We start from the raw sequence: 72089 nt of genomic DNA on the forward strand, positions 1-72089 counted from the left end.
TTTCTTTGAATAGCAGGTGCACCTTTCCCTTTATTCTGAGCCTGAATGAGGAGTGATGGAAAAAGCAAAGGATCAAAGTCTGTTTTCTCACTATCTACTGCTACACAGCAGAGGCTAGATTGAGAAACAAATTTTCATTTGAAAACAGTCGATAGTTGGGGTGTTGATTGGGTATGCAAGCATGTGTGCACATGATGGCATATTTGAATAAGAGTTGGAGATGATGCTGGTAAAAGCACTGACACATTCCCATTTCAAAAAACAGGCTTTTATCCAAAGCAAAAATTCCCGCAGTCTGTCTCTATCTCTCTGTCTCGGATTAATAAACATGGCAGCCACTCTGAAAATCACAACGCCTTCTGTTGAAACCTCACCGGCCACGCTCTGTCCATGAAAGGCTGTGGGTTCAGGTGCTGCAGGGCTACTGGGGAGAGCGGAGCGAGTGGGGTTGCGTGAAAAGCGGGGGACTGGGGGAGGAGAGGGATGGGATGATGGGACAGCAGGATGGAGGGAAACAGGGAGGATATGGAGAAGGGTGAGAGGTGAAGGTGATGATGGAGGGATGGGTGGAGAGGGGGCAGGGGGTGAGGGAGCTGAGCTGGGTGTGGGTGGATGGCAGGGGAGGGGGGTGAGGTGGAAGAGGATGAGGAGGAGGGGGGCATGGAGAGCGCTGTGTGTTGTAAAATGATATGATGGAGGCTGGAGAGAGGGGGAGACGGTGGAAGAGGGGGGAGGTTTGGGACCCCCAGAGCCATGGGCTGAGTGAAGTTCTCTTGCGTGGTCACATGTCGAAGTGGGAGACTGACCTGGTGGGTGTGCTGTGCTTGTGTTTGCATCATGTCTGTGTGAATTGACTGAGCTTGTGGCTGGGAAGGGTTGTGCAAGGGTGCAGGTGTGTATTGTTCCTCCGAAGTCCCACAGTTCTCTGCCTGTGCTGTGTGTGTGTAGTTTGTCTCTGTGTGTGTCTCTGCGCTCTCTTGTGTCTGCTCCAGGACTTTCTGCATGTGCTCTCTCGCCTGCTCTTGCAGGAGGCGATATTTGTCCATCTCTTCAGCGGTGAAGCTGATTGGTGGAGCTGTCTCTCCACCTGTCTGTTTGTCATTGGTCCTAATCTGCGACAGGTAGTGATTAGACGTGCTGCTGGGGTTTGACTCAATCATGTCTATTTGACTGTTGATGACTGCTCCAGGATTCACTCCACTGCCCTTAGCCTCCTCTTTATCCTCTCTCTCCTTCTCCTGACTCCTCTCCAGCTGCCCTTTTTTCCTCCTTGCCCTTCTCTGGATTGCAGGTAGTTTCCCTATAAGAGGGAGAAGCAACATTCTGGCTGGTTTCTGTGTCAGAGGCTTACTGGGGGATAGTCCTGGAAGAGCTGTGCCTGACCTGCTTGTTGTGGCAGGGGCAGAGGGTCCATGGCTGAGATCAGACTGCGAATTGGGCTCCTTTCTGTCCTGAGAAGGACTTGTGTCATAATTGTGGGTGTTGAGGCCCGGGACTATGGGAACAAAAGAGGATCTGCTGGGTGAGGAATGAGAGAGGGGACTGGAAGTAAGGCTGGATGAAGTGGATGTTTGGCTGCTCTGATTCTTTGCCTCCTGAGGGGCCTCGGATGAGAGTACTGGAGCTCCTGAGGACTTTCTGCACAAGCTAACTGTCAATCCATCCACTGTGACTCCTGAGCAGGTGCTGCTCCTGCTCCACTCCCAGCTGAGCTCGGACATGCTGGTGCTACTGCAGGGGCTGCAGGACCGCGGACTGTGGCATCTGCTGGCTCGTGTGTTGACCACACTCTGGGGGCTGTATGTTTGCCTACTTGTCCACCACTCAGGGCTGGAGACGTGTCCTGAGCTTGAATGTCTGGTGCCTGCACTTTTCCACACACAGCCTGGGCTGTCCCTGCTCTCTGTCCCTGTCCTAGAGCCTGACATGGATCTGTGTGTCCCCCTGTCTTCCCAGCTGTCACTACTGTCCCATGTCCATCTGTCCATGCTGCACCTGTCCCAGTCTACATCTTCTGTGCTAAGATGCCTGCTTCTCCTGCCCCAGTTGCTAGGGCTAAACCTTGCCACCTGATCCCACTCCACTGCTCTGTTTCTCAATCTCCACCCTGGTCTTGACCTGCCCTCCTCGCTACCTCCAGGACAGCTCCCTCTCATCCACTCCCACTGCTCTGTATCTGAAGTCAGGCCCCTGTCTCTGCAGCCTAAACGCCCTCCCATTTTCCTGCCCTTCTCTGCCTCCTCCCAGACTTCTTGATGCCTCAAACTCTTCCTCTTACTATGAATGAATTTCCGGTCCCCATGGAGAAGTTTTCTCTTTCTCGCTGGGCTGCAACTACGGCTGTTGTCAGGGTAACAGCAGTCAATGAAACTCTTGGGGTTGCTATGGTGACCTCTTTTCCAAAACAGCTTTGAGTTATATCCCGGTGAGAAGGAGTGTAAGGAGAAGTGAGACCGCCAGGGAAAAGTCACTGCATCTCCGTCTCGCTTTCCCTCCCCCTTGGTGTCTCTGTCTGCTGTGTGTCTGGTGAGCTGGGAGTAGGCACTGCGGTGCTCTGCCTGCTCTGTGTCTGGCTGTGACTGGGATTCAGTGCTGTGGCTCCTGTGAGGCCTCCTCTTCCTGACAGAGACAGATTCTGGCTCAGTCTCACATCTCCCCAGGAGACAGCTGCTCCCTGCTCTCTGCACCCCTCTCCCCCCCATCCTCGTGTCCCCCATGTCCCTTTGCCTTCTCTTCTTCCCCCAGCTCCCTCCAGCTTCTCCTCTCCTCTCTCTGCCAGTGGAAACTGTGGAGACAACACTCCTCATTTTGCACCTTGCTGATTGGCCCTTGTTTGAAGCTTTTTCCTTCTCGCCGCTCTTCCTCTTACCCAGCTTGTGTTTCTTTGTGCTGGCTTTCCTCTTTTTGCGTGACACTTTTGAGACGCCCACGTACGACTGTGGAGCGCTGGCACACTTGCACATTGTCTCACTCCCACACTCACACCTGGACGGGCTGATGCACATTCCCTGTGTGCCAGGTTGGATGACAGACTCTGATTTACAACTCAGGGCCGTGATGGTTCTCTCTCTGATCCTTTTCGCACCCCCTAATCTGCCTCCCAGAGGATTCTGGGAGTTTGTGTCAGAGCTGTCACTATGAGCGGGGTCAAATGGATGGGAGGCTGCCCTCACACAGTTCTCCATACTTATTGAGCATCTACCTCTTTCTGGTCTTGTTTCTGATGATGAAAGGTTTTTGTTCTTTAGGAACAGGTGTGTTTCTGTTTCCGCATCGATATGTTGCTCTGTCTTTCTGTGTGCTCTCACCTTTTGTCTTGTCTGTCTTTGTACACAGGAATGAGCATCTAGTGTGAGAGTAGCTGGCACACATGTATTTGATTCATCTGAAAGGGCACATGACTGATTTTGTTGTGACACCTGCAGATCGTCTGTGAGTTGCACTGGTCTTTGGGGGTTCAAGCAGAGTGGGTTGCAGCTGTAGCAGATGTGTGGTTGAGACTTGGTAAACTTAAGCGAACTGACAGGCCATCTCAGACAGGTAGAGCCATCTTTCCGCAGCACACACATATACCGACTCTCTTCCTGACTCCCCTCTGTTTCTTGCTTTCTCTCTGTCTCGCTATCTGTGTGTTCAGTGTCCATGTGCTCCCCTGCGAGTGCTGTGTCCCATATTGTCACCTGGGTCTGTGATGGCAAGAGTAGTGAATCGAGGCTCTGATTATCAGGTGCTTCTGTGGAAATAGGAGAATGCACTTTCTCTATGTCTCTCTTTTCAATCTCCTCCTCTTCTCTGACAGGATCTCTGGGGATTGGCCCCTTGTCGCTCGATCCAACGCTGTCGGAGCTGCACTTCTGCTTTTCACTCTCACTGTGTTTCCTCTCCTCTGCTGCCCCAATTTCCCTGTCAATATCTTCAATGATTCCCTTTATCCTTTCTTTCATTCGTTCCCTCTTCTCTCTCTCCTCCTCCTCCAGGTCCGAGAAGACGGAGGCAGAAGGCTCAAGCCTGGGTCCTCTGCGTGAGAAGCAGAAGGACACCCCAAGCCTGCCTCCCACCCTCCCCCGACCAGGTAGAGGTAGCTGGGGGTACAAGCCCAGGCGAGATTGGGAATTCACTGCAGGAGGGTCCGTGTTGGATGCTGGATGTGTGACTGGTGGGGACTGTGTTAGAGCAGTGGCCCGCTTTATTTGGGAAGGAGATTGGTATGGATCTTCTGGCTGGTGGCTGAGACGGGCTGTGCTGGGTTGTGTAGGAGGTGCTCTCTGGTTGTCACTGAAGGGTTCAGGTTTGGCTTCAGGGCTGTGCTCTCTTTGGTCTCTATCTTGCTGCTGGCTCGCAACCCTGACTGCACTTCTTAGTCCGTAAGTCCTTCCTGGGGCTCTGCAACATAAAGGAATAAGAATATTCTTGATTTTATTTGATTTAAGTAGACTTCACTTAAACTTGTCTTATTTTGATAAAATAGAAAATGGTGTGTGAATTCAACAGCAAAGCTAATGCCATCATGAAAATGCCTAAACATTATAGATAAAGATAGATAGATAGATAGATAGATAGATAGATAGATAGATAGATAGATAGATAGATAGATAGATAGATAGATAGATAGATAGATAGATAGATAGATAGATAGATAGATAGATAGATAGATAGATAGATAGATCTATTTAACAATATGTATGCTAATGGGAGAAAAAATAAGAAAGAAAGAAGGGAACAAAGAACCATAGACAGAGAGACATATAGAAAGAAACAGAGGCATGATATTGATAGTCATAGTAATGCAGTTCACATATCATCGTCTGATTATGTGAAAGCACATTTAATTGCACAGGGAATAGGTGCAATCAAGTTGATTATTACTTGGTATTGTTTTTTTAACTGTTGTTTTGATTAATTTAGGTGTGCAAACCCTTAGGCAAGTTTCATCTTTCAACTTGCTTCTCTTATTTTATTTACTTCCTAGTTTTCATTCTTCTCTAAAAATCCATCTCCTCCCCCTACAAATCATCTACTCTCAGCGTGTCAGCAAGAATGTGTCTGCATGTTATATTTACTTCACCTGTAGCCTATCTAGGACAACTGAGTGCTCTCACATCTGTGGATGCATCCATCACATCTAAGAAACGTTGACTGGATGTGATGCACTCTAACCCCTCTAGACTCTGGCCCCTGGTCTCCTTACACACACGCACGCACACACACACACACACACACACACACACACACACACACACACACACACACACACACACACACGCACACACGTACACCCCAGCACATACTCCTCCCACTCACCGCTGAGTATCCTGTTGCAGCTGTGCAAGCTGGTGCAGGCGTCTGAGAGCCTTATCCTGTTTGCGCTGGTCCTTCCATGATTTTGAGGCCACGTTGCGCGCAAACTCCCTGTGCTTGAGTTCCTTCAGCCTCTGCAGGAAATTAAAATGAACAGGACAGAGTGACAGAGAACGTATGTGGAGGGCAGGGGGTAGCGAGGATGAAGAGAGGCGCAAGATTGGGACAAAGAGGAGAGAAGAGAGAACGAGAGATTAGTTTTAGGAAGCTCTCAGCGGGCAGCTGTCTTTCAAACCATACACATCAGTCAGCGGCGGTTGCAGATGTTCTCCTCCAAACCTCATGTCCAATTAACTCCATTCAACCTACAAGAAAGCGTCTTTCCTTCAACACACAGCTTGAGAGCAAACACAACCCAACTGGTGAATAGTAGATTACAGACACATTTGAGATGAGTGACATGAGTGATTTAATGATGACGATGTTCTTGCCATTGAAATTTCTAAAATGTTCAACACTTTGTCAATCAGCGCAGCTTAGTTGGGGAGAACTTCTGATCCAATGACATCTGCATTTGAGCTTGAGGAAACGAAAGGCATTGATTTGTTGATGCTGAAATTACACATCACCAAACAGAAAGGAACAGCCACTTATCATTGGCAAAATAACCTTGTGAGACACCATATAAAGCCAGGGATTTTGTAAAAAAAGGAAGATCATTATATGTGCTGAGCATGTGAGTGCGCTCGTGACTTGTCTACACAAATGCAAGAAGCATAATTTGACAAAATGCTATACCCATAATAAGAATGATTTCATTTTGAGCAAACTGGTAGGTCTTCACCCACATCATAGTGTAGAAAAAAAACAATTAGTTCTGTGTGTGTGTGTGTGTGTTTTGTGTGAATGCACATGTGTATATTTGTATGAAAATGTGTCTATAGCCGTAGATGCGCCAGGCCTCTCAGGGAAACAATGATTCATGCCTCTCTCTACGGTTTCCTTTTCTCACACACATTAATCCCTCCTTTATCCATGCTTGACAGGTGTGTGTGTGTATGTGTGTGCGTGCATGTTGTTGTGTTCCTTTTTGTCTGTGTATGTGCGTTCGTATGTGTCTGAAGGCTGAGGATGGGCTAAGGAGTTTGGGAACAGCTGCAGTATCGCGCACCACTGTCCTTCCTATCGCCCGTCTAATTCTCTCTCGCTTTACTGTATATTTTAGCTACCTCAGTGTGCAATCCTACCATGTCTTATAAATGTGTTGTTTATTTCATATATTTTTGAACTTATCCTGTAGTATAAATTGCAACAGGATTACAACACTCTCACTTTTAGATTATGTTACGCTATTATCCACCCTTACACTATGTATCACACACACGCACACAAGCACACATGCACACATGCACACATGCACACATGCACACATCAGATTAGCCCCTCAGACATCAGATTTATTTATACACTCACTCTCTTTCACACCCAGATCTTATGCTGGAGCTGACAGTCGTCAGGTTAATCTCTGCTGAGTCTTACACAATCGAGTGTCTTTTTACATTATCGTTCGATGCTTAACATCCCACTGTCAGCTCACTGAAGACAGCATTAAGTATGTGCCAACGGAGCGGCACTTGTGGGTTTGTCTTCCTTAAACATACATGTACTACAGTATAGGTGCTCATGCATTATAGATGCTTGTGTCATTGTGTGTGTATGTGTGTGTTTGTTAGTGTGCGGTAAGGAGCTTTGAGGGGCTTTGATGCCAGACTCAATCTATGGGAAATATTAATCATGTTAAAGCAGAGAGACATACATAATGAACTACTGTGGACAGAGCCAGGAAGGAGGATGAAGAAGGGAGGAAGAAAAGATCAGAGTCGTTGTATTGTAGCTGTCCATTGCAATGACTGAAAAAGAGAAAGAGAGAGAGAGATAGATAGAGAGAGAGAGAGACAGCAATCTATAATGAATGGAATATATGAAGATGAATTCTTCCTCCTTCCTCTTGCATTTGCACTCTGCCAGGTTATTGTTCTCTGTTAAAAACAGGTCCCACTGCAGGCAAACCTGTAGCTATATTTAGAGCCAAACAAAATATTGCGTGCAGAAACATTTTCACTGCACAAAGGGCATTAGATATTTCTGTTTCCCACTTTAAAGTGGATACTTTTGTCTTCAAAGATGATGCCATGTCCCCAACAGCGGGAAGTGATATTACTCCTGCTCTCCAACATGCCAGTCTAACTATGTGCTGTGAAGCTCAATCCGTCTGTCAAAGCCTCGATCAATATTCCTTTAGATGTGTTAAGGAGTGCTCAGGCTGAGGCAACTATGGATGAGTCAGAGTTGATTCATATCCACTAGGGCCTTAGAATGAGGGATGATATATCCTTAAGTTGCATGTCAGGGGCCATGCTAATGGGCTGATTACTCTTTTATTTAAAAGAGAGTGTAATTCTGGTGTAAGGAGCAGTGTCTGTAATCAGCAGTAAATGCTGATAAAGCACTGTATTCAGACATGTTTATCCCTGAATTGATGACAAGGAAAAGAGACAGAGCAAACGCAATCAGCTTCCATTCTCTAAAGCCAATACTCCTGCAGGGAAGCTGTCTTCAGCTAGAATTTCATCCGTTGTCTGCACGGTAGGCAGAGTGTACATGCATGCCCATATGTGTGTGTGTGTGTGTTCCTGCAGTGCCAGTGGCTACTGTCAGCTCAGTGCCTCATGCAGCTCATTTCATGTGCCTGCCGCTGGCTAAAACAAAGCATTAACATTGGCCTGCAGTTGCTGCAATTCATTTTCAAAGAACAATGACAGTGAAGGAACAGTCTTATTTAATGTTTATTTCATGTTGTACAGTGTGGGCGTTCAGAAGTGGAAAGCGGCTTGGCTTGGTTGAGAGATTGCCTGTGTTTGAGGACGAGTGTGTACATGGGTAAGTGCATGTCTGTATGTTTTTGTATGTGAGTGTATGTCTTGGCATGACAACAGATAGCTGCAGGAGAATGTGCTATCAGCAGAACCTTCAGCTTGTTAGTCCAGAGTGGAGGTTGCATATGAAAATGGATGTGAAGGCAGAACGCAGGAGAAAACCTGCTGCCGGGCCTTTTCCTAATGGTCCATTGGCCTCATCTTGTCCAAACCGGAATAATAGAATCATACTTGAGCTGTGACTAATAGCTTCATGTTTTATTTGGTGCAGAATATTTATGCTTCTTGTGAAGGAAATACAAATTGAAGAATGAAGTGAATTTCGTAGAACTTATGTACCAGATACATACAAATCAACTGCTCTAAATTCAGAACTTAAGGAAAAAGAATCTTTCATCATTGTAAATTTGGGATGTGGAAAACTTTAATACTTTGTTGGGGGGGGTTCATTCAGGTTGCCTTGGTTACTGTTTTTGTTTTCTGCAAGGCAAGAACTTAATCCACCTGATTTGATTTCTCTAATCAGTGGTATTTCTGTATTCATTTATTGTAACCTAGTTAGTCACCTGGTTCAACTACTGGGTCAGTTTATTTCTGATGCGATATTAATCCTAATGTTCTTTTTGGGATCCAGGAGCCCCTGGGACCTCTGTAACAGCTTGAAACACGAAGTTAACATTGTTTCATACTATCTGATTTTTCCTAATTCTATGAGAAATGCTTTACTTTTAGTAAGCCACTAAAGATGACACTTTTGCTTGGGGTCTCAGAGAACCCAAATCGGAAATTTGTGAAAGAAAATTGACTTTTGTGTGCTATTTATCTGTGATTGGTATCCCTCCCAAATCCCAAATAAGTCTATTTTGATATCAGTACTTTCAGCACTGCAGTTTTTTAATATAATATAGCCTATTGTTTTATAACTTATAAAGTTATGAGTTTGTTCATAATGGTTGTAACAGCGAAGAGGTCTAATTGACCCTAAACACAGGGGAAATCTGTGTACATAACTGTGTCTATAAAAAACTTGTAAGGAAGCAAAAGGGAAATACATTACTTCATGCATAGGCCATATAACAGTTTAAACCTGAAACATTTCCTTATTGGTGTAATAGGAATTTTTCAGGTCCCGTCTGTATTTTGTCACCTTAATCAAATGTGCATTGCCCAGTTTGCAACGTGATGATTATCACTTGGGTACAGAGAATTTCAATAAATATGACAAAAAACAAGTAGCATATCCTGCCATTTATACTTTGTTATTTACTATATCTATACCATGGAGTACCTCTATTTCTGTTTTATGCTTGATACAATAATGTATATAGTAGAATCTTGGTTTAATATAGTTACTTTCTCTGGTGGCTGTGACTTAAATTTCCTTGCGTGGGATCAGTAGAGTTTATCTCATCTTAAGGTATCAGCATGTTAAAAAGGAAACCTAAAGCATAGCAGTGCTATGTGTTTGTGTGTTAGCCTCGAGTTGGGATATTCCACCACTGTATGTGTGCTTTTAAGAGATGATGCGGTTGTCAAACTCTTACTGTTACCTGCTGGGAAACTGTACCCAATGGGCAGATTGACATGGAAATGTAAAGTAGCTTTCTATCAGCGCACATAATGCTAACACACCCAAAATCCATGACAGGAGATCATAAAAAATGTCTGTGTGTGCGTTGGTACGTTATATGTGTGTGTAGCTGTAGTGCAGGTGCATCCCATGTACCTGTTTATGTGCATGGTCATAGGAATTGATGTGGTTGTCAAACTCCTGGTGTCTGAGGTACTGCTTGTGACAAAGCTCACAGTAGAAAAGAGCCTTCAGATCCTCCACTGAGCAGCCCAAAGCACCCTCTGCACGCTCCTGGAGAAAGACAGAGACGGAGAGAACATGTGTGAGAGCAGTGGAGGGACTCGGCGAGAGAAAGAAGAGAGCAACAAGATAGAGGCATAAACTGACAAAGACATAAAGGGTTACGGGGGCAGAGATAGAGAGCAAGAGTGGGGGAGGGTGTTAAAAGAACGGCAGATTGTTAGCCATTTAGAGCAAATGTGCATCCCAGAGACATCAGCAGTAATAGCCTCTACATGTGCTCTGCATAAAACTGTTAAACAGCTTCCCATTTAAGTACGCTGCCTTTGCTGCTAGAGGTTGGACAAAGGCACTGAAGCCCCGTGATCATGGCAACTTGAGCCTTGGGACACATTTAATATAGCCACTATAATAAAAACCTGTGTATGTACTGTAATAGCAAATAGTCTGAGCTTCACTGCAGAGAAAGCGGCAATTGTAGCTGACAGAAAAACTGAGTGTCTGAAGCACACAACTTAGACTTTTGTACCATGGCAAAATCGTGCGTGTGAAGAAGAGAGAGTTTCAGACAAATACACACACACAAAAACACATATTAAGGCGTGTAAATATTACATAGACAGACAGATACACATACACATGCACTGCACAAATGGCACATGGACCCCAGGAGATAAATCGCTTGTCTGCATGCTCACATCAGCCAGCGGGCTCTCTTTTTCTTTTTGGTCCGAGGACATGCACAGTGTTGTGTACAACAGATGTGTGCACTTGCTTATGTGATTGGGTGTGTGTGAGTGAGTGTGTGTGTGTGTGTGTGCATGTGCGTGCATGTGCGTGTGTGTTCAGGGGTGTGTGTGCATTCATGCCATGCTCTCCTTCAGAATGTAATTTCCCTCAGGCTGGGGGCTGCCAATAAACACTATTGAATTCTGTTCTACACTGACATGATGGGAATTTAATTTGAGGTTGTCACTTCTTTCTCTTTCTCTCCTTCTCTGCTTCTTCCCTTTCCTCCGTCCATCTCCTGGCTCTTTCTCTCTCTCTTTGCTAGCTCTCTTGCTGTCCCAGTCTTTTCTTCCTCCTCCTCCAACTCACTCTTTTTCTCCGCTCCTTTATCTCCCCTTTTATCCCCTCTATTTGCCTTTTCCTCTCTTTCTGGCATGCTCTTCTTCTGTTTGGTGAGCCCTGGGTCATGCAGTGACAGAGTCTATTGGCCCCAATTTGCTTCAGTAATATGCGTGCACACAGGAACAGAGGTGAGAGGAAAAGAGAGGGAGAATTGGAATGCATGCAAGAGGAGAAATGACCCCTGGTTGCCCTCACAGACTCACACACACACACAGAGCCACGCACAAACACCTCTGAATTATTATTACCACTGAGTCTAACAATCCCTGTTGTACATGCCATCACTTTTCACACATATAAATCCAATATTCAGACACTTCTTAACTGCACACACATACACATTTACACACATACAGGGAACAAAACTGTCCTCCGTTTGGTAGGTTTTATCTGATTTACAGGCAGAATGGGTGAAGAGGAGGGGAGGCTGAAGGAATCACCAGGCTGACAGGATTCAACTGAAATCAAAGAAAGGTAACTAACATACATTGATCCTGTGCTGCTATGTGTGTGTGCCATGGTATCGATTAGCCTTGCAGGCTTAAGTCAAAACCAGGAAATGATCCAATCACCCAGAGCGGCCATCCTTTGGGTGATGAGATTGAGGTAATGAATGCTGCGTATTTGTTAACCTTTGGGCTTATGCAAGATTACATATGAGCTGTGTAATTGCAAGCCTTCAAATACTCAGTGTGTGTGTATGTAACCCTGGTTATTTTTCTGCCCAAGTTTCAGAGTTTTCCTGAACGTTACACGAGTAGTACTAGGATTTCCTCTATTTAGATAATCACTACAGGCCCCTTTGTGCAGAAGGAGACACCACTAGTTAGACCTCAACCACTTCCAGTTATGACAGACACCACTGTTATGCCACACACGTTCACAGGAACTCATGAGAGACCTACCAATGAGTCCCAAGTTGAAGCTCCTGCTTCGGGGAGTACTGATGCAGTTACACATTCACACTGTAGGTCCACAGATCATGTCGTAATTGACGTTCCAGAAGCTGAGCCTACATCTGTTTTAACAAAAGATGGCACAGATCGCATCCAACCAGAGTCACCAGATGAGAGTACTGATGATATTGCACCAGAGGCTGAGTCAGGGTTGAGACGTTCCACCAGAGAGAGACGTCCACCTCATTTACTTATGACGAGTTAGGAGAACCTTTGATTTTGGCTATTAGTTCATTCTTTCAGGCCTTAGAGACAGCATTTTTGTGCACACACCTACATACTCAGTTAGACATGCATGAAGAGACTCATGCAGTTTAGAAGGGGAGAATGTAACCCTGGTTATTTTCTGCCCAAGTTTCAGAGTTTTCCTGAACGTTACACGAGTAGTACTAGGATTTCCTCTATTTAGAAGTGTTCATCGAATGCACCATAGAGAAAAAACCACAGTTGCGCGAGCACGTAGCACGGCCTCTTCTCATGGAGCTATCAGAGAGTGCGCCACGCAGTTAGCGGTAAGGAGAAATAGTTAAGGTAAATCGATGGATAAACGGTCGATAAGTGACAAAAATTGTCTGAAACTAAGTGGGCTGTTGTTCTGTGTAGCGGGACTTGGTAGATGCTGAGTTACACCGAATCGAGAAGTCAGTCCAGAGAGAAATCCTGCGGCTGCCAACAGATTCTGAATATCTCGGTGAGTGATATTAGCACTGTGTAGCAATGCGAGCCGGATTGTGCACTGATGGAAAAAATGGAAAATACCTTTCGGTAGTGGATAAGGATATAATGTGTATTGCAAAGTGTGTTTTATGAAGTGAATGTTGTGAGAAGCTGATTAGCAACCTCGCTTAGCCCGCCAGTTGCGGCCTTGCAGCCAGGTAACAGGTGTGTCTTCTGGTTTGAGTTGGTAGTATGCACACGCATTTGTTTTTGTAAACTGTATTAAGCCACTTTTATGCATTTATTTGTTCAGTACACCCCCAACCTCACCAGTCTGCATTAAGGGGGTTACATGTACATGTGTGTATTGTTGCGCAGCTCCTAACATCCCTGTGCAACTCCTAGCCCTTTCTCAACTCTGCGCTCTGTGAGGGTAATTATTCTAAACAGGGAAAAACATATACAGAAGGAGGTGTGTATATACACAAGAAAAGCTGTTAATTAATGAAAAGTGAAATAAATGCTTGTGTGTGTGTGTGCGCGCGCACGCACGAACTCAGAAGCCATTCGTTTAAGTTGAAAACATCCTGACATCTGATTCCCGGTTTTCCTGCTGAATACTGAAACCAAACATGACAGCTTTCATTTGCTTTAAATGCATACACTCCATATGGTTCCTACCCTTATGCACTAGCACAAAACGTATATACACACTCATAGAATTACACTTACATATTCAGCACACTCACACAAACACAAACACTTATGCATGCACAGTCACACACAATCTGTCAGCCTGATATACCAGTGCTAAATTAATCTAGACCTCAATTTACCTCACTAGCAGAATCTGTTTGCAGAGAAAGCACAATTGATATCTGCAGACCTGAATGGTGTTTACATATGTTTTTTTTTTTGTTTTTGCTCATTCTCAATTTATAGAAGAGGTGCCATGTTATCCCTCCTCATAGCTAAAAAGTGTGTAAAGGCACGCACATCCAAACACAATGAATCCTTGGCACTGTACAGAGGGACATGTGAAATGTGGAAGTTTAATCTGATCGCTCATCGCTCTTTCTAGCTGAAATTATGCAAACAAATAAAAGTTGCTATGACAGATATTCAGACACACATGCATGGAAATGAATAGGTTATGCTTAAAGTGTTTTACACATGTGGTCTCTTAGCGTTTGAGAATGTGTGCACTAAAGACTAATGATATACAAAATATTGATTAAAAAAAAAAAGAAAAGAATCCCTTGAGGAAGAACTCTGTCACTCCCTCTTGGTTTTTTGGATGTCTCACCAACATTTAATCCTTGTAAGTTGTAAGCATGCTATGAGGACGAATTTTCAGAAGTCTTTGTTGGGAGATCTTGGCCTCCAAGACAGATGATCTGCACAGAAGGACTTATTAGATAATATGTTTATAATAGAATAACTTCTACAACTTTTATAACTCTTATTGGCATCTTGACAGTAAGCATAAAGGGACAAAGAGACTGAATGTATGTTTGAGGCCAAGTTTGTAATATCTTTTTGTATACCTCTGTAATTATGTTTTTCATTTACATTATATGAAATACATAGGTTACATGGTTAGTTGACAAACATTCACTGCCATTTGTTATGATTTAACCACTTTAGAAAGGTGTTTAGCCACCTTCTGTGCTTGAGCTAACTTGTTTCACTCGTCTCACTGGTCACTTTCCTCACTGGTTGTAATTAAATATTGAACAGCATTTTCATGGATGGATGGATTCAACCTAGAGAGGGTGTGAGGGAGGACTTTTGATGCTAACAGACATTACAGTACTCTGACACAGCATTTTGAGAGCATTTTTATTCCTCAGTTTCATTTATTTCTTGTTAAAACAGGATGTTTGAATGGAGCATAATACAGGGAGAGGTGATAGTCTTAAACAAATGGGGTGTCACCATGGAAGAAAAATGTAGTTTTCTTTGACGTCAGAAGGAAAGGCAGCAGAATGACAACCCTATTTTATCACTATATGTGGACAAGTGGATGTGACTAGGTGTGCGGAGGCAAGTGGTGAGTGCTTGAATACCATTTGGAGGAGAGTGTGAATTTATGTCTCCTCAGACTTATTAAATATGTTGGCTTGTACATACTGAGATGAAACTGATCAGATGTGATAATTGTTAACAGCATTGCAACACAAGTTTTAATTGCAATCTTGGTTCAGTGTGAAATTCATAACATATCCAAAGTAGCAAAAAATAGGCCAGAATAACACTCAGCATGCATAATACATCCACGAAGAGGGAGACAGAGCCCAGTAGCAACATAACTGGTGGTAACAGATTCTCTCTGTTCAAATATGTTAACTTCTACTAAAGAGAACTTCTACTGCAGGGGGCAGAAAAAGTAAAAACTTCATGAATATGGCTTACTTTGAGGAAACCATTGTTACAGTAATTGCAGAGCTGATAGAAACGCAGGCCATACAAGGTTACTTGTCAATTAGCAGTACGTCTCTCTAATGAACCCTCTATAATAGAGTACATGTCTGCTTGTTCTGCTGTTAGTTTTTCAACTTGTCAATACTGTTTGTCTTTGGTTCTCCGTACTGTGTGCTGTATGTTATTGTGATTTTCAAGACTATTCCTCTTGACTTTTAGCATTTTCAAAATAAACCTATTGTTCAGTATAAACGTATCAATTCCATTGACAGAAACTAGTTGGCGAAATCCAGTAACTCAGTTTTTATTTACTGTATCTATATTTACTGTCTCATATTTTGTAACTCGTGAAGAAATATAAAAGTGATAATGACAGCCATAGTGAAAATAATGATAATGAAAATAGAGTATCCTCAGCTGTGTAACCTACTGAATAGATTTCATGGTGTAGCCTTTCACAAATGAACACTTGGAGAATCCAAGACAAGATCTTTCCAAAAGCCATCTGCCTATTTGAAATTAATGTTGGAAAGTGTGGTGTCTAATGATTGAAGTATTTGTCCTTTCTCTGGCTGAAGAGTTATCCCTCTCTTTTCACTCCCTGAGCAGGAGAGGAGAGGAGGAGGAAGGAAAGGAGAGGAGAAGAGAAGAGAAGTGCGACACAATTCATAAACATCTCCTACTCACAGGAGACGTTTATGAATTCAGAGAACTTCTAATTGCTACTGTGCCTTGTGAAAACAATTAAATAAACAATTCATAACTGTTTATCAAGCCCAATTAAGTCTTTAATTATCGTCAGCCATAATTATTACCCTAACTTGGCGACTGTAATGAATAGAAACAATTCCATTGGTGGTAAAAAATAATTCAGCAAATCTGTTTGCCTCCTTCTCCTACTCCCTCAGTCTATATACATGTATCTGTCGCTCTGTTTTCTCCTCTGGCTGCCTCGAAAGTGTTCCTGCGATTCTCTCCATCAGACACACATTCATTCACACATGCGCATCCACAAGTGGCCAGAGTCTGCCAGTCTGAGAGTCTGGCTGTGCTGTGTGATTTCTGGCCATTCTTCTGTAGCTAATGACAGCTGACCTGAGGGCTAAGTTGCTTGTTACTGTAATGACCTGTAGATCTCAGCGGCAGACACACTTGTGCACACGCACGCACACACTAACACAGACTGCCAAACAGGATAGCTGAGTGTTAATGAGCGGATATTTGCAGCCCTAATGCATCTCCCTTGACTGCCTTTAATATGCCTCCATGGCCAGTACCCACCCATTTATTCATCTGATGTGTTTTTGTATGCATGTGCATGCAGGTCCCAGCCTGTGATTTTGTCTATGTGAAACCATCTGATAGCGTTTGTGTTTGTGCATTTTTGTTTGCTCCTGATCATTAAAGCCAGTAGGAAGTATGGCCAAAACAAGTACATGGAGCAACCACAGCCAAAATCGCAGATGTGTTGACCATAGATACAGTCATTAGGGTTTTTTTTTTTTACAGCCAAAAGGACAGATGTGTTAGCACCAGTGAGCTACGTCATCTCACACACTGCCAGAAAACAACTCTGTGAAAGAGACACTAGACAAGCTAAATGAATTCAGAATGCAAGATGAGCACATACTGTGCAGTGATCGTGGGTCAGGTGTGTCATGATTCATAGTGTTTCTGAGTAAACTGTATGCTATCTTAAGCACCAGCCTCTTCACCATGACTCACCAGTGTTTGTCTAATTCTTTTCCTTTTCTTTGTCTCTGGCTCAAAATATAGCCAAATGTGCTGTCTCCCTCTGACCTTTTAAGTAGAGCAGCATGGAAGAAACAAACTGAATAAATAAATGATGAAGAGATTATATTTGCTAATTTGCCCTGTGCCCTTTGTTGCCTTGTTGAAATGAAGAGTGCATCTCCCTGGATTTGATCCTTAAACTGAGAGTCTGCATCCTTTGTAACCATTGTTTTCTTTACATTTAATCTTAAATCCTTCTTTCTTCACTTTGAATACCACCACTGTGGGCGAATATGTACATTCATACAGTATGTGTTCTTTTTTTTTTTTTATTGTCTTGGCTCTGTTCACCAAACTATGGCATTTGAAATGGGACTTTAAAGTTGCCAAGCTTTCAAGGCATACTCAGATAAATAATAATGAATAATTAAGTATTTCATTTCCATACAGTGGAGGGACTTGCAAGAAACAGGCGTACAAAAAGAATGGTCATAATTGCAGAGATTGCATCAGTAAATGCCCACATCTTTTAAACTCTAGTTTGTAACACAGACTTTCTGTTATGAACTTTGAGTTCGAGTTCTATTCGTGATAACCCTGATGACATTTCTCGTGTTATAAAAAGCTCTCTAGAGCCACAAAAGACATTTTAAAATGATTGCAGCCTGAGTAGAAGTCATCTTGAGTATTGTGCTCTAAGCTTAAAATTCAAAGCATCAGGTTTACAAATTTTTGTATGCCCCTTTAATTTAAAGGCGTTTACATCAACATCAGATCAAATGTGTAGGAACTGCAACCCTTTTTTAAATTTTTTTTTTTTACAGCAAACGCACATCACTCTGCAGTCAGTGGGTGCTCAAAATCTCACCAATAGATATCAGCAGATACTTGGTAGCTATCCTGGTTTTCTCAGAGTACATTCACAAAAACTGAAAAGACTGAGTCACTGTCTAAATACTTCAAGATTGCACAGTGAGTGCTTCTTACACACACTGTTCACAGTCGGTTAACTGTGTTACAGATGTACATTTAAAAATAAATGTGCTCTAAACACACTGGTAGGCATCAGATTGTAAGACCTAGACTCGTCTATAAAAAAAGAGAAAGCTAAAGCTTTAAAAAAAGAGTAGCATCCTGACTCCATATATAACGTGTGACATCACAACCAGATATAAAAGCGGGTGGAAAATAATGAGAGAGTGTGTTTCAAAAACCTCAAAATAACTGAACTGCTTTTGTCTGGGGCAATAGCAGGAAGTCTGTGGCATAGACAAATCACATCGCTCTCCTGCTGAAGTCATAAATCTATGATTAGTCACAAGGCCCAACCAAACGATCACTCAGCGTGCGATCAAAATTTAATTCCCTGTCCATCACAGTGCAAGGCCAAAGAGCCCCTCCACTGATCTATACACCCCTCCCTGCCTTCATTCTTTCTATCTCTCTTTATCTCTCCTCCCCATTCAACAGGGCTCCCTTATTTTCACATAGTTATTCATGCACTGTAGCATTGATCAATCCTATTCGGAGCCACATTTAAAATCTACTCACCTCTCAACACCCTCCTCCTCCTCTCTCAATTTCTCAGTTCGTGTCATCCTGAATACAATGTGAGCTTAGCCTCTGGCTCGTGCAGGACAAGTTAAACTGATTCACTGGGGCAGAGCATAGCTTACAGACAAAAAAAGCAGGGGACATCTTAAGACATTTTCTCCACTTGAACAAACATGACCCTTAGTTTATTTCCAGACGTTTTGTGGATAAAATTTGTGTTGGGTGGGATCAAGGCAGAAGCGCAAATGCATGAAAGCGTGCATGCAAATTCCTAAAATACCCAAGCATTCTACCAACTGTGGTCTCCTCTGTGTCTTTTAATGTATTTTTATGATCCTACCACTCACTCACTGTGCTCTTCGGGGACGTGCATTTGTCTCTCTAAAAGGTGGAAGTTTCTTTCCTTTTCTCTCAGTGCACATTAAGGCAAACATAATAAACCAATTCTAGAAAGACAAAGGATGGTATAAGGGATGCACAGGTGAACTTTACTCTTTGTCTCTGAAATTTCTACAGATATCTGTATGCATATACACATGTATGCTTTGTATGCAGTCTGTGTTTCTTGTACCTCTTGTTTTCCTCTTTGATGCTCTTTCCACAGCTGCTCTCAGGGGGGAAAATGACATAAGGAGATTGGTAAGAGCTGATCGGCTCTTATCATTTCGCCATCTCCTCTCCGATCACTCCACCTGTTATGTGTTTCAGACATTTTTTCTATCGTAGCTTTCGTGGGAGTTTCTCTCAGTTCCTCTCTCATGTCTGTTTTCCACTCTCATGCATTAAAAGCACTCGTCAGTTATGTGTCCTTCCATCTGTGTGCCTATCAGGCTTCTCTCCACTCTTGCTAAATGTCATCTCCAGTATTAAATGCTTTCCTCTCCCAGCTGGCAGAAAAATGGAATTATATGGACCATACACTCTTGACATTTAAATTACAGACACAATTGAAAACCCTGCATGGATAAATGGATATACAGTCAAGTCAAATTTATATAGAAAGTTGGTACACACACACACACATACTGTACTTGTCTGTCCAAACAAGACAGCTGATCGACTGCTTCAAAGCGGATTGTGTCTCTATCTGTTAAAGTGATCAAACTGTAATCTGTCAGAGTGTGATGATACAGATTAGAGTGAAAGAAAAGTTAAGAAGATGAAGGTAATCAGTTTGGGAAGTGACAGATTTAAAGAACAGGATTAATACAATCAAAGATTACGCGCTACACTCTTAACGCTCGTCTAAGTCTCGCCTACTCAGATATTACAGACGAGAGGCGAAGGGTGTGACAGACTGAGGGGGGAGCGAGAAGGATGGGTTGCTGTTGTCGGTGAATTGAGGAATGATTGCTCTCTTTCAGGCATTTATGATTGCAATTTCTTTTGAAGCTTTGAAGTGCTGGTGAGTATTTGTGTGTGTGTGCATGTTCACTCTGTGTGGTTCATTTGTGATAATGGGGGATGACACAAGTGTGTCTAACAAGAATGAGTGATCTGGCACATTAGGGTACAAGTGCACGGATGACTAATGATACTACAGACGAGAAGGCCAAAGTGAACTGTTCACTTTAACATTACCGCACCCATACAGTGGACACACACACACAAACTCACTGAACTTGCTCTGCGGTGCACATCAGTCCAACTTTGTTAAAGCTGGTTTTGCTGTACTCAAAGATTGTTGCTGGGGATTGAAATCCCGCCAGGACTCTCTCTGCTTTCAACATCCTGCTCTGCCTCCTTCCATCTCTGTGCTCTCCACATCTCCTTCTTTCTCTGTGTGTCCTCGCTATCGTTTCCAACTTCTATCCAGCCCTCAGTATGGCTGCATTAGTATGTATGGCCGTGTAGCTCAGGGTTTAGAGGTTTATGTCTCCTAATAGACAGAGATTTGTCCTGTCACACCAACACCCACATACAGCTTAAAGAGAGAGAGACAGAGAGAAAACGACTGCCTCCGTTCTGTGTGTGGAGGGGAAAGAGAGAACATTTATGTTCCTGTCTTATCTCCAGAGAGAAAGGTTCCATTTCGGTACAGCAAAATTATAAAGCATTCATTTGTGTCTTTCTCTTCTTTTCTCCCACGCTTTCCATCTTCTTCGTCCCCCCTCTCTCACTGCCCCTCTATACCCCTTTCTCTCTCTCTTTTACTCGCTGTGATTGGATTAAGACCAAAGACGCAGAGTGAGGAGATGAGGAAGGGATGAGAGCTTATTAAGCATGTGAGAGGTGAGGTGACATAAAGCTGTGCGCAAAAGAGGTTGAGGAAGAGGTGTATATGACCATGTGTGCAAGTGTGTGTGTGGGGGTGTGCATGCATGGCACATTTCTGTATATATCCTCGAAGAAGGTAGGGTGAGAAGAGGGAGGAAGTGAGGCGTTTAGCTGTGGAGCACTTTAATCAAGGGGCGAGCAATCCTGCATGACCCACTCTGTCATCCATTATTGATGCCTGCCTGAGCCAGGCTGATGAATCATTAAGACACTCATCAGGCCTGGGAATTCTGCCTCCTCCTCGTCCGATGACACTCATTTACATAAATCACACGCTGCTATTTTTCACACGCTCACACATAAACACAAACATACACCCACATACAGACACACACACAAAGTTTATAGGTTGGCTTGCTTGCTTCGCGCTATGCACGGCTCACACATTCTTATTCAGCTTTTCTGAAAAACACACATCTCTGTCATACCTGGAAGAGACAAGTTAACTGGAGCTGCGAACACAGGATTTAGAATAGGGCTTACACTCTTCACGAGAAGCACTCGGAAGCTGCAACACCTGCATACTCAAAGATGAAAGACAATATGTTTCACATCCTCCGGACCTCACATCATGTTTGTTTCCCTTTACTAGATGACAGACATGTATTCCAAACAATACATGGTTATATGTGAAGAAAAGAGAGGGAAGCAAGAGGGATGGCAGAGAGAGGAACAAAAAGAGGCAGAGAGAAGCAGATCTTACAGAGTTTGTGTTTACTTCTTGCCTCGGGGTTTTATGGCATAGGAAAAGTGGAGAATCTTAGCGAAATTGATGAATACCCATGGCATGCAGGCACACATGCACTCGCACAATCCACCCACACATTTCCTCTCATCTTTGTGGGGTTTCCTCTCCTCTCCTCTCCTCTCCTCTCCTCTCCTCTCCTCTCCTCTCCTCTCCTATTCTCCTGCTGTTTCCATGTTTTCCCATTCGGTGTTGTGACTAATCCTGTTCCACAGGGTAAGAATATACCTCACAGCAAGGGTAAGAAGGCCTCACAGCAGACTGATGCAGAAACGTGCAAACACAATCACACCAAACATACATACACAAACAGACAGGGGAAACAGGCACCCTGCCCATATAAAGGAGGTAGCCAAGGCCTTGAGGCTGCTAGCTGGAGGCTGCTTGCGGACCACTGTGATCCTGCCATCCTGGCAGCGCTCAGCCAGGACATTTCTGCACAGCGCAAAGCTGAGCGCCTGGCATCTCCAATCTGCTAAACACAGGAATGCTGCTGCTCATGATAATTGCAGTGGGTTGTTCTCTCCATCACCGCTGATGTGAAGGCTGGTTGAAGCAAACGGCATGAATTATTAGTGTCTGCATCATGGCTTGTGCTGCTGGTGGAGGTAAGTCTGATATAATTTGATGCATTGTTACTGATGCATGATGACTCTGTGCTATCAGAATGTCCTAGTAGGTCCTATCTGCTGCAATAAATAAACATGAGAGCACACCAGAATGAACACACACGAGGGCACACACAGTGTTATAATAATACATGCATTTTTGCCCCGCTTGTGTTCTTAGTGGGTTTTTTTTTTTTTCCTTCCTGTACAAGTCAATTCAACTGTATGAGAGTGCACACAAACAACCATTATGTTAACAGGTAAAGAGAGATATAATAAGGCAATAGTTCAATAATACTGGATCCTTGACCCTAACATCGACCTTTTCATCGCTCATTTTTCCCCGGGGCTACCTGTCAGAGGACAGAGGGGAAAGGTGAAAGGTCAGGGGTAATAGGCTATGGCTGAGACAGCAGAATACATGAAAACCTCATCTTGAGATTCAGCAAAGCCCTGTTGATAAAAAGAAAGGCTTGCAATAAAATTATTGTATATCAAAGTGTTGACTAAATGATTTTGGAAATTCCTAAATCAACTGAAGTAAACGATTTTTTTGTAACATCAAGCACCTTCATGATTATAAAAAATGCATCCCCATTTTTCTAGAGAGCACACATCCAAAGCAAAATTTCAACATACAAATGACCAAGGTGTTCGTACATTATATAATAAGTTTTAAATAATCTTTGCGGTCTCAGGTCTCCTAATTCAGGCTATGATTTAAAGTTGGCTGTGTAAGTGTTTTGGTATACCCAGCAGTGCAGTATGCACCAGAACAGTCTATTCTGTGCAAAGCACAGCAATGCAAAACATGAAAGCCTTGATCTTATGTCAATGATTTCAGGGAAGTGAAACTTGTTCATATGCATTAAAATTCCTCTGCCACTTTGATCTATAAATGCAACGTGCCTGCTTGACTTCTTTCAGTCGCAGTTATTTTTATAAATTGGCCTTATGCATATGAAAAGTGGAAAAAAATATGATCTGAAGATCACACTGAGGATGAAATCCAAGTTGCTTTACTCAGAAAGAAGCCCCTTGGTGTATGCTAGGCTGAGAGTGATTCCCGGGCTTCTGCTCAGCTAGGAGGTGCTGGTTCACAGCCTATTTTTCAATGAGTCATCTCTCCTACAGAGAAAAGATAATTAATTTGTCTGAGCTGCTCTTAACCTTGGCCCATGTATCAATGGTGAAGACACATGGGCATTCAAGCAAACAGGTGCAAATATGTGTAACGTGCACACTCACGTGCATGCAGGCATATACTGTATGCAGGTCAACTTAATGGAGCAGTACAGTAATTGTATCCCACGTCTGTTCCTACGTGAAAGCAAACCTCCAGGTAGAGCAGCAAAATAAGAAGCAGAGTCATGGAATAAAATGGAGGTTATTGAAGAAAAGAAATACTGACCACCAAATAAAGCACTCTGTCTTTTTTCTTTCATTCCTTCAAGGATTTTTCAGCATTATTGCCACTGCAATATTACTCCCATCCCCTGCACACACAAACTCCCACATGTAGGCATATTGTACAGCCATATGCACACAAGCACAACCCCCCGCCTCCACGCACACACTAAGATTCAAAGGCCTAAACAGTTGAACCCTTGACCTGCTAAAAAATGAATGGGCTGTGGAGATGAGACGAAAAGCAATAGGAGTGGGAGATACGAGGAGAGTGGTGGGGAGGGGTTGAGAGCAAAGGTATCGGCTAGAGAAATAGATAGAGAAAGAAACAGACGGCAGTGGCAAAGGATAGTTAAAAAATGGAAAAAGGAAGAGAGGTTACAGAGGCCAGGTGAGTGGAAAAGGAGAAGATCAAACATCGAATGAGACATGACATCGTAATGACTGTGAAACAAAAACGCTTTCATCTCCACGTCTCACCTGTCGTTTTGCTATCCACGGTTCTTTTTTAGAACTAGGGCAATGATAGTCTTTTGATAATTATGATTTCAGGTTTTAGTGTATGTGATTTTGTTGTGTGCATGTCTTTCAGTTTCTACATGAGCTTTTGTGTTCCAGATGGTTCATCAAACATCCTGTAATTATCAAACATTCACTAATTGTATGTGTGTGTGTGTTTATGTGCTGGTGTGTCTCCAGGTAATTATCTGATGCTGCGATCACTAATGACCACACAGACAAACATCTGTCCCAAGGTAATATACAAAATGAGAGGTTGGCCATCTGTTGTATCTGTGTGTGTGCATGCATGTCCACGTGTGTTACAACTTCGGTGTTACTCACCATGTACATCTAATACCAGAATGCGCACTTTAAAGATATTTGCACACAAAAATGTTAAATCAACAGAAGGAGCCCTTGCTACTCTTGTAACAACAGACAAACTATTACCAAACACTCTCAACCCACACTGTACCCTCAAAACATGCTCACACACACCCACAGAGAGCTTGAGCAGGTCAGCTCGGCACAACAGACATCCATACAGTTAGACCACAGCAGAAGATTTTACCTCTCAAGCATCAGACTCAAACACAAATAGAATAAATATTTCTAATTCATGAACCAGCATCTTGAGTCTGACAGAAATTTCAGTCCAAATGGGGAGATGTACATGTTCTATACATGTACTATTGCAAATGTACAATAAGTCCTCTGGGTGAAACATCCGTTATGCTTTCGAAAAGTAGTTTTTGTATAAGTTGTCCTTCAATTAATGCAAATCAGGGTTGACTGTGTATGTTTGTACACATTCTCGTGTTCCCAGTTAGAAGCAGGTCAAAAAGACAAAAATAAAGAAAGAGTCAGTCGTCAGTAAATTGAATAAAGATCATTTCCTTCTCAGAGGTGAACAAGCATCACATAGACAGCGAATACACTCGAGCAGAAACACAAAGACACCTATACATAGGTAGAGATGAATGCGCTTGTACATCTTGTTCCTCCCTCTTTTTCTCCATCATTCCTGAGGGTGTGCTGTGCTGCTGTTGAGAGACTGGCAGGTTATGTCACCTCAAACAACAGGTTCATTTACAAGTTACACAATGCTGCACAAACAAACAGGCAGGAACCCTGCTAGGTAAAAGAAAAAGAAACAGATGTGGAGGGAAATAAAAATCAAAGAAGGCTGAGAATGAGTTTGGGGGAGTCAGAAAATACTGAGGCAACGGAGTAAAGACATCGTATTTCCTCCAGGGAACCATTCTGGTTATCAAGTAGGGGTTATTATGCTATGAAGCACTAATGAATTCATTAGCTAAATGAAATGTCAATAAAGGCTTGAGAGAGTGTTAAAATCAATGCCAACTGTCTTGCTCTCTCCCTCTCCCTCCACTCTCGCTTCATCCTATCTCACCCATCTGTCCCAATTATCCACCTTTCTCCCCAACACACACCCGCACACACACTCTCTCCGGAGTGTTGAGTGTAAACTGTGATGGAGGACATTAGCGGTGATCAGTGGGAGCACTTTGCAGCGGTCAGCAGGAATGGTCTAGTCATACAGGACTTTAGTATTCAGCAGCACTCACCTGCTCACTCTCAAACTGCTCCACTAAGGCCTGATGGCTGGGTGTGTGTGTGTGTGTGTGTGTGTGTGTGTGTGCATGTGTGCGCATTACACATTACACTTTATGAATTTGAGTGACTGCAGCATTAAGGGGGGCCTTGACTCTGAAATAGCTTTTCTGATGCCAAAAGATTCAACAACTCTACAGCTACTTTTAAGCTTGTATCACAAACATCTTTTTTATCTTAAACTCCCATTTAACTAATCTCTTTTCTTTCTGACATTTGTCGAACTTAAATGTCAAGATGCTATTACCAGCTTGGTTGTCCCCTAGGAGTTCTTTGATACTGAGCCGCTATTACTTATTATTATGATCATCATTAAAAGTGCACAAAGATTCCTGGGTATCGTGTTTACAGCCACGAGCAAACTGGTACGCCAAATGGCAAACCAGTTGGCTCATCTAACCTCTGTCCCCTCATGATGGCTTAATATTTGAAGCTAAGTACTTGACTCACTCGGAACACAGCCGTGTTTTTTGTGCAGCTAAATACTTGTTTCAAGATAATTGTTTGGGGCATATGTTTAAATGCCACCTCATTTACATAAACAGTGTTCAGCTCCCTGCGGAATCAATGAAAACACAAGGGTGAAAACGCAGAGTCACATCTACATACACACATACACATTTGCACTCACTTTGACACTGTGCCGCTTGTAGCTGACGATTCATCTGTTTTCTGCAACAGCAGTGAAATATACATCAAAGTACTCTTTAGCAGATAAGCAGCTAAGTATGCGCACATACAAGGCTATAATATTCTATAGAGGGAAGCTTTCTAAAGGGAAATGAGGAGACAGAGGGAATGGGATTGGAGGATTTTCGGACAAGAGACAGCAAAAGAGATGGATGGTGTGTATCACTTTGGATCTGTTTGAATTGAATGATGCATTAGGGCTGTAACTGTCCTTACTGCATGCACCTCTCCTTTGCTACGTCTCTCCGCTTGTCCTCTTGCTATGCTGACACCAAGAAGAAAAAACCTTTGAAGTGTTAATGAGAGTTTGAAGAATGACTCACCACTGGTGATTAAACACTAATATACATACTGGAACCAAAATTTAGACACGTCCGAGAGACCTATCACAATGACTAATTAGTGATGATAAAGTAGTAATGAGCTAAATCCTAATCTGGACATACTGCAGCACTCCACAGGGAAACTAACTAAACAACAAATTCTTAACAAACACAAGAGGATTTGTTGCAAAGGAAGAGGGGGTGCTGTGTGTTGAGACGACTGGTCTTTACGTCTCACAGGCGCCTGGTGTTTTCTTAATGGTGCAATGCTGTATCAAAGTGAAGACACAGGAAGTTATCCCTGACAAATCCCAGTTGTAATATCCTTTGTACTCTACTGATCTAAGCTAAATCAAAGAGCCGCTAGCTGTTGTGCCGGCTGGTGCGGTGTCCTCTACAATAGAATGGACAGGAGCAAAAGATGCTGCTCAGCATGTCTTGAAGAAGCGTGTTAAACTCACCCACTCCTGGCTGAAGGACTTTGTTTCACCTAACGCAAGAGGTCACTTTTGAACTACTTGACCACAACCGCTGCCTGTTTATCATGCTGACAGGCCCAGAAATTGGGCCATGTCTAAACTAATATGGATAAATCTGAAAGCCCATCTTTTTTTATTATTTTTTTGACCTTCCATACCTACTTAGCAAGCATTTTCCAACACTGAAAACTTTCCACATGTAGATCTATCTACATTAGATAGGACATGGCTGTGGAGGTAAATGATGTCCTTCCTACCACAGATGACACTTATTACTGTGAGCCTGCAGCTTGGGGGGAACAATATGAATTCATTTCAATGTGAACTTCTATTTTTACTTGTTTCTGTCCGTATGGAGGTCAGCTGTAGTTTGGCCTGTAAGATCCTAATGCTGGTCTGGCATCAATGTTTTGGTCAGCGGCACTTCAGCAGGGTGAAGGCTTGAATCTAGATATTCCTGCTGAAAGGGAATCTTTTGAAATGCTACAGCTTAAGTTGTTCATTTGTGTTCTTTTATTGGTGTGTCTAATTTTTGATAATATTTGAAAGGTTGTAGATTTTAATTACAGCTTCACGGATTCCTGTTCAATATTACAATTCTTGTACTTGTAATCATGAATCTTTTTCACAGACATTTTGAGATGTCACAGTGGAAAAAGGTGTAAATAACAAAATTAATGATGGAATTCTATTTAGCTGTTTCGGTTTCAGGGTCCTGGTAATGTGCATGCTGGCTCACTGTCATGGCTTACTGGGTCATATAAATAGAACGGAGCCATTGTTAATGTTATTAGTAACACCTGTGCCTCTATGACAAGTTAAAACATCTGCAGTGAAAAAGGCCTGTTTGGACGGTGGACTGCAATAATTGGAGTTGAGATTGCAAGGATTTAGATCAGTAAATTCAGTAGTACAAGCTTTCACAAGCACTTGAGGTGCAACAATTTTTTGATTTTTAAACAGTCGGTGCTGGTAACAGCCTCTCCAGATATTGTATAAGAACCATCTGTACAGAAACCATCAGAAAAATTTGCCAATACAATACAGCTTACATACAAACATACATACATACATACATACAAATGTTTTTCATGTAACCAAATATGCCAAATTACCCATAGCGTGTTAAAAGATCTCAAAACATATATAATGTAAAGTACAACGTTTGAAATGAAAGAACGATTAAACAAGCAGGAGAATTACTGAGGATTCAATTAGGGCTGCAACTAACTCATTTCACCGTCATCATTATCAGTTAACCTGCTTATCATTTTGTCGATTAATTGATTCATTTTTTTTTGTTTGTAAAATGACAGTAAATTGTGAAAAAGACCCATCACATTACATTTCAGACCAGAGTCCAAGGTCAGGTTTTTCAATTACTCGTTGCTCAAACACCAATTCACGGATAGTGAGTTTAGAAATATATAAATCAGCTCAATCAACATTGATGAATTGGCTGATAATTTCATCTCTACATTTGATGCAACCTTTAAGTACACGACACCATTACTTGATGGCACTAATAAATTTTGGTCTGTGCTCAAAAAGTATTTGTTTTGGCAATTCATTCCAACCTGTAAATTTGATTAAAAGACATGGTACATTGAAGCGGATTACACATCTCAAACAAGTCAAGTCTCTTCAAATTAATTTTCATGCCATGCTAAAATGAACAGAAACTTGCTGTCTGAAAAATAGACAAATGCATTCATCAATGCAGATATGCCTAATATAGTCAGTATGCTTCAAATACATCTAAATTGGACTTTCTGAGAAATTAGACATGTTTCCTAGATAAGACTAAACGTGTTGCCGGGGCAACTTGAAAAGTACACTGACTAGATCTCTGCTACTTCTAAATCATAACCTAACCTAACCTAGCCAAACAGCAGCTGTGGAGGGCACTGCCATAGGAAAGACAGTAACAAGGATTTATTCATGCCATATCATGTCTAACTTTAGTGGATCAAAACATATCTGGTATGGAATCAGTTTGCAGATGCTCCAATTAAAAAATGAGACCAAACTTTTCTGAGTATGTTAGCTTGTGAGCCATGCATAACAAAGGCCTGCAATAGACTACATAAGGCTTGCCATTAGAATAGCCGATAGTGATGTCAACTGAAGCAGTGGTTGGCTGGTTTGAGGAGTGAGGAGTCATCAGTAAATGACAGTATATAGTAGTCAATAAAACTGGTTTTTTTCAACTATTGTGAATCACCACAGCTGTTAGAGGTCATTCAGCAGACAGGCATTAGTCTGCACATAAAGATATGAGGCTGATTGGTCCAGTAGGATGGGAGATTAGCTGCAATATACACAGATGTGTGTGACGCACATGCACAACCAAATGCACAATTTGGCAGGCTTACACCTGCCAGAGATAATGAAAAATGAGCACTTGATGATTCTATAAGGAGATGAATGAACTCTGATACAGATGATTCAAATTATCACATTTAAAAGGGGAACCCTATTGAGGGCGTTGAGATATCTGCAGACTGTATATATGTATGTGAGTAAATGAATGAGCGTGTAGAGCAAACTCATTTACTGGTAGTCTTGCAGCCCATCTGGAAATAATGCATATGAGTGTGTGTGTCCGTGTGTGTGTCCGTGTGTGTGTGTGTGTGTATAGAAAAGTTTGCAAGTATATTTGTCAATAAGACTCTTTGCAGCATCCCTGCTAGTCTGACTGCGTCTGCTCAACACTGTTCGCTCATTCCCATCACATAGTGAGCGCGGACTAAACATGACAGACTGGTAATGACTTGAGTGCGAACACACGCGCACGCACACACACACACACACACACACACACACACACACACACACACACACATACCAGCTGCTCCTTTCCTCCTTTCTCATCAAACTTGTCATCAGCTCCGCCAGTTTGTCTCGTCTCACATTAAGAGCTCATGAATAATGTGTAATTACCAGAGACCCTCAGAGCAGCTCCTAAATCCACACACACACACACACACACAGAGTCCAAAATACCATGTCTATATTTACATGTACTGTCATTTTCTTTGATTCTCTCTCTGGCTGTGTCACACACTCTTTCTTTGTCTCTGTAAGTGCACATGCACAAAAAAAACGCACAGCCAGCAAGTGCACATGGAGGGAGAACCACTTTGCAACTAAATGCCAGTTTGGTTGCTCAAAAGAACCACGGGCACCAGGGAAAGGGCGGGGAGTTACCATACTGAGGTGGGCAGGTCAGGCACACACACACACACACACACACACACACACACACACACCTTACAAATACTCCCCAGGTAATTAGTGCTATTTTCAGCTGGGCAGCTCATCTTCTTCTGAAAGCACTAACGTAATTTGATTCGTTTAATTTCCATAGCCTTGAGAGAGAGAAGGAGGCACGCAGGGACAATGGTTTAGTGTTTGGATACCCCTGTTAAAAATATTCCCATCTGGTGTCCTCTACCTAAAAATCTTTTGTTTATGGCTCATGAAAAGGAAAAGATAATCTCCACTACTGTCATCCACCTCCTCAGTCTGACAGTGCCACTGGTTCTGCTAGGCTGTTATTTTCTTATATCCCACTGTTAACACACTTACAAACACACTTTTTGTCTTCCTATACTTGTCAGGAACTTCCTATGACAACACCTATTCCTAAACCCTAAGAACTAACCCCAGAAAAAAGTGAAGAAAAAGTGGCTAGAATAGACTATTCCACAAGCTCAAGGACTCAAACACACACACATCAAGACCTGCATGTTCTCCTACCGGTGAATCACTGGTTGAGGTTGGACACAGCGGTCCTCTGAAGACCCCTTTGACGCGCCGAAAGTGTCCATTGCTCAGGTGTGTGGAGCTGATAACCAGGTAGTAGCACGCACTGCACGCCATCCCAGGGGCCTCACGGGGCTTTATGCCCATATACAGCGGGTTCCTCTGCGTCGGGTCCTGGGTGTCAGCGTGTCCCGGAGGGCGCCAAAGTCGGGTCCAGGACGGACGCTGTACAGGTGAGACCGAACCTGAGACTCTCACTCCCGTCCTCTGTTGGGAAGTCTGTGGCTGCATTTAAAGAGGGAGACAAGATGAGACTGACTCAGTGGGGTGAAAAAGAGACAGACACGGAGACAGAGAGAAACAGGGATGTTACACTGACCGAGCTCTGCCGCTGGAGTCTGCGCTTGGCATGCTGTCGTCGGTAGGACTTAAATGAATGAATGAGCGCCTGTGGAGTGCCAGAGGAAGAGAGGAATCCATCCAGTCTCTGTTTCACACTCTCTCTCCTGCTCACCCACCGTGTGGCTCACCCCTCCTCTCTCTCTCTCTCTCTCTCTCTTTTTTTTTTTTAAGGTCCACTGGTCCAGTCTGGAAAGTGTATGCAGCCTCAGCCAAGCAGCGGCACTCCAATTGGGCTTCTCAGTAAGGAAAAGGGGAGCAGGCACTCTCGCAGGGGCGCCTTCGCTCCACGCACATCGAAGAGGAAAGACAGGGAAAACATCTGACCCCCTTTTTTCTTCCTCTCTGCTCTCTATTGATTGGCACTGGGTTTAAATTCACCCGTTTTGTGAATGAAATTCCGCGGTCAGAGGTGGGAGAGCTGGTAAATTCATCCAGAGCGGTCCTGTAGTTATTATCAGGCTCCAGCGCAGACAGGCTGAAGTGGTTCAGATTCTTTCACTCTCTCTCTCTCCCAGTCTCTCTCTCTTTCCTCAACACCCCCCCCTCTCTCTCCCTCTCTCTCTGTGAGTGTGTCTGTCTCTCTTCTCGGGGGCTGCACCGGACCGGATTCCTGCTGTAGCCTATAATACGCAGCCCGCGCCCGTGCGTGGGTCTGGGATAGGGGGATCATTTCTATCCACGCTATGCTTGAGTAACTCGGAATTGAAGTGGCCCCCTCTCCCCCCTCCTACGAATCTCCCATTCCTCCTTTCTTTCACTTTTCTATTATTTCGTCCTTTTTTTTTATGGGCGCCACGAGAGAGAAAGGGCGCAAACTTGTGTAGCTACAAGGTGTGTGCGTCATTTTGTAGCCTAAGATTTTGACACATGTGCAAAAGAGGCACCGACAATATGCTTGTGCCAATCTCTCTCTCTCTGTTTATCTCTCTGTCTGTCTCTGTCTGTCTGTCTGTCTGTCTCCATCTTTCTGTCCCCTAGTTCAATTCATCTGACTTTATTGACATGAACGTTTTGGAAACAATATCTCCAAAGCATCAAAATACAATTTGAACACTACACATTATTGGTATATAGTAGATCAGTTTACAATCTCTCTCTCTCTCTCTCTCTCTCTCTCTGTAGTCTGTAGTCCAAACTCACCCCCGTCCCCCTCTCTTTTCCTTTAAAAGGGCATCAAAGTAAAAGCGCCGTGCTTTTACAAGGTTTCGTCGGGGGGGAAAGGAGCCCTCACTCGGTTTGCAACCTCGGGGGCAAGTGGTTTGATTACAAATAAAAGGGTCTTTCTCCGGCTCGGCCTGTCAAACTGCGCCGAGTGCCGTCAAAGAGCAGCTCGGAACTAGCTGCAGCTGAGCCTCAGTCTCTTCTCAGCGGCGTATGGCGCTGTTCACCAACACGGTGCTGAAACTATTCAGCAGCGGGCACCCACAGCACTGCACGGCGCGTCATGCATATTCAGCCCGGGATTAGGGTGCCTTTTGTGCTCAACGTCAACAGTGAACGCTGCAGACAGCTCTGGGTTTTAGAGGTAAACATGAGGTAAGGACACAGAGGGACAAGTCACAGCGTCGGAAGACAGTCCATTTTACTCTCTTACTGCACCTTTTAAACTTGATGCATGGACCCACAAAGAGATACATCCTTCAGGTTAGCACATTTACAGTTTCCTTACTCAGTCCAAGCTTTATTTAAGGCAGGACATCTGTCACTGTAGATGAGCTATGTCTCACCAAAAATGTCTCTGAAAGCTATCAATTCAGCTTTAGGGTCTTTAGATACCTGCCTCCAGTGATTAAATCAAAACAACACAAAACCTACGTGCTGCTGTTGTTTTGAAGGAGCCTTTACAAAATTTTCTTTTATCACATCTTTTATTCAACAAACACCCAAAGGACACCTTGCAGCAAAACTTTTTTGGGTTCTATAACTGCTGCTGAGGCAATTGAACTTCCACACACTTCTAATACAAACATGACTGATCCTTGCACCTTTGCAGCTTTTGCAAGCATGATATTGTTGACAACGTCCTACTCTTCGTCAAACTGTTGCTCCTCTGCAACCTACTCATTCTCTCGTGCTACAGCTTTTTCCTACGCTTTGCCAAGTTTCTGTCCAATCCTCGGGGCCAGGTTCCTGCCACTTCTCAACCCTCTCAAACCACGGCCCTTTGTACGTGCCTGCATCACTACATGAACTAGCCTCAGAGCTATGTAATTCAAAGCAACATTGCATTTTGGTTTTGATCTGTTATGACTGAGAGAGTGTGTGATGGTGCTGTTTTTATCTCCGCGGACTAAAAAATGAGAGGTTTGTTCCTCGGGGACTGTGCAGTTCCCAGTTACAGTAAACACAGAAAGAATGAAGCATGGATCTGTCTATCTATACCATATTCCTCATATATGGGCCTTTTAATGGACTTATGCCCTCCTCTATAATCCACAACACACACACACGTCTGCGAGCAGAAACACATGCTTGTGTAAACATCTTGTTTAAACTAGTATGGTGACCCTCTCTAGTTTCTCAGGAGACTGTGGACAGGCGTTCCCCTGTGATGGATTTCCTCTCCGCCTTAATGGTCGGTGGAGTGTTCTGTATACTAATGGCTGTGCGTGATGTGGCAAGACAAAGAAAAACATATATATATAGAGGGAAAATGTGTCACAGCGTGTCCAGAGACCATGAGCATGAGAGTGTGTACAACATGCAGAGTTTTGCTTCTGTGTGTGCCCCACCTGTTTTTCAGGTGGGTCTGATTCCAGTGACTTAGTCAACATAATGAGGAAGAGGAGAGAACTTATTTAGATAAGGATTTCATCTTGGGGTTCTTTATGGAACTACTTTTATTCAAAAATCCAGCCAAAGCAAAACTTGAAATTAATTCTTGCTGGTTCCTTTTTGAGGCAGATGTTGGCCTAGAACTATCGTTTAAGAGCTAAGCGTACAAAAATTCAAAGAACATCTCTCAGATATTAGGTTTCAGATTTCAGCAATCTCAAAGTATTATCATTAAATCATCAGAGTTTTTTTTTAATCTCTTTAAGATTGGTGTGGATTTGAAATGGGAAGTCTATAAGAAATAATAGTTTCTACCACTAAAATACTTTCTAATAATATGTTTTATGTTTTGACCTGTGTGCAGGGCAATTGAGGACATAGTAATCTTAATCATGGTCTCCCCAAGGTTGTAGAGCCTGGGGATTACTTTCTTCAGTACATGGTATTTTCCAGTAGTTTTTCAATAGATGTATTCAACTTTGACCAATTTCAGGCCAATAAATATAGATATAAATGCATTTCTCCACGAGAAATATATTCCTGGCCTGGTTCAGAATCACTGAGCATTGAGCACCACACATCTCCATCACCAGGCCTTTTAAAAACCTACAAAGCCAAAAAACATGACTGCTCATTCACAGGGAAGACACTTTAATGTTTGGAAAATAACATTTACAGACATTATAAAAAGAAAAGTTCTCATTGTAACCTGGAAGGTCAACGGTATTTGTTTGTATATGTATGTAAGAGTGTGGTTATTTGCACTGTACTGATGCTGATCTATCCCAATGGTCAGCACTGTCAGTTTGTTGGTTGCTTTGCAGTCTAAACTCTAACATTGCCCGGTCGCTCCAATTTCCTCCTGTAGCCACTGGCCGAACCTCAGCAGATCGTATCAGCACAACTCCCTAATGACAATAAAGCTGTCTGGGCGGAGAGACCATCAGCACACTCATGTCCACACTTGGACACCTACACACATTCATGCACTGTATGAACAGACACAGACACTGGTGCATGTCCTATGTCAGTGATTCAAACATTGCCTTTTTGCTTTTTCTTAGTCACTTTACCGCCTGGGAATACACTTCCCTCACAAAAGAAAAAGGAAACCAATTTTAGGCAGGAAATTACCTCCATACTATCTTCTGGCAAAAGCTTTAGTTAATGTCTCATACACTTAAGCACTGCTAGGTAATGTATTTTCTTTGTCCTGAAGGGCCACTGAGAGCGAAACAGCAGCAGTAATGAGTGTATCCCGAACAATCAGGTAATGCAAGAAACAATGGCACAAACACTTAAGGCTCCTCAGTAGTGATTGAAAAAAGGAGGTCCTATATATTTGTTAATAATGTTCTAAAAGCATATAGTATGCAAATGTCTGATGCGGTGTTATACAGTATCTTCATGTTATTCTGGGGGTATTTGTGTGTGTGTGTGTGTGTGTGTGTGTGTGAGAGAGAGGGGGGTATTTGCACTGATCATCCACAAGAGGAAAACCGCTGTGTATATTTTAAACACTCTAATTCCCTGAAGTACATCCCCTCTCCCTTGCTATCTGCCTGTTCCTGGTGCACTCATTACTGTTGGAAATGATGCAGTAATGCTGAGAGGAGGGGAGCGGGAGGGTGGGAGTGTCAGAGCGAGAGACAGACGGGGAGACAGATAGAAGAAGAGAGAAAAGGGAAACTCTTGGTGGTATCTGTTTTCCCAAGTTGGTGCCTCTGGCTCTTTTTCCCTCTCCTTATAAACCACTGAAATATTACAGTTAGGTTTTGGGCTCATATTGCTGCCTTTTATGTGCAGTGAATAAGATTGCATCTGAATGTATTATGATCCATACGTGGGTACGTTTGTGTGCTTGTGAATATAAACGTGTGCTGTGGCTGTGTGTGGGACACGGAAATGTTGACTGAAAAAACTCACCATGGCATCACTGTGAAAATACTATGCAAAGAATGTGCGGCGAAGGCAGATAAATATTCTTACAAAAAGATTTCTTTACCGCTCATACAAACAAGACCAGAGTTACACAGAGATCCAGGGGGATTTCTTTCATCAGATAAATATTGCACAGTTCAAGGTAAATTGTGACTCTTTTTCAACACACCATTCAACGTATGAGCACAACATACCTTAACTATCATTTGACTGAAGATACCATCAGCTGTGAGTGGCTGTGTGTGTGAGAGTGTGCATATATAGTACACACATATAAATATGTGAAATCAGGATTTACTGCCCTAATATGTGCATTTGTCCATGTGTGCTGGAGAACATTGAGATTTATTGCTCAGCGTGTTTGTGTGTTTCTGTGTGAGTGCATGTTGTGTGTGTATGTCTACTCACCTGCATGTGTGTGTGTGTGCTCTCCTAATGTGCGTGCACAGTCTGTGCGTGTGTATACTTTTAATGTGAGCATATGTGTGCTCACCCTGCGCTTATTCCCATGTGTGTCCGCACATGCACCAGTGAGAATATAAAAATGCCATGAACAGTTGTGTCTGCATATGGGCGAAGCCATCCACACATTGGTCTTCCACTGCAGATTGATAGCAATGAAATATTCTGTAATCTAAATGTAAATGGAAGTGAAATTTACCGGTGGGTTCTGTGTAATTACCAGTGCCACAATTTATTAGAGCTGTGTTTGTGTAAGGTGGAGAATAAGAAAGAGAGAATATGTGGGGAAGAGAGAGAGAGAGAGAGAGATGGAGGGAAAAAATAAAGAGAACAAATGAGAGAATGTGGAAGGGCTATCAGGATGACAGAGTAAGAGAAAGGATGATTTATGTTTAGTTATGGTTTCATGGTTGAGCAGTATAGGTGGAGGCTCACTGCATGGGGAGGAAGAAAAGGAAATAAGAAACTGGTCAAAATTGGTCAGAAGGGTACAATGAGACAGAACCCAGAAGAATAGGAGTGGAGTAGCCTTGGCTCTGAATATGACTCTATTCAGCATAAAGCAGAGGGGAGAGGAGGGTAAAATACGGGGCGAGGGCCAGACTTGGGCCTGTCAGAGCTGACAACATGGCTTTGGATGTGGACTTGATCTGCTGGGCCGTGGTCAATTAGTCACCCTCTGGTAAAGTGGTCTGATACGTCTTTGATATATGGGCAGTGTATGAGTTGTGCTCTGTCCTGACGTGAACCCTGCTGGCCCTGCAGTTAAAGTGAAATGGTGTCAGATGAAAGATAGGGATCATTAAGGTGTGATGTTGCACTCACACAGTTAATGAGACTGCGACTCACACTCATACATATATGGAGAAAGTGTGTATTTACAAGTCTGTGTATGTTAGTTTCTCTGTGTGTGTTTGTATCTGTATTTGCATGCACTTGCTCAAACTCCCTCTGCCACTCTGGTGGGGTAGAGATTCAAAATGTAGTTTTAATGCACTTCGACACCAATTCATTTCACATATCTCAAAATCCTCCCTCTTTTGCCCCCTCTCCCCTCTGCAGCCCCCTCTCCTCCCTTGGTTGGCTCCCTGGAAGCTAATCAGCATATGTTGTGCTGCAGATGAAAGTAATGGCCCTCAGTGTTAGCACCAGTACAGAAATGCAGCCTGTCCAGAATGAATGACACCAATCTCAAGTGTGTGCTTGGACATGCCTCCATCAGTTTCCTTGCCTGTGTTGTGCATTTCTCTCACTTTGTTAATACCTGCAAGTGGCTGTTTTTACCTTTTGCACATACATTCATTGATAATGACCATTACATCCTTGATAAATAAAAATAATATTATTTTGGGAGTCGGCACATTAACCTTTTATTTGGGTGTTCCTATCCATGTGATGATGGATAAGCACATTTAATAAATCTGGCGCGATTCACCTCCTTCGCCAAACTCACTTCTCTCATCGAACCGTACACATCAATTTGGCATTACGGCTGGTGTGATTGTCTCTGTATAGTTTGTGTTTGTAAGTGACTTTGTGTGTGCCATGAACTTTTACCATCCTCATCAACCCCATACTTGTTTGGCATTTTTTCTTTTTCAAAATGCTTTTCACTGGATCAAAAGATGCTGCTGTGTCTGAGTGCCAGAAGGCATATCAATGTGTTTCTCTTGTTTGTGACAGTAGAAAGTTGTTTGGAACGGCAGTTAGCTTATTTATTGGAGTATCAGTGGTGCTGCGTAAATAATAGATAAGGTCTGTTGATGGGGTCTCTGGTTTGTCCCAGAGTACAATGGGAAACACACTGTGCTCAGCCAATTTTAGTCAAACATGGAAGCACACTCGAGAGTCCTCTCATCTCCAGTTATTGCACTTCAAAGCAATGACAATTAAGAATAAATATGGTGTTAGAGAGAGCAGAGGCTCCACCCCCCTACATCAGTAATCGTGGAGGAGAAAAGAGAAGAGAGGAAAGGAAAGGAGATAGACGGGCTATTATAGTGGTCCAAGCTGATTTGGAGAAGCCCTTATCTGGCCTGGCTCGGTGCCCCTCTGCTCTTGGCTGCCAGCCACGCTGAGCAGTGCCTAGCAGGGTCAGAGGAAGTGAGGTCATGTGAATCATGGAAGCAGTTAAAGATCCACTTGGCAGCAAATGGCAAATTCGCCACTGAAGGTCAGACATACATCACCTAACAGAGAGAGATAGGCGTGCTGCTGGGGCAGGAGATAGAGAGAGGAGAGAAGGGGAGACAGGGGAAGGGGAAATCTTCCATCTCGCAGTTTATTATTTTTTCTAAGCAGGGAGAGAGGTGCGAGTGACATAGAGATTGGGATATAGGGCCCGTCTTTGCTTGCTGTAACATATAGCCCACCAAGGGAGCTTTATAGTGTTGTTCTTGTGTTTTGTACTTGAAAGCGTAGATGCCATGCAGATAAACAGCAGCTGCTCTATTCATTTTGTACCCTCTTCCATCCAACTGCAAACACAGAAACACCTTTTAATCTCAACAAAAGAGTCGTATTTCTCAGAGAATTAAGCACAGGCGAGTATTCACGGCTCAGCCTTGATGTGTGTCGTTTTGGCGGTAAGAGCCTCTGGAGCCAGAGGACCAGTACAGTGACCCGTCTCAGGCTGCTTTAATCTAATCAGTCTCTTCAACTTCCTAATAGGCTGGTTTCCCAACAGTCTGCTCCAGTGGGACTGCTTTTATCTGTTGCATGGCTGTTTACTGTTCAGGGGTCAGGAAGCTGCCTTGCTTTCTGTGCAAGAAACCAAAGCTACATCACAGCACATTACACCCAGGCTCACTGTGATTAATGTGCTGGGGTATCCACTTTTGTGTTTATTCCATGCACAAGTATGTGTGTGTGTGCATGCGCGTGTAAACACACACATGTGTGTGTGTGTGTTAATGTGCTTGGCTGGGTCTATCAGCTAGACTTTAATCTAATCTGGTAGCCAGGCCTGCCATTGTGACCTGTAATGATTTAGAGCTGACCTCAGCCCTCTAACTCAATACACTCTTTCCCACTCAGCTACAACGTGGATATGTGTGTGTATATAAATGCGTGTGTAAGAGCGAGCCTGCCTCTATGTCAATACAAGCCTATTAACATATGGACAGTGAGTATGTGCTTGTGTGTCATGATGCCACCTTGACTTTGCCCCCTCTGCAGACTCACTCTCTGACCCTGTCATCCACCCCCCCAACACACACTATAGTTTATGCAAAAGCCACTCCCCCCATTCTTTCTCTTTTTCCATACCTGTCCCTGTCTTTCTCTATCTTTCCTTTTTCTCTTTGACCTTCAGTTTGAGTTTATGAGAGTAACCTCCAATCCTATAAACAGACCACAGTCTAGCAGCACCCCCACCCCACCACCAACACGTACACACATCAGACACACACACACACACACAAGCACGCACACACACACACACACACATGCACACACAATGGTTATTGGATTCATAACTGGGAGACTTCTATCCTCCTGCTCTCTGTGCAAGATGAGAGGTGTTGAAATGAAATTCCCCTGCAGAAAAGCTCTGCTCTTACCTGGGATTTAGAAAATCTCTTGCAGGGCTCTCTCTCTCTTTCTCTTACACACACATACACACATGCACACGGGCACACACACACACACACACACACTCATACACACAAACATACGCACACCCTTGGGGTAGCAGAAGCTGTACACTGAAAGAAAGGGAAAGAGAGTGAAAAAATAAGCAGAGTGAGCGAATGAGAGTCAGAGAGACAGAGAGGGATTACAACGGGGTTCGATGGGATGGAAGCAGGATGACAGGATGGGGAAGAGAAGCAATGAAGGTACTCAAAAAGGCATGGTGTGAGCTGAGTTTCAGACAAAATTGATCTGTCTATCTCTGTGGCTGAAGAGAGGTGGACGAGGTGACGATGGGTGGTCAATGGGTTTAGAGGAAGAAAGAGTGACACCACAAAACAGCAATGGAGAGCTACATATGTTCCCATGGTAGAGATGATGTAGCTGCATTTATTGTCCCCAACAGAAACAAATAAAATGTATTAAAAGGACAAGTTTTCTCCAAAATGATTGTAAAATGTTATGAATCTAAACAACCTAAACAATAAAATCGGAGCTGTCCAAAATGACCCACAGCATTAAAGCATTATGTTTTCTCATCTGCCATCTGGGCACGTTTTGTTAAATTTTAGCAGCTGAAACCACTTGGCTACGCTGACAAAACAGTCTCACCTCAAAGTCAGTCTAGTAGCTCTTTTGGAGCTTTCATTCATATTACTTAATCTTTAAGTAGTTCATGTCTGTATTCACTTAACCATTGATGGTCAAAGTTGATTCTTATCAGAAGTCTTAAGTCATACCACACTCTCTACATCAGCTTACTGAGTTTTCCCACTTTTTACTTGTTAAGGTAAGATAAAGATTGTGATCATGGTTAAAAGAAACCAACACTTATAGGTGACAGGATGTGAAACCACAGCCTCCGGTGTCAAAGTCAAACACTTTTTATGCCCAATCATCCACCCTGACTTCTTTTCTAACTTTTCTAACTTTACAGCATAACAACAAAGTCACTCTATGTCTGCATTTGCTTCAGTGAGACAAAAGTCATTACTTGCATCACCACATGAGGTCACTTGTTGAGAAATAATAAACCCAAGTCATTTTAAGCATTTGAACAAACAATGCTGTTGTTTTCCGGTGAGATCAATTTTCGTCTGAATGTGCCTAAAAACCAACATGATATGGCACCCAGATTCCTTCTTTATTTGATTCTCATTGAGTTTGTAGGATCTAAAACTTGGCCAAGAGTGTAAACCTTGAGTTTCATTTCTTATCTTATGCACACACCAGTGACTCTTGGCTCCAATAGAATTACTTGATCATTCCAGGTATTGTTGATATTTACTGTACAATTACATTCTGTATGTTTAAATGACTGAGTGACATTTTTCAAAATGTATTTAAAGGAAAAGAAAAACCTAACTCAAGCAAAAAAAAACAAGAAAAAAACTCAATAGACCCTCCGGCACCATGACAGCACAACAAACAAGACGCCAGTATTCAGAGTAATAATTACACAATTTTTTGCCAGCCTGTGATCACCTGTTACCTTAAAAGAATCACACTTTTCAAGGATAACATGCAAACATGCAGAGTGTCTGCTTGAAAGTAAGGGAAATGCAAATTACAGCAGCCATTATTATAGCACATGATTACAATAAATAACAATTGTAACTATTCCCCTGAGGAGTTTGCTTGGGTTATATAGTGAGACCACAACAACACAGTGAACCTCTCTATTCTCAGTCTGAAGCAAATAAACAGCTCCCATGATTGCACCAATAAAATATCCTGTGTCCTTAACAGGTCCTATTTTCTGTGTTGTTCAGCAGTAATTATGTCTGAAAATGATTTTTGTTAATGGAGTCTGATTGAAAGGAAAAGGGAAAAAAAAAAAAAAACTTCGGCTGGACGAATCCTGTGAATGATTTCATAAAGTCTCTATTTTAATTATGTCAGAGTGGGGAGAGCACAGATGAGGTCTCAGTGGCCCTCTTGCTCTCCTGTGCTATCGCTCCATCTTTTAATTATCCACCACTCCTGAGTGGCTGGTATGGAAAAGCAGACATAGCAGGGCCTTACATTCCCTCATCAACTGCCTGGCCTTGCAGAAGGGTATGGTCATTTGATGATTGAGTCTCTCTCTCTGTCTCTCCCTCTGTCTCACACACACACACACACACACACACTTCTTTCTTTCTTGTCTTGTTGTTAAAACTCTTGTCTGTCACTCATCTCTCCCTACACAGATATAATCACTGTTTTGCGTACAAGTGTATATACTTACTGTAGGACACCTGATATGTTGACAGTCTTTGTTTTTCACAGGGAGAAGATATTAGTTGGGTATGAGAGTAAAGGAAAATACCAGCATGGAGAAAGACACCAGAGGGACATGTGAAAAATGTTGAATACACCTTCGAAATACAATCTATAGATAACTGAATCTCTGTTGCAAGGATACATTAAAGGAAAGCATTATGAAATGTGTCACCATATCATGAATCACTCTCAATGGCTTGGTATTTACCTTGACCCGTGAGCTACTGCCGCTTATTCACTGTGCCCCTTTTAACAGAACGCTTGCCTTGGTAACATCAGATGAAGCAGATCACCTTAAAGGACCACACCATTGGTTTTTCATCACAAATCCTGTGCTCTTTGCATCATAGCTACTTTTGCAAATCACACTGTTTTGTTTTAGATTTGTAGATGTATTATTCCTACCATTCTAGGAGGGTGTTTTTCTTTTCAATTTTTGTATAATAAGAAAGTCAATCTGAAACTTGCTCGAGTTGTCTAATCCATCACTCTGTACTTCGAGTGCAATGTTTTTTTTATTTTTTATCACTGACTTTGTCATTGCTCGTTATTGCTGTTCACTGTATGTGAATATGAAATATGAAAACCAACACATTTCCACACAATGACAATGGAGCTTCTCTCAAAGTCTGTGAGTTGTGCTGTCGATGGTGACTGGAACATCACCTTTTGCTCATGTACGAAATTGACTGTCTCTGCAGGAAATTTTTCTTTGCACAATAATGGATTGCACAATAGACTTTTTACAATTGGTAACACACATTTCTCTGTATTGAGTTCACTTTTTCATGCAGTTTCAACAATAGATCTCACATCCCAACATGCACTAACTTCATGCAACACTTCATCTTCACTGGATCAAGTCTTGTACCACAACTCTGAAAACAGTAACACAACAGGTATATAGAAGTACAACAGGTACATCATAATGTTGATCAATACTGTCTTAGTCTTTGAAGTAGGTCTTTATTTCATTTAATTTTGCGTAACCAATTTATCATTACAACAAAAAGGGTGGCACCTCTTTATCACATGGCTACCCTATTGTATTTGTTGCAAAATCCTGTTATGTATTTCAGGAGGCTTTAACTTTAACTACAAAACAAATGTGTATAGCTTCACTACACATACAAGTGGAGGAGAACTCTTGTCATAATGCTATGTCATTAGGCCATAACTTTTCATCCACGTCACACCTTCTTTCCTCTCTTGCAATACTTCTGGAAAAGAATCTTTTTATATGCCTGATCCATTCAATATTCATTGCATGCAGGAGAAACTTCTGATTATGTGGTCATAAACTTTCCACCTCTATAAGGTGGGATTGTGGCCCACCTATTGAGTGTCTCTGTGTCTGGCAGTCTCTTTTACAGTATATACTGTACATGGCATAAAATTGAAAAACATAATCATCGAGGTTGGAACTTCACTCAAATGCAAATTAGCTGTGATTGGTGCTCTGTATAGCACAATTTGGCAATTTCAGTCTAACTTAAAGTGATTTTGCGTTAGAGATGCAAACATCCTTGTATCTCATCAGCTCTTACATTTCCTCTTATATTTCCTATGTTTCAAAATAATCAACAGCTCCACTCTTTCTCACCCAGACAGTCATTTAATCTTCATCTTCCGCAACATTTCACAGGCAGAGATCAGTTTGTCACAAAGACATAGTGGCCTTGACTTATCTTATTATCATTTTGCTAAAATCTCTGTTTCGTATAAAATGGGTAGAGATAATCCCTCTTGGATCCTTTTTCCTCTGCATATCGCTTTGTTACTTCAGTGTCAGTCATTTGATTTTAATTTGTAGTAAAATCAAAAGTCAACTCAGAATCGAATACATCATAACATCATCATTTATTTGCTAGCAGTATGTTTAGCCTTCTTCTAGCGTACACGACAAAACACTTTTCGATTATTGTGTTTGTCAATCTGTGAGTATATCTGTTTACATGTGCATGTTGGAATAAACGTATGCTTGTGTGCTTGCCTGTTTACCGTAATCTCTAATCTATAATTAATCATTGTCTCTGTCCTAGAATGTGGGCTTTTTGTCTCATAAATGTGAATACCTACTCTACAATCCCTCTCTCTCTCTCTCTCTCTCTCTCTCTCTCTCTTCCCCTTTCTTTCCCATGGGGAGTGCCTATTTTAGGAACCTGATGTTCTCTGACAGCTTTCACACATTCCTCTCTGGCATTAACGCTAAGAAAGGCACACACACACACTCACACACACACACACACACGCACACACGCACGCACACACAATAATACACACATTATAAGGGAAAGCATGCACAGGTACTTTAAGGAATATTGAGCCTCTCTAATGTTAACATTTACAGAAAGTCCGCAGGTTCTCATGACATGTCAGCTGCACTCGCATGAAGACAGACACAATGAAATACAACAGGATACAAAAAGATCTTCCAAAAAGCACACTGCATTACCACACACAATACAAAACATTACCATACAATACAATATGATGCTACACAATACAGCCATACATTACAACAAGATTCACCGCATAATGCATAGTTCCTCATCCATTTAGTATTGAGTGCAGTCAGGCTGTCTCTGTTAGGGGTCTGTCAGCCATGATGATATGATATCATGTCATAGATTCTGTCATAACTTGTCAAGTAAGATCAAGGCCAGCTTCAGACATGACACAGAGAGAAGGATTTAACATCCTCAGGCTGTATAGTGTGTGTACATGCATGTATACATCATGATCGTGATACATCATGTGCAAAAACACTGGTGCAGTAACACACACACCAAGACAGATGAGTGCGAATGACACTTAAATGTCAATCTATAGCTCAGGAAGTCAGAGACTAATTATACTCCTCTGCTGACACAAAGACATTCCATTGGCTCTTTCTTTGAATCTCCACAACTACCTGACAGAATACGTGACCTGGACAAAGCCAGATGGATTAGTGTCCTCAGGAACGCACACACACACACACACACACACACACACACACGCACAGACACATCCTTGTACTTCTATACTTGTAAGGACCCTCATTGATATTCCCCAGGCCCTTACCCTAACCTTAACCATCACAAATACATGTCTAACCCTAGACCTTTTCCTTACCCTCAATCTAACCGAAACCTAATTCTAACCTTAACCTTGAAACCAAGTCTGAACCTTTAAAATTGTGAGGACCAGCCAAAATGTCCTCACTCCATTGGAGTCCTTGCTATGGTGTGCAAAAATACACACATTGATAAATCCACTCATGGAGAACCTTATGTTCCTCATGTTCTTTGAAAGATTCTTTCCTTTTCACACACATGTACACATTCAGACAAAAAATGTGTTAGTATGTTGGGCAATATTTTTTCATCTTGTTCACTGCAACAGAGACCACCATATATGAACAGCCCATATAGCATATGATCATTTGACATTTTGGAGTTGGAGCTTTAGTCAGGAACAATCCTTTTGCTAAATCAAAACATCTGTCCAAGGACGCACTTGTACTACACAATTTTACTGATGAATTTAGCACTAACTGTCACTTGGTTTCAGATAGAAATTCAGAAATATGCAACGCTGGATTGTGTTCCTTACAACGGAGTGTGTTGTGACCGTGTCTATACATATAATCCTTGATTGTGTTCTGCTGAATATGAAGGTCATCAGCAAGGGTATTCAGAGTAATTATACATTTTCTCTTCTGCAAGCCAATCAGGAAAGGCCATGCGTGACCCTTGACAGGTCAGAGTTCACTGCTCTCAGCATGGTCACACAGCAATTAACCTACGCATACTGTGCAAACTGTCTCACATCCTTTCTTGCCATCTCTGTCTCCCTCTCTCTCCCTTGCTCACAAAAACACACACCCCCCTCCCCACACACACACACACATTCATGCACATATGCATAAACTGCAACTGATGCAAATTTGAACTGCATGTCTCCCTCTCCACTTCTTTTCCATCTCTGCCCTTCTAAAAGGGGTCAGTTTTATCAAATGGAATATTTTAGCAGTCATTTGTACATGGTAGTTAGATTTGGAGGTAACCTACTGTTAATTAGTGTAAACAACAAGTTTCATGCCAACCATTGTTAAATATAAGCCCTGCATCCCATACAGTCTCTTTTTTGTCTAAATCTCTCTATCTTAAACACACACACACACACATACATCACACACACACAGAGGCACGATGCATTATCCAGTATGCGATTTTCGCCTGTTCTTGCAGACACCTGCCATTTCAGGTTTGCATGCGTTGCATTTTTCACCCAGCTTCCGAGCAAGGACGCTGCCTCATGACATACAAACCCCATACACACACACACACACACACACACACACACACACACACACACATCTGCACGTCATTCACGCTTGAATTCTCTAATACATGATTGCCGCAAGTAATTAATTATTTGTGCTACTCTCAAAATACATTTTCCTGAATGACAAGGATATTCACTAGCATAGCCTCTCGCTCTTTCTTTCTCTCTTTCTCTACCTTACAATGGCAGACCTACACATATTCATGTACACATGCACCCACTCACACACACACAACAACAACAGCAATCAAAACCAACTGTATTTCAAACATAGTAAGTCTCTTAAATTTGATATCTCTCCTCAAGAAACTGAATCACTACTCAAAAGTAGGCAAGAATTATATAACAATGCACACATTCAGTGCCAATCAATGCCAACATTTTCCAATAAAATGTTGTGTATGTATGTACTGCAGGTGAAATGCTTTACAATGGAAGAGTCATACTTCTAGTCAACCACCCTTACACTCTCTCTCTCTCTCTCTCTCTCTCTCTCTCTCTCTCTCTCACACACACACACACACACATGCACACAGAAAGAAAAAGAGAGTGAAGAAAACACAGTTGTGTTCTTTTATGGCAGCTTGGCAGTATATGAATATTACATATTACACCCAATCATCATTTTTATTTATTCATTTATCTGCTAAATGTCTGTTTCTTATCGCTGCTAGCAAGCCATCTGCTATTTGGCAACACAATGCTGAATGAAAGCGCAGGAATGTTCAACACAATAGAACATAATAGAATCACATAGAATGGCAAACAGAAGTACAATTCTACAGACCTAACAGATTAGTGTACTGTAGAAGACAATGAATAATTCTCTTTCTCTATTAAAAACCTACATGAGACAGCAGAATGCACAAGAAACTGGTGCGTCTTATCAGCACTGACAGTATGTATGGTTGTATTTTCTCCAGGGAAGCAAGAGACACGGAAACGCCGGATAGTTCTGATTTACTAAGAATGTGGTTTTCTAGCAATTACAGAGAAATTAAGGTAACAAAGCTCTTACATTAACATCACAATACACTTCAATTCAAAGCAAATCCCTGGAAATCCCTGTTGCTCTCTGAATTACCACATCCACTGGCGACACAGAGATAGACGCGTGGCCAAGACGCACAAACTAACAAACAGATAAACAGGCAGGCGGAAAAACAGCGAAAGATAGATACACGTGTACAGTCAGTAAATAGAAAGATAGATGGCAAACTGTTAAACAAAAATATTGTCATATTGAAGATGTCTCAAGTTTATTTACATTGCCTGTGGTTTACTCTCTCTCAGTCAGGTTTTTATTCATACTGTGGTGGCACCAAAAAACCACACTACAAGCAGAAAATGCAGGTCACAACATCTTTTCAGTTTGTTAGAAATCACCACAAAACATTGTTTTATGGGTTTAAGGAGGGAGATATCCGCGCTAATATCATAAACACCAAACTGATAGTAACTTATATAAAACAACCCACAGTCTTAACCGATGCTGACATGTGTATTTCATATATTAGCATTACTCTATCTATTGTACTTAAAACCAAAGGTAAATTAAAGAAATTCAGGTTTTGAATACTTTAGATACACTTTATAAGTGTATAGATGTTTACTTGTGGCTAAAAGCATTCTTAATTGTTAATTAATGCAGTTTAAACTTGTAATACTTAAGATTTCAGTTGATTTAGTGACACCTGTGGTTACTGTGGTAACAGCAAGATTTCATACCATAGCAAACAGTCCTTGAGCAGCAACTTTATCAGTGATACAACAATGGAGCAACTGGTGTGTCTGTATACACCACAGCCAATAGAAATGTTGTTTGAAAAAAGCACTCAGTTAGTAATAATTGCATCCACAAACTGATTTCATGCTGCACTCAGCACAAGTAGTTTTCCAGGAGATGTGTAGCCTGAGACCTGCAGCGCTACATTTAACAGCTCACCATGGCTGCTACCTCTTGTTTCATTACCTTCTGCAATATTTAAAACCAATCCACTGTCACAAAATAATGAAAATTGTTGTTTTGTTGATGACTGCTTGTGGTTAGCGTTAAATGTAACAACAAAAACATTTAATTTTCCTTGGCTGCTTCACAATAAAAGCCACAATGTGTTTCCCCATTTGACCACTTTTAATGTGAACTAGTGGCAGGATGTTCTGTTAGCATGAATACTATCTTAATACAGCTCTAATATAAAGAGAGTAAACAGTGTGGCAGTCATTATGGGATTACATGCTGCATTATTTTCTGTGAATTTGTGTGTGTGAAGGCAAACTAACAATGAGAACCACTACCCAGAGAAATAATCCATGAATGCAAATACATTGAATGGGTGTTGCAGAAAAAATGCAGACCACAAATAGCATCAAAAAGGGGTTTTATTTCATCTTGAGAATTATAACTTCATAAAAAGTTGCAAGACAGAGAGACAGGCAGAAAGACCACTAGAGGAGCACGACAGACAAGGCCTCAATTAAACTTATAACACTGATCTCACAGGCCTGCTGCGGGCTCGTAATTATTTTTTACCAATCATGGGTCTATGGAGTAGCCTCGTTGGGCGTTGTATTCCGGAAGGCAGTTTGAAGGGGAATGAGAATAAATGGCATCCTCCCTTGTTAGGGAAATTTTTCCTCCTTGTTAACTATAGATTTGCTGTAAGAATGTACATAGAAACAACAATTTACTTAATCACCATTAATCACCATACTGTTCATTAAATTTGTGCAAATTGCATGCTGCCTAGCTCACTCCCTTCTTCCCTCACCCTTCCTGCTGTAAAAATAGAGAGCAGGAAAATTGCACCTCTGATGAGTATGAGGTTTTCATCCTTATAGAATTAGAGTTCTGTGTCAGCTTTTTCCTACCTTGTCAGCTCTTTCACTCGACTGGAGGTAAGGCTGAGGAGATGAGGCGAAAAATTCTTTAGGCCTATTTCAGCCTTATAATGGGCTGCCGATTTCCCTGCAGCCACTAAGGAGGAGCTGTGTGGATGCATGCTATTTGCAGACCACAGCTGTTCATCAAAGATATGATTATATAGAATGACACAGATACATCAGAGATTTCCATCTTAGCTCTCACAGCATGGCAACCAAAATGGCTCTGTTCAGTTTCATCTATCTTAGATCATACAAAGAGTGACGTGCAGTGGGGGGGGGGCAAAAAGATTATCAAAGCTTGCTTTCCAAGGAGAGGATAAGACAATCCCATGCAAGCATTGTCTTTGTGGAGATATTTTCAAACCGTCACAGTCCCCTCTGTTGTTGAAAAGGCTGAATTCTGAAATAAGCAAGGCCATATAATTCAGCAGCGATGTGTGTTGGACGAAAGTCTCTAAACGAAAATCTCTAAATCTGCAGTTTCACGCAGCTCCTCCCCGCCTCTGATTTCTGCCGCTTGGCTTGCCAGATAAGATTCTGAACTTCAAACATGCAGTCAATGTTCATCCTGCTAAAGCACAGATAGAAGATGAGGCTCTCCGAGTTCTGAGATGTTTCTATAAGGTACGTAGGCCTGCTGTTGAGATACTGATAATGTAACATTTAATATAAACTTACAAACATATACAGTTAGTGTACACCAAGCATACATAATGACTCAAGCAGGAAGGCACACAAACACAACAGTGAGAAATGCATGTTCATATATGTGCTGTATATTAGCGTGTGAACTATTTATTGATCTCGTCATCCCTAAAGCAACAATTTCATCAGAGGAAAACATCTTCTGAAATAGGTTACACTTTCATCCAAACTCTTTCCGATTCTCCTTAAACCTATTCTAAGTGTTTCATAATGACCATCCCAAGCGTGTCTGTCTGGAAAGCTGGTAATGGAATATTTATAGAATATTTCTGGGAATACTTGTGGGAAACTCTGGTTCTAACAAGCATCTTTGTTCTACTGAGGCACAATTTCTGCTTCCTAAGTTGTATCTCTCCCTCTGTCTCTCTGTGTCCCACTCTCTCTGCAATTCTCTCTGTTTCTGTCTTTGTGTCTTGTTGTATATACAGTATATTTCCCTGTGCCTTCCTATCCTTCTCTCTGTCTGGTTTTTCAACAACCTCAAATCCCAAACTCACTCAGAACCTCAATCTGAACCTCATACCTAATGCATTACAGTAGTAGCCATAGTATAACAGAAATCCTTCAGAATCCATCTATCCTGCAGGTTCTTCTTTGTTCATTGCAGTGGCATGGAACTACATACAATATGCACACAGTATCTCATGACTGTCTTTAATAACCATGCCTTACATTTTGTGTGCCCTCTAACAACTGGAAAAAGCTGGAAAATTCCAAATTATCCTCCTTGGGAAGTGAACCACAGCATCACAACAGTTCATTGTTGCTTCCAGCACATGCAGCCCAGTGTTGTCAGTGAGAGCTGCGGATGAGAATTCTTCATTTTTGTCTGTTAAGCCGGCAGAATAAATGTTTAATGTTCACTATTGTATGCATGTTCTTTCAGTAACGTGCTTCAGGCTGATCCAACACAGCACTGACAAAATTTGGGCTTGGTGTCTTACATGAGCAACTCCACCCTGGTATTTATAAAATGGCAATTCAGCATGTGTTTGATGTAAACACATCCCACAGTGCATTACTGTTAAATGTCACAAGATACTTTGGATAAGCACAAAATATTCTCATGGTTTCAAATCCTCTCCGGACTTCTCTGGAGACCTTCATGTACACACGCTTTCGAGCACACACACCTCTGATAGGTCATGAAGAACCTTTCAGCGGTGTGCGCGTTTGTCCGGCCAAATTTGGAGACAAATGGACTACAAATTAGCTGATAAGATGCATCTTTTCAAACAGGGGAGAAATGGTAAATTTTTTCTCTGAATTCAGCCCCTCAAGCAACGCCCTGTCTCAGGCAGTGCACCGCCACCATCAAGATCCACCACTTGGGGCACCTTTGTAGCAGAGTGAGTTCTCCTCATGCCACAAGACTGCTTGGTCGACCCGCATCATTACAAGTTTGATTCCAGGAGGCAATTTTTGTGGCATGTCTTACCCATGGATGTATTATAAGAGCTGGATACTGGACTGAAAATGGTGCCTATTCAGTCCATTAAGAATTGCTCGCCTGGCGCAAATGTTAAAAAAGTTTCTAGCCTCCAGGTTTCTGGGAGAATATATGCAGCAGTGTTCAACCCATCATGCCTCTGGCAGAGCTGGGCTGGTGACTGGATAAAAGGGGCTATAGAAAAGTTTTAGATAAAGATTATACCCCCATGGCTTAAAAACATGCAATAAAAAGCGTAATAAATAAAATATTTATATAAATATTTATAGCTGGAAGTGTGCTGTCAACACTTTTACACACATTTGCTTTTACAATGGTGGTCAATGGGGAAAATGTTTTTTGGATGGCCAGAGATTTTTTACTTCCATACCATAAGTGACAATTGGGAAAAATTGGGAGCAGGGCTGAGCAGTGGCCACTTCTTATAATACATCCATGGCTGTAACCATGGCCCAAAAGTTTACTGTTTTGGTTCACTCTTTACTGTTTTGGTTCACACTTGCATCAGTGTTGTTTACAGGCAAAGAAGAAGAAGGGAGTTGTTTTCACTGAAAAACCCACTTTGCAATACCTTCCAAAGCACCAAATGGTGCACAAGGTTAGCTGCCAGCTGGTGAACACAGTGAAGCATTTAGCAAATAAAGAGCAAGAGCAAGATATTTCCCTCAGGAATTTATGGAGGGCAAAACTGAGCTAAGAGGAGAGTGAATATTGTACTTTTTGACTTATTGAACACAGCTTCAAATGAGTACTAATGTTGCTGCGTACCTGCTCAGTGTGTAATTAGGTCACTAACATATTCACCAGAACAACTTTATAAGGCAATATTATGTAAATGTTGTCTTTACAGCTCGTTGTGCTGCCCCTAAGTGCTTTAAAAATTATTAATGTAGGTTTTTAAAATGTAACCATATACCATTTTGACACTATTTGTTGCTGTCATGTCTTCATCAATAGCCATTCAGTGCATCTGTATTTTTAATCCTAACTTACAAAGTCTGTCTTTCTTGCATGGGATTCAGACTGCATAGTCATACAAAAGAGATTTACAGATAATAAAGCATGCACATACTGGACTTGATGCAGAAAACAAAAGACTGTTAGAAGAGATTGTTAACTGTCATCTGTAGTCTTCTTTAATTAAAACAATATGACGGAATGAATCCTCTCAGCTCGCAGTGTGTTTTGGTGCACTGCAAACAGATACACAAGTTGCTCTTGGATTTCTGGCAGATTAGCTGCTTCAGGCGCATTTGCTGTCCCCAGTGGTTGACACATATGTCATTTTATGTCACCCTGGAAACTGTGTAATTAAAACTCACTCGTTGTTACCACCAGTAACCACATGTGTCGCCAAATCAAAAACGATTAGTTGGGGCAAGCCTCCAGGAGGTCCTTAACAGTTGAACGGTTAAGGACATTGAACCTGTGTGTTTATGAGTGCAAAATATAGGGCGTTAAGGAGGCATTATTTCAGTTTACCCCGCTCTGTTAAACTGATAGACAGAGGACTTTGATGACATCATTACTGCCAGCTTCACTTGTATTTGCTCAATTAATTTAATAGTTGTTAATTTAGAGAAATATTCGGGAAAAAAGTGGGGGAGCGCTAAGGACAAAGTGAGAGAGTATAGAATGCAAAAAAGAGGGAAAGGCAGTCACTGTAAGAGAGGGGTGATGTGAAGAGAGAGAGAGAGAGAGAGAGAGAGATACTGTTTGAGGCAGAGTGAAGGAGAAGAAAAGAGAGATGTCCCTGAGGCAGAGCTAGTAAATGAGTCATCGGAGTGGATCTGCTATCAGGTCTATTCTAACAGCGCTACAAGTGAATGGATGCCTTAAAGGTTAGGCATAAAATGATTTCTCATTTTGCCGTGATATCCCCCCAGATAGACATTAATGCTTTAGTTATGGACTTGACTGTAAAAGCTCCTGAGGTAACGCACTGCTTGTCTGCCATAAATATTGTTGGCTATGTATGCGCACATTGTGATTTTAATGAGGCTGCTTTTATGGTAAGGAGCGTATTTTTGTGCAAATAGTCAGTAAATTTGATGTGATGCTGTGTGTCATTTCTACAGCCAGGTACTCACCCTGTCTGCAGAGCCAACTCCCCAGGTGCTACGGATCACAGCTGAGACTCTGTTCTGCTCTGATCATCCTGACCCATTTGAACACACACACACACACACGCACACACACGCAAGCATGCATGGGCACACACATGCACACACAGCAACGAACACTTGTGAACAAAGCCATGCATTCATACAAAGTAAAACAGCCACACTCAAAACACTTTAACATGTGCCAAGCTTCGTTTCTGCTCTGTTGAGTCTGTTCGTGTCACAACTTTGCAGATGTTTTAGCCATGGGGACATGAACACTAAATTTGCACAAATTCTCTTCCCAGTCGTTTGGTTGGAACAGTGGGTTTTGAAATGATAATGAATCTGTGGGCCAGGATCTCCCACATGGCACCATGTGTGGAAACAGAAGAAATAGAATAAGGCAGCCCTGGAAAGCAGCAGAATAAGATTTTATTTATGTCTGTCAAATGTGAAAGTCAAATTCTGGCTGAACTAGTTAAAGCATTCTGTGTTTCCATGAAGGGGTAAAATATTTTGAAAATGTGAATCTGAGGTTAATGTCACGTACACAGAGCACATATGGTTCCAGATATGCATGATTTACAGTTCAAACTCCTGCTCTGCTGTATCAATCACTCTCTGGACACAGGCAATAATTAAAAGATGACTCACTACTCAGTGGCAAACAATCACATCATATAATGTATGCTCGCACACTCCTGACCACGTGATTTCAGAAGTTGATTGCAGGAGTAATGAACAAATACACAAGTTGTTGAGCGCACTAAAACAGAGGGAGAGGCCGAGGTCAGATTCCACAGCAATATAACTCCACAGCAGAGAACACTGACCATCCAAACTCAGTGTGTGAACATGACTGTGACGAGTGGCATGTCAGAGGAGATGAAGCCAGAGAGCATATCGCTGTGTCCTCTGGGTGCAGCAGCTGCCCCTGTGCCGGAGCTGCTGTGTATCTTTGGGACGGGAGACTTGGGGCGCTCTCTGGGCCTGCGTCTGCTCCAGTCTGGCTACAGGGTGGTGTACGGCAGCCGCAGACCTCACAGCTGTGGCCCCTTGCCTCAGGGAGCTCAGGTATAACACATGGCATAGCACTAGAGTTCATCACACTGTAAAAAAAAAAGGTGTGTGTGTGTATGTGGCTCGAACGCGTTCATCTGTCCTCTAATGTCTGGAATGTGTGTTTTGAACAGGTGATGAGCCACACAGCAGCAGCCCAGTCAGCAAGTCTGATCTTTATTTGTGTTCACAGAGAACACTATGAATTCCTGGAGACACTCGCATCTCATCTTGAAGGAAAGGTGAATCAAGGTTTGATGGTCTGCTACACAAAATCCTGAGTAATTACTAGGGAACACATCAGGAAGCAATAGCTAGTGAAGTAGATCAAGAAATATGGTGTAAGTTGAGAATATACTAACACACTACTAGATAGCCTAGTGAAGTAGAATATATGTTTAAGAGCTATATTTGTGAATCTACATATTGACAACAAACAAACTGAGTGTTAAACTTCATGGCATGTATAAAATGGTTAACCAGTAGTTCGTTACTATGTACAGATCAGTTATTCGTTTTGAGCTCCACTGGTGAAACAAAATTTAAGTAAATGTGTAGTAATGATGGAGTAATAATGATGCTTTCTTGGTAATACCTCACTACTATGGGTATACAAGACAGTAACTAATATGTACGGAAAGGAGTGATAAGCTTTTCTACTTGCAACCCCTTGTCGCATGTTGCATATGTCATTGACTTTTGAGTGGTTCCACCAAAGAACCTTCGATTCACTCACAATACTGTTTCATCTTCTAGACTTTAGAGGCCTTAATATGTTCAAGTACCCAGTTTTACACAAGAAATAAACAGTGACTGGGCTGAAAAATGATCTGTTTTTGTATGGTGGAGATATGCTTTGTCTTTAAATTATCTTGAGAACCCTCAAGATTATCTTGTGATCCCCTCGAGGGGTCTGAAGTAAGTCATCAGTATGCAGATTCACAGGTAGGGACTAAGATTGTATCAGCAATCACAGTTTGCTCTCAAGTAATTTATGATTAACCACAATATAATCCATGACTCAAAGTTTGTCAAACTTCTTAATGCCCATTTACTTTCTGATTTATTCTTTACATATTCTTCAGTAACTGTTCTGGTTTTGTGTACTATGTTATATCATAAAGCACTGTATACTTTACATTGCCAATGTTAAGGCCATAGCTGTCAAAACTTTTTGAATTATACTTTGTCATTTGCTAATTATGAAATGAACAGAAACATTTTCCTTTTGCAAGCACCATAGTGAATGTGATACTTACTATATTTAAAGGCAGAGAATTAGCTCAATCTACTATGTATAATTAAATATATATAAATATGTATGTATATAGATAAAAAAAAAAGTGAAAAGGTGCATATTTGAAGTGAAAAAATAGAACAATACATATAATCATACACTTTTAGAAAATGAAAAAATAATCAGAAATTACTGTATTTGTAATTACTGACACTGAAACTTCCATTTTATTCTTTTACAGAAAAAATAATATGATTACAGTAACTTTGTGATAACAGTTTGCAAAGCATTACCCGAGACACTCTTTTCAGGCTACTCATAAAAGGACTGTGATCCATTCAGCTCTTTTCACACCTTCATCATAATTTCTGAAGTCTGCCTGTCTTATAATAGGAATATGTACTAGATAAGATAAGTGTTAATTGAATAGAACTACTTTTCTTTTGTTTCTTGACTACAAGGTGCTGGTGGACCTTAGTAACAACCTGAAGAAAGGCATGTACCCAGAAGCCAATGCTGCCTACCTGCAGAGGTAACTGACTACTGTGAAAGAAGTCTTATTCATAAATATACTGTACATGTAAACTCCTCCATCCTTGTAGATGTAATGATTTATGTTTGTTATTATATCAAAGAATTGAGCTAACTTTTCTTCAGATAAATCTTGGTTTAATGTCAGCAATCATTTTGCAACAGTAGGTGCCACTTTTCTGAAATGTTGGATGTCTTTTCGGGAAAGTGCTCCTAAACACCACTTAGTGCATGAGGTATCAAAACTCTCAATTGAATCCAAAAGAAATGAAAACAGTTGCAGAGATACAGCTTCCTTGGCAGGACAGCCTGCTGTGTGTCTATTCGGTGGAAGTGGAAACATTGATTGTCACCATTTTGAGACCCATCCTTCACTGTTTGTGTATTTGTAGACAGAAACAAAAGCCACAAAAGTCTTTGCTGTGTGTTCTTCAGACTGGTCCCCGGAGCTACTGTTGTGAAAGGCCTTAACACGCTGTCTGCTTGGGCCCTGCAGAATGGACTTCTGGCAGGAAAACAGGTGAGAGAGGAGTAGAAATGAGGAATCTGTTAAAAGGTGTCAGTGGGATCAAAGCAAAACAGAGCCTTGATGCTTCCGAGCCTCAAGGAAAGCTTTGGCTGGCCAGAGTAAAGACACAAAAGATCGAGCACTAACGGGAGGGGAGATTACCAACTAGATCTTTTCATAATGAGACATATTTGACTTGTAACCAGGCAACAATAAGTGCTTTGCATCATTTCCTGGAATACAGTGGGATTGCTGGCTCTCATGTTCATAATAGGAGATGAACGCTTCACCACACTCCATGCAAAATTTAGGAAAAGAATTGATTCCATTTGTATTGCTCCAGATGATTGATTTTGCCATCTTTCCATAACAATGCAAGAGAAAATGAGGACAGTGCATGTATAAACACACAAACAAACAAACACACTTTATGATGTTACAAAGCAGAAAGACCAGTGTTTATTGCAGCTTCCGTTTCACAGCTACAAAGAGAAACACAAACATGCGGGAACCTCTGGAGACCAAACCTGAATCTGCCTCGAATCCTCTTCAACACAAACAACTCCCCATATATACACATGCAGACACGAACACACTCTCACACACACACACACACACACCACTGCAGTGCTCTATTTTATTTGAAAACAGGTAGCTGTGAGGAAACACGAGTAGTGTGTTTGAATGTGTGTGTCTTTATCAGTGCATGTGTAGGTGTAGTATATATCTACATGCACATGCTTGTAAGTGTGTGCTATTCCCTGGCCAGCAATTTGATTAGATCCACAGCGGGGCAGTGACTCTGTCACATTTACATTCAGATGGAGATTTAGTCTGTCGGCCGTCCCCTGCTGTTACTGGTGCAGTAATGTAGGGAGACATGGCTGGCTGCCCGGTCCACTTATACACACACCTGGGGGAAAACTGCTCAATCCTACTGACTCCACTATATGCCTGTCAAACTGCTCTCTCTCTAGCTCTCTCTATGTCTCTCTGTCTAACTCCCCTCATACGATTGTTTTTTTCTTCTTTACAAACAACTTAATCGTCTTATTACAGAGCTGTGAGGATGGAATAACCTTTAGCACAGTGAGATCTAGTAATGGGATTATGTACATATTGAGCAGCATATGTGTATATAGTATGCATGTGTCTTTCCATGGTCATGTACTTCCAGGGGCTTCATCTCAAAATTTGTGAAACAGCACTGTGGAGATCAACAAACAACAAGGATAATTCTGTAGACACACACTGTAGGTGTACTCGGTGCAGTCATGCGCTATTCCAAATGGGACTAGTGAGTCATCTAACAATAATCTTAGAGTAATTATTAGCAAATGAAAAAGCTGAACTGACTGCAGTAAGAGGAAAAATATTTCCAATTTGAATGTTATTCTTAGCCATTTTTGAAGAAAAGATGCACTTGGCTTTGGAAATAACTGACTGATGGACTGTATAATTGCAAATCAATATTATAGTAAGGGCTATGCATGCTGAAAAATATTGGATATTTTGAAATAATTCACCTGTAAGATATGATTTTAGGAGCTGTATCAATAATGATTACATATGGTACTGGTTACTTCTAACATTAAAGATAAGTGTAGTACTGTTTTTCTACTTCTTCTACTTCTTCTTCTACTTCAATAAGTCCCATGGAAAAAAAGCAAAGCCTACAATGAGGTCATCCCAATAACCTAAACTGATCTAAACTGTCTAAAACACATGAATGAGCCATGCTGTTGTACTGGAGTACATGTTCCTTCACTGCGATGAACATGGGCATTATAGTTTACTTTGAGTTAGTTCTACACACACTATTGTGCTGCTGTAACCTAAGATTAATTTGTAGCTAAAAATGTTTTTATGAGTTTACTCATGTTCAAAAAATGTTGCTAAAAACTTCAGTGCCCAGTTTTTTAAGCAAATTATTTAGCCTTTTTTAATGAAAGTATATATTTGCGACCAGTTTTTGAAGACGGATGTCTTCAGCAGGAGCCAGTGGGCTTGGGGCTGACTATGTGAAGAAATTACAGAGTAATGATATCTGGACAAACTCATTGTTGGTTTTGTTGGTTTTTGCCATTTCAGAAAAATAGAACATCACCTGCCGTATTTTTTCAACAACCCATTAATATACTGCAGCCCACTGTAAAAATAACCCACCCCTCCATGCTCCAGGTGTACCTGTGTGGGAACAGTGCAGAAGCAAAGCAGGCAGTAGCAGTGATGGCCACCAAGCTGGGCCTCACAGTGCTGGATAAAGGGACTCTATCAGCAGCCAGAGAGCTGGAGGATTTCCCCCTGCGGCTGTTTGAAGAGTGGAGGCTGCCGCTACGTGTGGCCATTGGCCTCATCGCCTTCTTCTTCTTTTATCTGCTCATAAGAGATGTCATCTACGCATATGTTGAACAGGGGAAAGACATCTCCTTCAGAATTATGATATCTTTGGCCAATAAGGTAAGGATTTGGCTGGTGTCCTGTAGATTACATTTTGTGTTCCTTTTAAAGGCTGTGTTAATTGTTTATCCTCCACCTTTCAGGTGTTTCCCATTGTGTCTCTCATCATGTTGTCTCTGTGTTACCTGCCTGGTGTCATAGCCGCCTTCCTCCAGCTCTACAGAGGGACAAAGTACAGGTCAGACATCAAACCAGAACAAAAAGTTACATGTACAATTGATTTACTGTAAAATCTGTATTATTTTTTGACCGTTAAGTGCCCAGCTCACTTTTAAATGTTACAGACGCTTCCCTGACTGGCTTGACCGCTGGATGCTGTGCAGGAAGCAGATGGGTCTGGTTGCACTGGGCTTAGCTTTTCTCCATGCCATATATACATTCATCATTCCTATTCGCTATGCTGTCAGACACAAACTCATCTCACTTGTGGTGGACGAGGTACAACAGGCTGCCAGATTCAAATCTGGCAGTGTTTCTACAATCCCTTACACAGAGGAACATGACATACAGCTAACATTAAGTAGGCGAGTCACCATACTTACAACGCTGTCTCTCTGTCTCTCTTAGATGAAGAACAATAAAACCACCCCGTTTTACTTTGATAATACAGAGGCATGGGGCACAGACTCATTCTATGTGCTGGGAATCCTGGGCTTCTTTCTTTATGTCCTGCTAGGACTGACATCCCTGCCCTCTGTGGGAGGCACTCTCAGCTGGAGAGAGTTCAGCTTTATTCAGGTCAGAGCGCAGTTGGAAATGTAGACTCTTTTAAGTGCATGTGCTAGTGTGTGTGTGTGTGTGTGTGTGCTTGTGTTCACCTTTAGGCCTACAGATGTTATCAGTCATGTGCTTACTATCAGTGAAAATTGTCCTCGGGCCTTTAAGATAATCTATATTTGGAGTTTCCAAGTTTTTCTCAGTTATTTAAGTGTTGTAAAAGCATTATGTCACTGGCACTCATCTCCCCAGAGCCTAGTTAACTAACTGCCTAATACAGGCACACAGAGTGAAAGCCGGACTGACTTTAGCCCAGGATTTTAAATGTTAAGTTATTCATTAAATAGAATTATGATACCTAGTATAATCTTCTGGGAGAAGTTTGTTAATACAGGTCACAGGTCCATTTGTATAAAGGTCAGGTCCACAGGTAGACTTCAGATAGGGAATCAGACTCAGAGCTAGAGGTCAAGATAAGAAGAGTAAAATAACAGGCATCATTTTACATAAAATGTTTTTTGCTGTTGCAGTTGTGATCACAGTTTTCAACAGAGTAATGTAATTTCTTGATTATACATGTTAATGCTCACGGCAGAACGATTTGCTGTTCTAAATTTGTTAAATAAGATCCCTGATTATCATTATAGGGCACAGTTCATTACTGCACTACATTAATATGAATGTTTCCTTATTGTGCTGTTTGCGCTTATTGTAAGTCACTGTGGAAGAGAACGTCAGCAGCCAAATGCTAAAAATGTAAATGAAAGCACATTATCCGAGTAATTAACAATAACTGAGTCTCAAAGGCCACTGGTGCTACAAAACCAATTACTCTGGAACGGCTCTGAGACTATTTGTATCTTTAGTTTATAATAACACTCAAGGATTCAACAAGAGTAGAAAATAAATACAACACAAAAGTTAACTTCGGTATGTGACAGGTTTCTATTCCTGAAGTCAGTTGTACAGTAGTTTTGGTTTAATCAAAACAGTTTTTCTACCTGAAAAAAATAATTGAATTAAATGTACTAAAATAGCACTCAGTTACCAACAGCCGTTGGTAGCTGTTATTCTGTATCTGTATATATCTATATATACCATTGAATCTCTCATTGTGGAGAAAATCTATTTGCTTTTTTCCCAAGAGTTGGATGGGAAGATTGATACCACCATCCTGTTTGTACAAAATATGTATGTTTGTAAATATGAGGCTACCACCAGCAGCTGGTTAGCTTAGCTTAGCATAAAGACAGACAGGAGAAAATAGCAAGCCTGTCTAAATAGCAATACAAGTAGACAACAAAAGCTCATTAGTTAACATGTTATATCTCACTTGTATGATCTGTACAAAAACTGAAGAGTAAAAACTACTATAACTATTGTGGTTTTACAAAGGGTTACAGTATGTAACAGACTATTTCTTCAGTGTGGTAATATAATGTGAGATATAATATGCTAATTTTAGAGCTTTAGGGGTGCTGATAGACAGATTTTGTTACCTTTGCACAGAGATGGGGTTACTTACATATTTACTGTACAGACATAAGAGTGGTATTGATCTTCTCTTTAAAATCTCAGCAAGAAAGCAAAGAAGCACATGTTCTGATATACACTACTCACAAAAAGTTAGGGATATTCGACTTTCAGGTGAAATTTATGGAAAATGGAAAAAGTTAATGCGACAGTGATATTATATCATGAAAGTAGGGCATTTAAGAAGAAGCATGCAATGGTAATTTCTTCATTTTAAACAATTTATTGAAAGAAAATCTAACAACAGTGGTAGGTATACCACAACAAAAAAATTTCAGTGTCTCAATAAATTGGGATGTGGCCAAAGGACGTCCACTCCTCTCCTTTCTGTGACTCTTCCAGTCTCTGTATCACTGTTACAACCTCCTGATGACACTCTGTGACCCTCTAAGCTCAGTGAAAACTTCCATCGGAGGACTTCCTGTTTGAAGCCTCGCAATGGCGAGGTGCTGTTGATCAATTGTTAGGTGTTGTCTTGGTCTCATGATGTCAGAATGTGAACAGATGATGAGGAGGACTGTTTAAATACCAATTCTAACTGAAGCAGGAAATGTATCGGTCGATTCAAAACCCCATCAAACCTGTTGTGAATTTTGCTGTTAATCACCTTGTTAGAGAACAGCAACTTGTGCAAAAAGTACTGAAACACTGAACAGTTGGACATGTGCATTCAAAGGTTTAGAGAAGGTCACATTAAGTTCACCTGGAAAGGTTAGAATGCATTTTAGGTTCATCCTGAAATTTCACCCAAAAGCCGAATATCCCTAACTTTGTGAGTAGTGTATATACAGTGGGGCAAAAAAGTATTTAGTCAGCCACCAATTGTGCAAGTTCTCCCACTTAAAAAGATGAGAGGCCTGTAATTTGAGGTATACCTCAACTATGAGAGACAAAATGAGAAAAAAAAAAAAAATCCAGAAAATCACTGTCTGATTTTTAAAGAATTTATTTGCAAATTATGGTGGAAAATAAGTATTTGGTCAATAACAAAAGTTCATCTCAATACTTTGTTGGCAATGACAGAGGTCAAACATTTTCTGTAAGTCACTGTTGCTGGTATTTTGGCCCATTCCTCCATGCAGATCTCCTCTAGAGCAGTGATGTTTTGGGGCTGTCGCTGGGCAACACAGACTTTCAACTCCCTCCAAAGATTTTCTATGGGGTTGAGATCTGGAGACTGGCTAGGCCACTCCAGGACCTTGAAATGCTTCTTACGAAGCCACTCCTTCGTTACCTGGGCGGTGTGTTTGGGATCATTGTCATGCTGAAAGACCCAGCCACGTTTCATCTTCGATACCCTTGCTGATGGAAGGAGGTTTTCACTCAAAATCTCACGATACATGGCCCCATTCATTCTTTCCTTTACACGGATCAGTCGTCCTGGTCCCTTTGCAGAAAAACAGCCCCAAAGCATGATGTTTCCACCCCCATGCTTCACAGTAGGTATGGTGTTCTTTGGATGCAACTCAGCATTCTTTCTCCTCCAAACACGACAAGTTGAGTTTTTACCAAAAAGTTCTATTTTGGTTTCATCTGACCATATGGCATTCTCCCAATCCTCTTCTGGATCATCCAAATGCTCTCTAGCAAACTTCAGACAGGCCTGGACATGTACTGGCTTAAGCAGGGGGACACGTCTGGCACAGCAGGATTTGAGTCCCTGGCGGCGTAGTGTGTTACTGATGGTAGCCTTTGTTACTTTGGTCCCAGCTCTCTGCTGGTCATTCACTAGGTCCCCCCGTGTGGTTCTGGGATTTTTGCTCATCATTCTTGTGATCATTTTGACCCCACGGGGTGAGATCTTGCGTGGAGCCCCAGATCGAGGGAGATTATCAGTGGTCTTATATGTCTTCCATTTTCTAATAATTGCTCCCACAGTTGATTTCTTCACACCCAGCTGCTTACCTATTGCAGATTCAGTCTTCCCATCCTGGTGCAGGTCTACAGTTTTGTTTCTGGTGTCCTTTGACAGCTCTTTGGTCTTGGCCATAGTGGAGTTTGGAGTGTGACTGTTTGAGGTTGTGGACAGGTGTCTTTTATACTGATAACGAGTTCAAACAGGTGCCATTAATACAGGTAACGAGTGGAGGGCAGAGGAGCCTCTTAAAGAAGAAGTTACAGGTCTGTGAGAGCCAGAAATCTTACTTGTTTGTAGGTGACCAAATACTTATTTTACTGAGGAATTTACCAATTAATTCATTAAAAATCCTACAATGTGATTTCCTGGATTCTTTCCCCCCATTCTGTCTCTCATAGTTGAAGTGTATCTATGATGAAAATTACAGGCCTCTCTCATCTTTTTAAGTGGGAGAACTTGCACAATTGGTGGCTGACTAAATACTTTTTTGCCCCACTGTATATATATATATATATATATATATATATATATATATATTTTTTTTTTTAACATTTCCATTTTGTATGATTTTTTTTTTCTCAGTCTAAGCTGGGCCACTTGACCCTGTGCATATGCACGTCGCATGGCTACATTTATGGCTGGAACAAATTCCTTCGTCCGTCTACCTACAAGTGGTACACTCCTCCGGGCTACATGCTCTGTCTGATTGTGCCCTCTGTGGTGCTGGTGCTTAAGGTGGTGCTCCTCCTCCCCTGTGTGGACCGAACCTTAACTCGCATTCGACAAGGCTGGGAGAGGACCCAGCCAAGCGAGGAGATGGGTGTGACTAAAGCCACCAACCTGTGAATTCTGATCTCTGAAGTCATCATGATTGATGGTAATTGCTGGTTTAATCCACATCTTTTCAAAACTGTGCATAATTATACATTGTACATATTATAAAACTACAGACCATCCGTATTTTCAAAAGGATTTTCAATGTTTTGATTGAAATTTTGTTCTAAAATGCCAACAGTTTGAAACAACAAAACATATCCAAATATAGTTCTGTCTATGCTCAGCTGATGAGTAATTGTGTCCTCTGATTAGTCAGCACTGCCTACTCTCAATTGTGCAATAGCCAAACAAAACAAAAAAGTATAGTTTATTCCAGCCAAATGGACAGGTCTCCCTGGATATACATGTTTTTAATGTCTATTTCCTTTGAGCTTTGAAAAAAAAAACAGATATCATGTTGCTGTATCTTTTTTACAGAATGTGGAGAAAAATAGATTGATATCCCCTGCTGAAATCCATTGTTTTGATAAACATAGGCACCAGTTTCCGTTTTCCTCTCTCCTCTTCCTTCAAGTGGTGCGATTGTATCCCTGAGGTTGCTCTCTTTTCAGGATGTTATTGATCTCCCTGTTTTCTAACACAAATATCTTGCTGCCCAAACCCACCTTCCTCTCAAGGGCATGCAAACGTGCGCTCACACACTTACTCTGTGCTTACAAATGCACATACACAATGTAAAGGAGAGTAAGGTTAAACTAATTACATTACCACATGCAGAGCAACACACTGATACAAGTACCAACACAATAGATGACAGATTTCAGGTAGATCTAAATCAGCATTACAGTAAGCATGTAGCATGAACGTAGATTGTATAAAACAAACAAGCAAAAAAGACATGGTTGGCCAGGACAGGCTCTGAGCAGCACTCAATACACACTGATAACAGATAAGTAGCAGCTGGGTAGGCAGGTGACTTGATCAGGTGATTAGAAGAGGTGGAAAAGACAATAGTGACTGCTGGTGGACAGGTGCAGAATGGCATGTAAGGATTAACAAATTATGTTAATATGTGCAACACTAATCTGATGATCCAGAGGCAGAAGAAGAAAGGGGAAAGAGGATGGAGCAGATGTCGCCATGACAGAGTGTGATGCTACAAGAGGAATATGCAGCGCCTTTTCTGCCCCAAGCAGAACATTTAGTCAGACACTTCCTGTTATCTAGCATCTAACAGTATTATCTCCACACAATCTGCAATCCCTTACACCCTCTCGCATTGTATTATTCTCCTATTACCAAGGAATTGCTGTTAGCCTATTTCCTGCTGTTGGGGTGTGTGTGTGTGTGTGTGTGTGTGTGTGTGTGTGTGTGTGTGCTGATATGCAATAGCGTGTTCCAATTTTGCCCAGGGAAAGAATTAAGATGTAGCAATGTACAGACAAGCTGTGAAAAAAGCTAAGTTATATGCATAATTTCTTTATGCTTTTAATTTCACACACGCAGGCTACCCTGAAATGGGTGTGTCCAGCCATCAAGGCTCACTTCAATACACGAACAGCTGAAATTGGGCGTAAAGACACAACATCTGCAGTTTGCTTTCCAACAAAATGACCTTGACATCAAGTTTATCTAAAAGCTGTTAAGAAAATCTGTTGGTTGTTATTGTTATTTATATGTTGTTATTCAAATTCTGTTTTTTGTAAAGTTAAAAGATTCTTTAACTTTAATTGTGTCCATGTCTTGTGCTCATTTGTATGACATTAATATCTTCTCTCTTATGCATGTTGTAGATATAAGTTTTGAACATTGCTAACTATACAACATCATAGTAATACTACTTTGTATGTCTCAATAGTGGTTTTCCTCAGAGAAATTTAAGGCTGTGCAGACATTCAATATCCACAAAAGAGTACTTTGCAAACTGCTCTGTAGTCAACCTAAATTAGAAGACACTTCAGAACCTGTTTTGAAAGGAAGACTTTGACATTTTTAGGTTTTTACACTGACAAAAAATCTAGATTAAAAATCTATTCAATCTAATGTTAAATGGATTTCAAAATCAAATGGTTCACCTTCCATGAACTCTGATTCACAAGGTCTCCATGTTCCAAGAAAAGAATGAGTCTTGTTGCTTGAAATAGATACAACACTTTATGCATATAGCAAATCTTGACATACTGTTTTTTTTTCATAAAGATTAGAAAACCCAACTCTATAACACCTCAGGATTGCACTGAAAGACTGTATAACTAAGCACAGCATGGGGCACATGCACCATGGCCCAGGACATCAAGGGGGCCAATGGCATCTCAAGCAACCTGAGTGTTCCTCATTGTCCGGTGGATTCGATTTTTACAAAATGCCCAAACCCTCAATTCCACAGTCTGTTGAGGTAAAAGTTGCCCTCCATTACATCAGGAAGTAGCTAGAGTACCACAAGGGGCTTTTTCTGAGTTCTCATGCTGCACATAATGCTTAATTGATTCAGCTGGAATGTCAAAAGAGAGGTCTTTAAGGTGAGTGGTGTTACTGCTCCAGCTCCTATCATACAGTCTAATTCATTGTGGAAGTCCCTGGAGGTTTGCAAGGAGCCTGAAGCATCACCTGTGCCACGTAGTTTGAGAAATTATTAGAATTCTTTCAAAGAAGAAAACTCAATTAAAGACAAATGTCTCTCTTGGTATTTACTTTGCTATCATATTCTGTGCTTCTCTCATTTATTTTAAAGTTATGAGTATAATGTGGTTTGGAAGTTTTGGAAGCACTGACTCAAACTTCTCAGCATCATGCCCTGAGAAAACTGAAGCATAGCACGAGGAGCCCACATGCAATCGTGAAAATCATGCGCAAAGTCATGTGTACAAAGTCAATGAGAGGGTATCTTCAGCTTTCCTAAATGAGGAAAGGGCATCCTTTAGAGCAATGTTGACTCATTTTCAACATTTTCAATAATATATAGGTCTCGCAAAGAGTTCACATTTTTTGTACTCATTATTTCTATATCTTATTTGCTGTCTTTAGACTTCACTGAATATGGCAGTCAACAAGTTACAGAAGTTATTGACTTCTACTGACACCACTCTTCAGATCCAGGCACTGAACTTCCCATGTTCAGATACAAATCATTAAATCATAAAGCAGCTGCTTGATAAATGGTGTTGCACAAAAATGAAAACACTACCTTCACCCTTGTTTGTTGTAATCATCTATTATCCATCATCTATGCTGCTTATCTGTCAGGGTCACGGGGGAGCTGGAGACAATCCCACATAACCTGGATTCGAACCTGGAACCTTCTTGCTGTGAGGCAACAGTGCTAACCACCGCACCACCATGCTGCCATGTTGTAATCATGTTAACGGAAATTGAATTTTCACTGTTTTATCCCCAATATTGAAATCAATCGCATCATTTGTGGCAGACTTGAATATCAGGACGGCATTGTCAGCAGATGGCGTGGCCAGAGAGAAAAGCATGTGGGCTCTGTCAAGGTCCGTAATTGACCTGTAGGCATTGAAATTCAAAAATCCAACTTTAACATCAGAGTGAGGAGTAGTAGTATAGTGAGTTTTCTCATGCATTTCACACTTTTAACATTACCTGAGACAGACAGTCACAGCACTGAAAGTCTGTATTGATGTAGTCAGTCTCACGTGAGCTGTGTTGGTTTCCTCTGGGAAGGTGAACATTTTACCAGACAGATCTACAAAGTAAAGAAAGCTAAGAAAGCTGTTCATGTAAACTGAAATGAATAAACTGATAAGCACACAGTGCCGCAATATTTAGCAGAGATTGTGCCTAAAAATATATACTGCCCAACAAAATATAAAGGTGATTGAGAAAAGTATTTCAAATGTGATAACCCTGAAACAAATTTACTGTAAATTTTTGGCTGATAATTAGGAACATGCAGAAGTATATTAACCACTGTGTCTTGATGACAGCCATGTAAGGCACTGCTCCACATGTGGCCACTTCATCATTTAAGATTTATGAGAAAACTTAGAGAAAACTGAAGATCTGATGAAGTTAACTTTTTCGATGAATACTAAACAAAGAACATTTTCTTTTTCTTTTCTGCATAGATCTAAAATTGGATTCTCTTCTGCAAGCAGAATAACGGATTCTTTGTTGAAAGTGGAAATACCACATGGTCTGTGATCAAGTCTGTTAATGAAACAAATGAATGTCTAGATGGAATATGATAAAACATATTTAAGTATACAGAATCTATTATTTTCATTTTATAATATATTTTATCTTGTATTCTACAGCATATTACATTATACAAGTATAAGTGTGAGACAAACACACTAAATCTACATGCCCACATTGATCAGCATAAAACAAACTTCATTGTTTTCATTTTGCTTTTGTTGTTTGTGGTTCAACTGGTTCTTTAACAAATTTCTCTCTCACTTGTTTTCAAAGCAGAGTTGAATAAAATTCTCTTAGATATGAAATCATACAAAAAACATATCAATTATCATGATAAAAACATTTGATGTACTTAACATTATTCATTTGACTCGTCCCAGTTGCAAATATCTAGTTATTTCAATTTTAATTAATTTAGATAATTTGTTTCACAATGATTTCTGAAATGCAAATTTGTGCACAAGGTAACAAACTGTGTTCATATACATGTAATTTTATTGTGGAATTCCATTTTGTACTACTTCTATTAAACAAAGAATATATGTTTTTACCTTAAGGACTTGCAGCACATGCTGTCAGCATTACCTGGAGAAGCAAACACGCCATCTGATACACAGACAGACAATAAAAAGGCACCGAAGAAAATTCTCAGTTTAAATCCAACAAATCAAATGCTGTAGTCTAATAAATACCAGTTCTTCAAACAATTTACTTTTACTTGCCTTCACCTGATACATTGTGCAGTACAATACAGTATAAAGAGTATGATAATGCTTTTTATGAATACATTTGAATAATTTGTTATAAAAAAAAGATTGACTGACTTGATTGATCGAATACAGATGAAAAAAAGTGCAGTTGCCTTAAATTACCATATTTTACACAGGATATCATGATGTGATCCTACCTTCAAGTCTGTGTCTTGATGTTATGCACAACAGTGAACAGGACAGGGAGTCTTCTACCTTAACTGCTTCCTCATTGCTGTCAGTGTCTACGCCCATTTCAAGCCTGTGCTCTGTCATTGCTACTATTGGAAATATATATGACTTCCATGTAAACACGTTTTTTTCCCCAATTAACATTAAAAGACAGCAAATAATACTTGTGTTAAAATACTATCTTAGAAAATCTCCTCATGGACTAATGTTATTTCTAAGAGCCTTAAATGATGTTAAAACTTCCATTACTTCTATTACTATGAAAAATGAAAAGGTAAGGGGCATTTAACAAGTCTATTGATGTAGAAAATACGATCAGTAGAATAAGAATAATAAAACAAAGTGGTGCAGAGGCGATTACACAAAAGATACAAACACACTCATGTGTATTTCATAAATCCGAGGTATAAAGAGGGCTTAACAGTCACCTTTTGCACTTTTGTTCTGTTTGGCTGAGGTTAAAAAAATCTGTCCTATACACGTCAACAACATAATAGGTCACAGCACGTATCATTTTTACAGTATGTTTCATACATACAGTTGAAGCTGATGAACCTGCTGTATGTTGCTCACTGAAACAGTGCTGTAAACACTTATCAGGCCTCTCTGGGGAGCAGTAGCACACTCCAGGCAGGGCAATGAACGGCAGCAATGGATCTTCACATAGAGTTTTAAGGACATCAGACATTTTCGTCATCAGACATCAGAAATACAGGCATAAATTTTGAAAATGTCTTCAGAAAACTGTGTTTTTAGAAACAAAAGTGATTGTTTTTGCTTGGCTGATTAACACTTTGATTGATTAATACTGTAGTGTCCCCCTGTAAGCAGGCACTTTATCAACAAAAGTACACAGGCTACCGTAGGCCATAGCTATAACAACAAAACCTGTCTGCTTTTCTCTGTGCATGGTCCACTAGCAACCTGCTTAGCTCCAGCTCAAACATCTCTCTCAACTCCCTGAACAGGAAGACGACATCCTACTTGTCTCTCTGTGTTTGTATGCTTAATACTGTACACCGTCACAGGTAGCTGCAACTGCATCTAAGCATAAGATAGGTTCACTGGGATCATTTAAAACCCAGTAACTGCAATAAACAGTCCTTTTACCTTGGCTGAACTGATTTCGTAAAACAATAACACAAATAAAACAGCAGATTAACATGTTACCCAGTCCATTAGAGTACTTTGTCTTGCCGTACTAAACCTTTTGTTGCTTCATGTAACATGCTCTTGATTAGTTAAAGTGACTTGCTGCAGCACAACATGAACAGTTACGTCCAAATATCATATTTTCTCTGTGATGGAGTCTGCACGCCTCTCTCTCCACTGATGTGATGAGATCGAGTTGTGACTGTTTTCAGGAGAAGAGCATCAGATCAGCCGGAGGGATGAACCCTGGAGAGGGATCAGACTGAGACGACTAGACAAAGCACACTTAACTCAGCAGGGAAACACTCCCTGAGTCGGACTGAGCTTCCTGGCAAGATAAGACGTAGTTGGTGGGCGAGAGAGAGAGAGAGAGAGAGAGAAAGAGAGAAATTGTCAAACTCAAGTTTATTTTGTTTACGAGTTGTTACTGTTACTTGTATGGCACATAAAGCACCACAAAAGACAGCATGTAGCCCGGAGAAGTGAACTACTTGGATGAGGGGATGTGTCAAAGGCCATACAGGTAGGTGTGAAAGGTACAGAAAATCAAGACGCCTCATACAAGAGCATTTTCATATCCATATCCTAAATCTCTTTTTTCGAGGCTTGCTTGTAAGGGTTCCAAGTCAGATTCTGAACTGGACAACCTCGTAAAGTGCTGATGAAGCCTGATGAATGCTGTTCAAGAGGAGCTGCGTGATAATGAAGTCTCATTATTAGCATAATTGCTCTAAAAATTGCCACACAGGTCAGCCTGCTCCGCTACACATGCAGGCAAGTTTCATTCACATTTCATTCAGTCAGAAATGTTAACAAAAGAGTTAAAAAAAAAAAAAAAAGACTTTGAGACAGGTGAGGTGAGTGACAGTCCTGCAGTCAGTCAGTAAACACAAAATGTTTAGCGAAAGCTTAGCTGTGTCAGTAGTGGTTTTAGAGGACTCGAAACACTTTGAGTGTATTAATAAGACAGCTATCAAATGCACGTTATCAAAGCAGCACTGTACTGTCACAGACGTAAAGAGTGAATAGCTCGGCATGACGTCAGGCGCTAAGAAATGTGTACAATACAACAGAGGACGATACCGGACAGCGACGTGTACAAATACTGTGAGGCAGCTGTTGTGTGAAACAATTTTCCTAGTAGCTACTGAGCTACAGTATAAGTTGCTGTGCTGAAATATGCCAATAAAAATCATAAAGTTTAAAAAAACTTTCAGTAAATTGCCATGCCACATGATGATGATGATGATGGTGAACAGAATATTA

At 41.4% G+C, this 72089-nt stretch overlaps 2 protein-coding genes across 2 annotated transcripts; one reads left to right on the forward strand and one right to left on the reverse strand.

Moving 5' to 3' along the window:
* Positions 1-347: 347 nt before the first annotated feature.
* Positions 348-31083, reverse strand: LOC139204641 (zinc finger protein 804B). Its single transcript, XM_070834590.1, has 5 exons — positions 30905-31083; positions 20153-20162; positions 9961-10098; positions 5302-5432; positions 348-4383 (listed from the first exon to the last, which is right to left on the reverse strand). The coding sequence occupies exons 1-5, from the start codon at positions 31081-31083 to the stop codon at positions 348-350; spliced, it is 4494 nt and encodes a 1497-aa protein (XP_070690691.1).
* A 23640-nt stretch (positions 31084-54723) lies between these two features.
* On the forward strand, positions 54724-64755 carry LOC139205394 (metalloreductase STEAP4-like). Its single transcript, XM_070835599.1, has 9 exons — positions 54724-54963; positions 55083-55190; positions 56647-56717; positions 57152-57236; positions 59406-59684; positions 59768-59862; positions 59969-60122; positions 60252-60422; positions 64375-64755. The coding sequence occupies exons 1-9, from the start codon at positions 54745-54747 to the stop codon at positions 64636-64638; spliced, it is 1446 nt and encodes a 481-aa protein (XP_070691700.1). The 5' UTR covers positions 54724-54744; the 3' UTR covers positions 64639-64755.
* Positions 64756-72089: the final 7334 nt, after the last annotated feature.

Source organism: Pempheris klunzingeri, chromosome 8, assembly GCF_042242105.1.
Source record: "Pempheris klunzingeri isolate RE-2024b chromosome 8, fPemKlu1.hap1, whole genome shotgun sequence".
NCBI lineage: Eukaryota > Metazoa > Chordata > Actinopteri > Acropomatiformes > Pempheridae > Pempheris > Pempheris klunzingeri.

Coding starts and splice junctions, on each gene's coding strand:
- LOC139204641 (XM_070834590.1), bottom strand. CDS start 31,083: ATGGGCATAAAGCCCCGTGAGGCCCCTGGGATGGCGTGCAGTGCGTGC. Junction 5,433..9,960: donor ATGACCATGCACATAAACAG/GTACATGGGATG, acceptor AATTTCCTGCAG/AGGCTGAAGGAACTCAAGCA. Junction 4,384..5,301: donor CTGCAACAGGATACTCAGCG/GTGAGTGGGAGG, acceptor TTTATGTTGCAG/AGCCCCAGGAAGGACTTACG.
- LOC139205394 (XM_070835599.1), top strand. CDS start 54,745: ATGACTGTGACGAGTGGCATGTCAGAGGAGATGAAGCCAGAGAGCATA. Junction 59,685..59,767: donor TGATATCTTTGGCCAATAAG/GTAAGGATTTGG, acceptor TCCACCTTTCAG/GTGTTTCCCATTGTGTCTCT. Junction 59,863..59,968: donor TACAGAGGGACAAAGTACAG/GTCAGACATCAA, acceptor TAAATGTTACAG/ACGCTTCCCTGACTGGCTTG.